Source organism: Malania oleifera, chromosome 6, assembly GCF_029873635.1.
Source record: "Malania oleifera isolate guangnan ecotype guangnan chromosome 6, ASM2987363v1, whole genome shotgun sequence".
Taxonomy (NCBI): Eukaryota; Viridiplantae; Streptophyta; class Magnoliopsida; order Santalales; family Ximeniaceae; genus Malania; species Malania oleifera.
Genome location: NC_080422.1, coordinates 20580712 through 20652800, shown reverse-complemented (window position 1 = coordinate 20652800; position 72089 = coordinate 20580712). Strand labels below are relative to the sequence as shown.

Sequence of the window (72089 nt, the reverse complement as noted above, 5' to 3'; positions counted from 1 at the left end):
CCAACTTAACACCCTGGAAACAGCATTCCCCAGAACTAAATTTCAGTATTTCTACGTGTATAACAATTCCTACAACTGTCAAAGAACCAAATATTGAGTAGAAAGCCTTACCCTGGATTTGGGATGGTTTCCAACTCAGCCCCACCGATGATCCGCTCCTGCAGACTTGCAGAGAACTTTCCCAGGAGCGTCGTGGTGGCTTTAGATCGTCGAACCAGCAGAAATCCAGCCCAAAATCTTAGTGAGAAGGAGGAGAAATCATATGAGGATAGAGAGAGAGATTCGGCACAGGAAAATGATTGAAAATTCTTGTTTAACCCTATTTATACTGCGGGATTCGTCGACAAGCCACGTCACCTCGTCGACGAGTCTTATAGAAAGTTCGTCGACGAACTTCAACCCTTGTCGACGAATTTTAGGTTTTCACAAATTCTCTCTCGGTATCTTCTCGTCGACGAATCTTGTCCTCGTCAACAAGCTCCTCCTATACCCTCGTTGACGAGTCCCCTGTGTTCGTCGACGAGGAGTTGAAAAATTCCTCGAGATTATCCCATCCAAAATGCAATGTCGTCGACTGCCTCCTTCTGTTTTCGGTTTCCATTTCCCTTTCTTTTTATTATTTAAATAATATGATTATTCGGGTCGTTACAACTAGGGTAAGCATAATATCAGTTAATCATACAAAATCCCTTAGCTTGAAAAGCTCCCCCTTTTTTAACACAAAAAAAATGGGCATAGATAGCAGTCCTATAGTTGTTTTGAAAAAAATTGGCAAATTTGTACATAAAACAGTATAATTGGCGATTTAAAATCAAATTGACATGTTAAACATAGTAAGGCCAGAGAAAGTCCGTAAACCATCACAATTATGATAATACATAAGGCCTGTAAAGATTGGAGTTTAAAAAGAGTCTTATGGAACATAATTTTAGTTGACTAGTTAGCATGTATTTTTGTATTTGATCATTCAATTCAACATGGAACACCCTAGTCAACTACCAGCATGCATTCACAAGGTCTGCATCAACCATACAGATGGTGTTCAATTCAAGTAACATGCAAGTATCCTAAATGTTTCTACAACATGCATTCTGCATCAACCATGCAGATGGTATCAACCAATTTAGTATAATTAATAACAATTCATGATACCAAATATCAATCATCCATAAAATAAATGTGAACATTAAGCAAGTTATGGATAGTGAGTGTAGTACTATTCTCATAAAAGCATATATCACAAGATTAAATTGTTTATGAGATAAAAAATATTAAAATTTTTGCTCCCCCTCACTTTAGCAGCCTAATCATTTCTATATTATCTTCTCCCTTAGATATTTTCAAGCAACTCCCTAGTGTGCAATAAGCCTAATTCAGGTCTAATTTGGATAAATCTATCCTCTTGAAGTGGTTTAGTGAATATATTGGCCCATTGTTCATCAGTGCACACAAACTCAAGTATCACATCCCCCTTTTGCACATGATCACGAATGAAATGATATCTAATTTCAATGTGCTTGGTTCGTGAGTGTGAGATGGGATTCTTTGATATATTTATTGCAGTAGTGTTATCACACTTGATTGGTATTGTATCATAGTGCAATTTGTAGTACATAAGTTGTTGTTTCATATCAAGTGTTTGAGCACAACAACTTCTAATGGCTATATACTCAGCCTTGGCTGTGGATAGTGCAACTGAGTTTTGTTTCTTAGAAAACCAATAAATGAGAGGTTGTTCTAAGAAATGACACATACCATTCATGCTCTTCCGATCAACTTTGCTACCGGCAAAGTCTGCATCAAAATAACTGACAATTTCAAATGAGGTATACTTAGGGTACCATAAGCCTAAATCAATGGTCCCGATGAGGTATATAAGTATCTTCTTAACTGCTAATAGGTGTGACTCTTTTGGTGCATCTTGAAAGCTAGCACATATACATACACTAAATATGATATCTAGTCTGCTAGCAGTCAGGCATAGCAGGCTACCAATCATACCTCGGTAAAGCTTAGCATATATCGGTATAGCTTGCTCATCTTTATCTAATTTGGTTGAGGTGCTCATAGGTGTCCCTAGAATTTTTCCATCGTCCATATTGAATTTCTTGAGCACGTCTTTTACATATTTAGATTGGCAGATAAATATTCCATGTTTAGCTTATTTTATCTAAAGTCCTAGAAAGAATGTAAGTTCATCAATCATGCTCATCTCAAATTCATCTTGCAAACTCATTACACATCTCTTCATTAGTTGCTTCAAAGATGATATCATCCACATATATTTGAACTAGGAGCATGTTTTCATTTTCAATTTTTATGAAGAGGGTTGTGTCATTTTTTCCTCTAGTAAACCCATTATCTAGGAAAAAACCACTCAACCTTTCATACTAAGCTCTAGGAGCTTGCTTTAGACCATACAAGGCTTTTGAAAATTTAAACATGTTGACTTTGGTGTATTCCCAAGGGGGGGGGGGGTGAATTAGAATTTTAAACTTTCTTCCTAGGTCAAACTAAATCCACAACCTAGGGTTTGCTTATATAGTTCTAAATGCGCAGATAAAAAAAACGTGCGGAAATTAAATCATACGCAACATTCACAATATAACATACACGTGCAGTAAATAAATTACGGAAAAATAAAATGCACACACGATATGTTATCGAGATTCGGCCGATGGGTGGAGCGACACCAATTACTACCTAGTCAATTCTCGCAAGCCCGAGGATTCCACTAATGCTCACTTAATGGGTGGAGCGACACCAATTACTACCTAGTCAATTCATGGGGCTGACCTCAACCTACTGAACCTTACCAGGATGGTGCACTTAACTTTCCTAACCGGATTTAAGCCAATTCGGGACTATTCAACAGGGCTAGTCTCCCTCTTCAAGCCCACGAATGGAATACAACAATGAAATACAATTTTGCGTACATAGAAATATGCTTCTCAACAAACAGATATGTACCACTATACAACATAGTATTATCAATGCACACCAATCATGTAAGAACTATAAGCTCAATGGTGTATATGTGTAAACAACACTCTGTATAATGTATAATCTCAAATATGCACAAGAGTGTTCAAACAAGCTATTCTTTGAAATAAGATATACTAAATCTCAAAGTCAGATTAGGGTTTCAAAGATGCTAGCAATAATATTCAAACAAATTCAAAAACATTTTCTCAATGTAGCAAGCACAAAAGTTGTTTGAAATCAAGCTTGTAAAAATATTTTGCACACAAAAATATTGCTTAAGGAATCTTACAATATTAATGCAAAGACCCTAAAGCCAATGAGTTTTCCCACACAAGATTTATTTATTCAAATCAGTGGGAAAAACTCTAGCTTAACTCTCAAGATAAAAATCAATCAACAAAAATTTCAAATGAGAGTTAAGGGCTATTTAAAATGGACCACAAATAATTTAAACACTCTCTTTAGGCTTGAATAATCAAGGAATATGAAGTAGTAGAGTATTTGGGAGTAGTATGAGCAAAATAGGATTGGAAAAATTTAGAGAGTTTTTGCCCTAATCACAATGCTAATCCCCCTTTAATTCGAACAAATGAATGTGTATATATAGACAAGGGGAAAAAATTAGCCGTTGGGGACACACTGGTAATTTTCAAGAATGTTTTAATTATGCTTAAGAAAATTAACCATGTTTAACCACTCTTAACCATGGTAAAAAAAAAAAAAACAACCCGAGAGTTTCAGGCATCAAATCCACGATTTGGTCGTCCGAACAAACTCAGTGAAAAAAGTTTATTTTGAAATTCGGATGCCCGAATATGGGTTCGGTTTGCTAAACCGAAGGCGATTTCAAAAGACCACAGTTTGGCTACCTGGTATCAAGTTTGGTAGCACGAATTTTAACATTCGGTAGCCCTAGGCAGATTTGAACGTGATGTTCAGGTTGCCGAGTTGGTGGGAAAAGTCAAAATAGTGGTTTGGTCGCCCGAGGATGCTACGGTGAAATTGGTTCGGTCGCCCGAAACCAAGTCAACCTTTTGACTGGTCAAGGGTTCGATCGCCCGAAACCTCACAATTTTGCCCTATAAGTCTAGTTTTACTTCAATTAATTCCCCTAATATTATAAGTGATTTTGGGGACTATCTTATGTGTATGTGCAAGAACCTAGGGTCTTTTCTAAGGTTTTAGGTATTTTAACTTAGCCTAAAAAACCCGGCGTCGGTCGACCAAAGGGTAATCCCTAAGGTCTTTCTAAGGTCTTGAACTTATAGTCCTATATGTATGATATGCATATTATTACATACCCATTTGAAATGAAATTATTACAGACCCAATAATATTACAACAAATACTAAATTTGTCGGGATCTTCATATTTCTTCAAGTTGCTGCATGCTATCAATGTGATCCAGCTTAGTATGATCCTGCACACAAACTTGAAAGTCATCAAATACCAAGAATATTTGTCATTATCAAAATCGGGTATGACCTATAAGGTCAACATAAGGCTTTTCTGCTGGTGAAGGAGTTTGATAGTGGACTGTGGAATCCCTGAGTTGGTCTCAAGGTGTGTACATAGACTTGGTGCCAAATCACGTTAAAATACAGATGTTAAGCTTCTTTACCCTATGCTTTTATCTTGTGTCTTATGCATGATTTACATTTGATATATTGTGATATAATTGTTTGAATCTTGCCAAGAGTTTTATTTTGTAGAGAGACTTGAAAATACACGAAAGAGTCCATTCACCCCCCCTCTTGACTCTATACACCCGAGCTAACAAGTGGTATCGGAGCATACCACCACTTTCAATATTTTTTCACCTTAATCTAACATTAGATTAATTATGGCTGATCTCAATTCAATTTGAAAAGCAAAAATAAATAAAATTTATTTCCACTAAAAGATAAATTTGTAACAATCATAGAAAAATAATCTTTACGATATTTCGTTCAATCATAAACCCAAAAATGTATCAAAAAGGTGTTCTAAATTTATTGTTCTATTAAAATACCATCTATATAAAGAGAAAAAAAAAATTAAAAATCAAGGAGCTAGCAGCCTTCCTATTATATTGATATATACATCCACCAAAATAGAATAGGTCTATTCACACATTGGGTCTGATATGATATATTATTATTTATGAAAATTAAATGGCACAAAACTCATGTCAGATACATTTTTGTATTTTACAGGGATGTTTGATGTTGCAAGTTCTAGATATAATTAAAGCTCCCTAGTCCCCAACATAGATGCACACATAGAGGGACACATTTATAATATTCCAAACTCAAGTATAAAAGCAAGAAGATACACTGATTTGATAGAATTACATATAACTTTTCCCAAGTTAATTAGTATGAAATGCAGCTGAACCAAGGATTATTATCCAAAGGATGACACTTTGTATTACTAGTGAATATGATTTTTTTTAAAAGAGAAATATTGATAGTAGCCAAAAGAAATATAGTAATATAATAAATAAAAGTAACAAAAAAACATAAAAAACAATGAAGGAAAACAACCAATGAGAAAACTCAACCCTTTATCCATTAAAAAACTAGCAATAAAGAATTCCACAATAACAAATATATAATTAAAATTGTTGCACATTTTTGTTACAAAGACAAAGAATTGTTGCTCGTTGTAGATATTCGGTTGAAAGGAATCTATTTTTACTTTTATAAGAATCCATTTATTATTGGAAATGTTTGACATTCCATGGCTGAAAGTTTGACTTCCAAAAACGATGTACATAATCAACAACAACAATTGAAGGGTCTTGACACAAATGAAGATGATGGTTGTGTTAGAGATGGAGCCAGAAGACAGCTGGAGACGCGTTGCAGAGTCAGAAAACGCGTGGTGCTTTTATTCTCCATTAATCTCTCAGTTTTAACTTCCAATCTGTATTGATTTTATTTAATTATCATTTAACTTCCAAGCCCTATAAATAGAGGGCTATGGAAGATGTAAAAAATAGCACAGAGAGAGTGCAGAAGTGTGAGAAGCTCAAAGAGAGCTGAGTGGAAGAAGGGAGGAAAAGAGAGAGAGAGAGAGAGAGAGAGAGAGAGAGAGAGAATTGTAATATTTTTCAGCGAGACTGTAGTGACCCGAAGAATAATAGCATTTTAATAACAAGAGGGAGAGAAAATAGATACAAAAACAGAAGGAGGCCGTAGACTTCGTTGACGAACGCTCCGCGTTCGTCGACGACATTGCATTTTGGAGATAATATTAAAAAATCATAAATTCAGGAAATTGCCCAGCTTCGTCGACGAACACAGGGTCTCGTCAACGAAGGTCTTCAGAATTTTGTCGACGAACACAGGGCTTCGTCGACGAGAAAATACCGAGAGACGGTTCAGGCTGCTCTGAATTTCGTCGATGAACACAGGGTCTCGTCAACGAATTTTGTGAAGGGCTCGTCGACGAGGTGACATGTCTCATCGACGAACCTGGCCCTGTAAATAGTGGAAACCCAGGATTTTTTACCATTTCACCGAGCTCTCTCTCTCTGTCTGTCTACGCCTCCCTCTTTTTTCTCTCTTCGATTCCGGCCTCACCAGTCGCCGGATTGACGATCCGAAGCTACCACGACACTACTAGTGGAATTCTCTGCGAATTTGCTGGAGCGGATCGTCAAGAAAGCGAGGTTAGATTTCATCCCAAATTTAGGATAAGGACTTTTTTTCAGTTTTTGACTTCCTGGCAGTTATAGGAAATGATGTAGGCAGAAAAATACTAATATTTAGTTCTGAAAAATATCGTTTTCAGGGTGTTTTATAGGAGGCCTTGCGAGTATCAGGCTAGAGTACAGTAGGGGCTTTTCAGAGTTAAGGTAAGGAAAATATGCTATGTTAGGAAAATTCTAAATATTATACAGTGTATTTATTTACGAAAATTATGTATTAAAGTATGACGTGGCTTGTGAATATGTATGTAGTACGGGGATATGTTTTACGAATTGTAGTTTCATGCTTTTTATAATTTCAGTACCATGATTTTACGGACTTAAGTACTATGATTATGTGAACTTCAGTACCATAATTTTACGGATTTTAGTACCATGATTATATGAATCTCAGTACCATGATTATATGAATTCTAGTATTACGAATATGCAGTTCCATGTTATGATTATTCAGATTTCAGTACGTTTTGCAGCATCATGGTTATTATGATTACTTCAGAATCATGGTAAATTAGATAAATATGTATAGAAAAATATTATATGATATCAGACCCTGTTGGACTTGCAGTTACAGAGCACGGTACCGTTGCTACAGATACTATGTTACTTTATGAGTGCAACCACCTATTTAGATAATACGTGGTACGGTGGACCACCTAGGCCCTGGAAGAGGTTAGGCTCCCCATCCAGATATGGGTTGAGGTGGGCAGGTCGACTGACGGAGTTCAATGATTTATTTCTGATTGGCCAGCCAGGGTAAATTCAGCCTACGGGCCGCACAACCTCGTCATGAGGGGCATGTCATGACACAGATAGCCACAGGGAACAGTTTCAGTTACTATTACTTACGTATTGATTTATAGAAACGGGGATCCTACTTATATACATTAGAAGTATTTTAATATGTCAAGCAATAGGGAAAACGGGTGGTGTACTTTATTATTTGTGTTGTACTATTATACTCAGTTATTCATGTTTATATGAAACAGATTTCGTGATATATACATAGTAGCTCATTTGCCACGCACTAGTAATAGCATATTTCTTCTTACTGAGCGTTGACTCATCCCAGTGTTGAAATATTTTTTAGGTGATCCAGGTAAGCGAGCAGACCAGGCTCGCAAATAGAGGGGCGTCTGTAGTGCCTTGTCAAAGAGTGAGTATCATTTTGGGAACGTTTTTGTAAACCCTAGCTAGCTGAGGGTATTTTTGGGAAACAAACACATGTACATATTTTGGAAACATGTAGTACTTTGGTATTATGTGGTTTTGTATATAATGGTTTATGGTTGTGTTTGTATGATTTCTGCTTCCTGCTGCTTAGGTTAATACTATCGTATCAAAGTATGTTATTTGCTATTATGAAAAAAGAAAATCAATTTAATAAGCAGGTCGTTACAGAGATAGTGAATTCTTGGTGTGTGCTTCGTGGATGTAGGTCGTTATTGACCGAACTAGTTTAAAATTTTGGTGTCACTTTGATCTGGATGCTTACAGGTTCCTAACAAGTGGTATCATAGCCCGGTTGGAGCAGAAAAGCCAGATTAGAAGTGATTCCGAAATTCAAAGCTCCGTCTAGTAGATCAAAACTGCGTTTTGAGGCCACAATCGCATTCAGCTCGCCGAGACAAAGAGAAGGGTGCTAGCCGGAGCTCCAAAGGAGTTCAAAAGAAGCTGCACGTGCTGTCACGTGCCACCTATCTCTCACGCGCTCAACGCGCTGCAGGCGTCTTATTCACCCGAATCGCCTCGACCCAACCCGGTTCAATACCCGACTCGACCCAGTAAGTCACTCAGAGTTGGGGTAACCCGAGATCCGGTTCCTGACCCGGGTCTGACCCTCCGCACGGAGCGCTATGTCAGTAGAGGCGCCACATCATTAGTGGTCCCACCCCCGCCACGTCAGCGCCACGCCATAAGGTGGGCCCACACGTCAGCAAGTTTGACCAGGTTTGACTGAAACTTTGACTAAGCTTTTCCGAGTCGTTTTGGGTCCGTTTTTCGAGCGACTTGAACCATTTCTAGGGTTTTCAATCGTTCCAAATCCAACCGTACTATCCATTTGAGCTAATTACATCTTTAGATTTGTGAATCGAGATATTGAATGAAAAGAGCTCAAAAATCGAAATATTCAATGAAAACAATTTCAGTTTTTGGAAGATGCAGATAGAAAATTATTTGTTTGGGAAGGAATTACACTTACCGTTGAAGGGTAAGCCAACATCCATGAACGAGGACGAGTGGGAGTTGCTTGATCGAAAAGCCCTCGGAGCTATCAGAATGATGTTGTCGAAATCCGTGGCATTCAATATCAAGCATATAACATCCACCAAGTCTCTGATGGATGTGCTCTCTAATATGTACGAGCAGCCTTCAGCCGCAAATAAGGTACATCTCATCAAAAGACTATTTACGATGAACATGTTTGCAGGTGAAAGTTTTAGTAGGCATTTGAATAATTTCAATGAGTTGTATGATAAACTCGCCTCAGTCGGGATAACATTTGATAATGAGATTCGGGCTTTACTGATTTTTAGTCAATTGCCTAAAAATTGGAATGGTGTCGTCACTGCCATCAGTAGCTCCGCAGGAAAATCGAAGCTTTATGATGAGGTCGTCAGCATGATTTTGATGGAGGAAATAAGAATGCAGCTGAACCATAGCTCCAATTCGAGTTCAGCCTTGAACATGGAGAGTCGAGGAAGAGGAAAGAGGCATGGATGATCAAACAACCACTGCAGATCTAGGCCCAGATGGTCTAAATCCAGAAATCTCAGAGGTACTCAGGACATAGGTTCTCAGAGCACAAAAGTTATCGAGTGCTGGAACTGTGGAAAGACTGGTCATTACAGGAACCAGTGCAGGAGTCAGAACAAAGAATTTGAGACGAGGGAAAAGATTGGAGCAAATATTGCTTCCGAGAATGATGAGATGTTGATATGCTCTTTGGAGAGCAAACATGAGTCTTGGGTTTTAGACTCCGGAGCCTCATTTCATGCCATATGCTGCAAAGATTGCCTAAAGAGAGAGAGAGAATTGTAATATTTTCCAGCGAGATAGTGAATTCTTGGTGTGTGCTCCGTGGACGTAGGTTGTTATTGACCGAACGACGTTAAAATTTTGGTGTCACTTTGATCTGGATGCTCACATGTTCCTAACAGGTTGTAGCTCAATATAAAGAGTAGAAAGAGATATTAATTGGGTAAAATCTAAATTGATTGTTCCAGTCTCCATTTTGGGACGGGGGAGACATTTTGATTTTAAAAGGATGAATCATTGATGGTAAGTTTGGTATTTGAAATTGTCACCTAAAGGACTACCAAATTTTGGTCTTTATAAGAATTCATGCAAAATTAATAGTTTTAAAGACATCTTCAGTTGGGCGAAATTACCTTGACAAAAATCGATACCCATTTGCCCAAATTCATGGTCGAATTATCGGCAAAAACCTTTAGGAAGACACCATTGATTAAGTTCATGTTGGGGCCAGTAATGCCTTTTTGTAAGGTCATGTAGATGGAACAAGGGAAATTGTGACGTTGGAAGCAGAAGGAGAATCCTTGTTGGTGAAGGTGAGGATGCTATATTTTCCAAATTATTTGCCCTTCTTGATGACAACGACAATGATAATTTTGAGTCTCACTAGGGCTCGTTTTATTCAATCGCTTGATTTATATAACATTAGAGAGAAATTGAGGGTATTAAAATCATATCATGAGAGAGTAAAAAAGGCATGGAAGATGAAGAAGGAGAGGTGCGGAAGATGAAGATAAAGAGGTTGAAGATAACCAAATGATTGTTTAAGTTTAGGTTTTGGGATATGGAGGGAATTTTCATTTTGGATGAATGAAGTTGAAGGATAAATTCAAAATTTTATTTTTTTGTCACCTTGGGACTGCTGAATTTTTTCCTTTATGCTTTTAGAAGTAGTTTAATAATTAGAGTTTGGGTTAATATGTTAGTTAATTAAAAAATATTTTAATATTTTAAAATTAAATAGCGAAAAAACATTGCACATATAATCTTTACACATTGATTTTTTTTTTTTCTCAAAAAGCTATCAAATCTGAGTATCCAAAAAAAAAAAAATCCCTAACAAAATTTTTTTGGGGCTATTTATTTATTAACAATTTGAGTAACTCAACACAACGAAATCCAAGCTCATCTAACCAATTATCTTACCAGCATAACTTCAAATTATTCTTTATACTCAAACTTCATTTAAATATATAGGTCATGAGTCAACACCTTGTTCCATTTTTATTATCATAATATTGCATCATTGTCATTAAAAAGTAACGTTTTTATCACATTAATGATATTAAATAATTTGAGTCATTGATTCTCTAACCAATTTGGAAGATGAGGAAGCACTTAAAGATTTTAAAAAAAAAATTGCTAGGGTTAATGAACTATGCAATGGTTGACTTGTAGGATTTATATCCCAAAGGATATGTCCCACATAAATGATATGGGTCCCACATATAGGGTATGTGTCCCATATGATAAGAATATGAATTAATGGTTGTATGAGTTAATTAAAGGATTAACTTATTATATATATATATATATATATATATATTTATGTATAAGAATATTTTCAAACTTCTACCATTAATTTCTCATATTAAATAAGCTAACCCTTTAGTTAACTCATACAATCATTAATTCATATCCTTATCATATGAGACACATACCCTACATGTGGGACCCATATCATTCATGTGGGACATATCTTTTGAAATATAAATCCTACATGACTATCGCCCTACTAATCTATTAAATAATTTAATTTTTTTTTTCATTTTTTATTTTTAGCTTGAGTTTTACACCTTGGATAATGTTTCTCTTTTAAGAAATATACAAACAATTATGCTGGTGTGCGTCCAGTCCCACATTGCCTCTGTGGACAGTTTCAAGTTAGTATAAGATCCTCTTAACTCTCTCTTCTTAATACCTAGGTTTTGAGAATGAGCTATCTAACTTGATATCAAAGCTGGGCCTTGGGCTGCTTGGCTCCTCTGTGGGTTAGATTCCACCTCACCTCATTTTCCCCCATGGGGTCAAGGGGGAGTGTTGGTGTGCGTCCAATCCCACATCGCCTCTGCGGGCAATCCTAAGCCAATATAATATCTCTTAACTCTCTCTTTTTAATACCTAAGTTTTTTAGATGAGCTTTCTAATTAATTAAACTTTAAAATTTTATATTCGAGATCTACATACATTCAGTAGAAACGAGGAATATAGAATTGGAGATGAACTAGTTTTGTCAATTGTTTTATAGCCTAGGCCTTGTGCAAACTTTCAATCGTCTAAAAAATGCAGCGTAGTACCATAAGCTTTCGTTAAATGAATTAGCTTCTTACATGATCTCTTTAAGAGCATCCACTTGAAATTTGAAATGTTTTTAAATTGAATTTGGGACAAAGCATGAATTACTTGCCTTGTGTAACCTAGAAGGCAATCCAATTAGCATTGAATAAATAAAAAAGTCTCATACATTATTATTATCATTGTTTTTTTTTACGTTAAAGACATGACCTTCCTTAAGTTTTGGGATGAAGGCATAAACTCCCTAAGGTTTTTAGAAATCTCAAGAACCTTCCTTTGACCAATTAAAAATTTCATAAACCTTCCCTAAATTTGCCAAAGGATACTAAACTCTTTATATTTGGCAAACAGACAAACTTTTTGAATTGTATAAATATCCCAAAAATCAAATGTTGGGGATGGTATGGGATATTTGAAACCTCATAGAGGTTTGTGAAATTTTTGGAATCTCAAACGAAGATTTTGTATTTTTAGCAAACTTAAAGAAAGGTTAGTGTCTTTCACTCTTTTTCTATGTTTAGAGGAGACCTTGGATTTGAATTTTTACAGATTTGGGTAAGGTGTAGTATAAAATTATATTAAAATTTATTCACATCTACTCAATTCCAAATTCAAGACTTGAAAACTTTTTAACACAGCAATTATAAAATGGAATGAAAGTAAAATTTGCGGATGAACAGTAAAATTTGTAGATGAACACAACACTTTAATGGAGTTTTACATGAAATGAAATGAAAAAATAATTTTTCTTCTTATTTTCCATTTTTTCGTCCTTACATGAAATTCTTTATTCACGAGAAATCTTAACACCACGTGTAATTTATAAAATGGAATGGGTGGGATGGAATGAAAAAGAAAATTGAGTAGCATGCAAAAAATTGAATAACTACAAATATATAACAAAAAAGTTACTGTCATACAACAAATAACAATGTAAATTGTTTAATTGACCCATAATAATGAATAACTTCTAGATTTTATCATGTAGACATCTATTTATATCATATCCTGGAGAGAATAATAAGCAATAGATAAATAATAATAATTATGTTTAGTCTCAAATTTTAGCCTCCGTTACAGGCTATTAAGTGAAGACAACCACAAACTTAACCTCCAAAGACTTGCTTTTTAGTGCTTGCATAGGTGTTTGAATGATCTAGAAGGTACACTGACCTCTTTGTTGCTCGTGATTTTCGGTTTGCAAAAACAAATGAAGTAAAAATGAAGTGGTATGGTGTAAAAAATAAAATAAAACGAAAATTTAAATGAATTACATGAAAAATCAAATAATAAATTTGATTTTATTTGTTCAATCTCATTCAATTCCTAAGTGCCAAACAAGAGATGCTGTCACACAGGCGCAAATCTCCAATAGCAACACATTTTTGCGCCCAGGAGGGCTTAGTTACATAACCCATTTAAAGTAAAAATCACGCCCCCGCGCGCGCACACACACAGAGGAACAAAGGCAGAGCAATGAAAGATCACACACCATGCCTGATATGTCTGGTTAGCCAACCATCTTCCCATGTGACAACTGTTTCGCTTTAGTCCGAGGCCATCACAATTCACAATGCTGTTCATCTATGATCCCTGCATTGCCAACCAAGATGAAAATACTCCACATTTTAGCCAGTCAGCTTCTGCTTCTGCCTCCTAGATTTTGATTCCTGGTTCGGATCTTCCTCGAAGTTTCTCCTCAAGTTTTTCAGGTCTTCCTCGCTCACCGACCCATTTAATCTCTTGTTCAATTCATATGCTTCAGCCAACTTCAGCCTGCATTCTTTGCTCGCAGCATCGTGGGAAATCACTGGAACAGAACAGATGTGTAAAGCAAAAGGAGGAAGAAACATTGCAACTTCATTTGATTGGCAGTAGTAGTATTAAGTAGTTCAAAGAGCTGTTGAATTAGCTGTATAATTATAAATAATGCTTTTAAAAGCTTTATATTACAGAGAAAATACTAAAATATAAGTGATCATCCCTACTAACCAAAGGGACTTCCTTTGCCAGCTATGCCTTTCTAATTCCAAATTCAAGCTAATTTAATTTAATCTCACATCAGATAATCTCTTCAAATTTCAATTTATATTTCATACTCATCCCAATCATCCCCATCGAATTGAAGTTACTTTGTAATTGAAGCTAAGATGTTGCTTCTTGAAATAAAAAATAGGCATGTAAAAATTTGTTCTTGACACCATCCTTAACGACAGCAGGTTCACCTCATCCAGTGGCAAAAATAAAATTTGATCATTTAAGTGACCACTCAAAATATGAAAACCAATATTCTTATTAAACAATTACTAAGCCCAAAAAAGAACCCATTTAAAAATACAGATTTCTCCATTAGAAAATATTGTCTGCACTGAGAGCACCAAGGGTAACTGCTGCATGTCATTTGCAACAAAATTTCTCTAATAAAAAGTAACTGCTAAGAGCCTAAGACATGACAACAATATGCACACCAAAAAAATCTTTGTATGACTTGAGCATGTGCTTTTCAATGGAAGTTTGGTGGGGTTGATGTTGAGTAGCTGGAGCTAGAGACGCGGTGCCGTGTATGAGCTGGTGCCACATGCAAGCTGGAGCCGTGTTGAGCTGTGTCCGTGGCTATTGATTGCCGATTTATTGTAATTTCTCCATCACCATTTAATGTAATTCCTCCAGCCATCTATAAATAGAGAAGTGTGTGCAAGTGAAAATATGTGTGTAGAGAAGAGCATGAGGAAGAGTGCAGATAGAGCAGAGAGAGAGAGTTTGTATTTTCTCCCAATTTCATAGTGGATTGTAGTGTGCTCCGCGGACGTAGGTCAATCTAGACTGAAACACATAATTTTTTGTGTCTCTTATTTTTCTGGTGTGTGTTTATTGCTAACAGATTCCTAACAAGTGGTATCAGAGTCGACGGTTCATAACTCTGGGTGAGCGACATCGTAAAAAGTCGAGACGTGAAGTTAATTCTCCTGACGTGCTAACAGTTGGAGGATCAAGTGTGTGACCGAGGCCAATAAGGATCATCTAGGTTGCGGATGGATCTGAATAGGGTCAAGACGTGAGAGGTAGGATTGGTTCAGAGGCACATAGAATGCAATCCGACGCACGTAAGGTGTCAGTGGTAAGACCCACTTGAGCAACTGTTGGAGAATTGGGCATACTCCAAGAAGGGCGATGATTTCCGTTCAAGGGGAAACAGTTGGAACTCACAAGTGAGGGGTAGATTGTTGAGAATTTAATTTGTGAGTTTGTCCCACATTGGAAAATTTGAGTGGATGATGGGTGCTTATATACATGGTTGGACCCAAAACCCAATAGACTTAAGCTTTTGGGTCAAGTTGGTGTTCACCCATGTGTATCAAGCTCACCCATGGACTCCTCCGGTCTTAACAGTTGATGGGAGAGGATGGATGGGGCTGGTGGTGTGGGTGAGGCAGTTGACATATTCAAGTGGGCCAGTGTTGGGCTTTTGTGGAGCCTAGTTGTGTCTTAATTTGGATGACGACCCGACCTCTGTTTAATTAGAGATTTCTATCCTAAGGCTTAGTCCATGGAGCGGGGAAAATTTTTTGGAGCCCATTCGGAACGGAACCCTAGGCGCAACATATAAAAAGGGTGTTTTCGGGTGATTAGGGTTAGAGGGGTTGTATCCGCGAGAGAGAGCGAGAGCGAAAGAATTGTATCGCCGCACTCTCTGTGCTTTCTTCCTGATAAAATTGAAATCCCTGCAACTCCGTGGACGTAGGCAAAATTGCCGAACCACGTAAATATTGTCTTGTGCGTGTGATTGAATTTTTCTTTGGCGTTATTCTTTCTCTATTTGTTTCTCACAGGTTTCGGGAATTTGTTCGTATATTCCTAACAGCCAGAACTGTGCAGAGTAAGATGTCAGTAGATTTGAGTGGGGGGAATAGTAGCAAAAGAAAAGAGGTGATTTTCTGAAATTGTGGCAGCAAGTGAGAAGTCCTAATCCCATGATAGATGAGAAAGCACAAGGACGATGTGGAATATCATAAGGGAGGGGGTTGTGGAGGTAAGCAAATAGTATCCAAGTTATCTGTTCAACAAGTTTTTTACTAAAAAATATCAATTCCCCAAACACCAATAAGATAATTATGAAAGAAAAAGCTCAATGAAAAACACATTTCTCTTGGATCTCTTTGCTTTGTTAAATGTGTCAGATGCCCATTAAGCACTACCTCTATGACCTGTAAATCTCAAATGGACACATGTTTAGAACAAGGTAATTTACAGGTAAACCATTATTTAGGCTTGCATGTATGGTAAAGAAAACATGAATAGATCATTGACCTGGTGTCGGATAGTCTCTTCCAATAATGCACTTGGCTTTGGTTTGTATGCTTAATGGAGCTGTCCAAGGTTCATATATATACTCCTTTGGCATATCTAAGACAACAACACTTGGTTATGCACTCAGACAAATAGCAGAACCCAATGAAAGCAAGAAAAACATTTCAACATACCTTTCAATATCGGGAGAAAGTGCCTAATATAATTACCATTTGGATCATATTTCTTTCCAAACGAGATTGGGGAATAGATGCGGTTGTACTGCACAAAGAAAACCATAAAATCTCAGAACTTCAGCTGGGTATCTTTCGCAACTGGTATAAACCATAAAAGAAAATTGAGAAAAAAGAGTGCTTAACATCTATTATCAACTACTTTTTGTGTGCACAACTCTTAAACAAAAGAAAGAAACATGGACTGTTTCACCTCAGCAATGCATAAATTTTAAAAAAAGAAAAAGAAAAAAAGATCATATGCATGATTTTTAGACCATCGGGTTAGACATTGTTCTTTCATTCACAAAATTTTACATGTTTGGCGTGTAGGAATGAAATGGAATCATGAGGAATGGAATCAATTTTCTCTCTTGATTTCATCATGTCCCCCAATTCAACTTTTCATTCCATTCCTTTCCTACCTAATTCCACTCTGCAAACTACATATGCTGCTAAACCAGATTACCAAAGTTAAATCTTATAAAAATTTTCAAGGCTAAATATTAAAATTTAAATTTCAAGGAAACTATTGAGAGTTGTAAATCAGATTGTCAAGTTTAGTTCAAAGTAAAATATTTAATATTAACAAACTTCTCAATATTGATTTGTGCTGGACTTGTCCCACTAAAAATGTTTATAATTTATTTGGTGACACTGCTAGTGAAGTTAACAACCTAGGATTAAGGCACAGGCACAAGTCAGTGCCAGTGTGCAGCTAATTAGATAAATGGTATGTGCCACACCTGGTAGAAAAATGATGAGCAGGAGAGCCATAGCCAATTTCCATTATTAATTGCCCAATCAGAATCAATCAGAAGTCTCTCAAAAACATCACGACCCCGTTCCCAGTGAACAAACTAAGATCAGAGACAAATAATGTCAGCAAGAAAGAGTGCAGAGGAATTAGCAATGCCTCAAATGTATTCAAATCATATACCAGATCTCCACGAGTTAGAAAACATGCAACACAATGCCGTGCAAGATGGTGCATCCAACCCCACTTTCGAAGCTATAAAAACATATATATATATATATATATATATATATATATATATATATATATCAACGTTAGTTTGAAGGTACTCCATCCTGACATTCAAAGGAATCCTGTCCACAGACCTAACCTGGACCATGATGGCATCAATCCAAGGGAACCCAGTCCTGGCTTCTCTCCATGCCGCCAGCAATTCATCATTGTTATTCCAGGGTATCTATATCGACATAAAAATATTAAAATTTTTATTAAGTCCTTTTCTTACCATGACTTCCATAAAAATGTCCTGTAGCACAATCAAACAAAAAGCAAAAATTCCCATTCAATGTCTAGCAACCTCAGTTTGAGGAACCATACTTCACATAGTACCAAAGTACCAAACACTGAAAGACCACAGAATACACTGAGATAACTTTAAATTACGCACTCATACACTCTGATAAAAGTTTTCCTATAATCATTTCTGGATAAATAATGAAGGTTCTAAGTCTTTAAACATGTAGGGAAAAATAAAAATAAAAATGAAGTGACCCCCTGAGCTGTTCAACAAGGGTTGTCTGCCATCACTGAAATTTTGCTAGCATAAGGCTGAGGAATTGTATATCATACATAAGGCTGGCAAGTTCAAAAATACAGAGCATTTTCTAAGGGGTGGCAGCAGAGAGACAATTAAGAAAGCTACTGCCATTAGGTTAAGAAATACATATGCAATTGGCAGAAGTTATGCTTGTGTATTAAGTACAACTATGATTCTCTAATGTCATCCCATGATCTACTTTCCAAAAGAATAAGATATAGACCCTATAAAATATGAAGATAACGTGAGTCAATAAAGTAGATTAAGTACTTCATACAGCTTGTCCATTTAAATTTGAAACTATTGATCATCTTCAGATTTTCATTGCTCCTGCTGAAAAAGAATTTTACCACTCAAAAAATAGAATTCTTTTTTTCAAATAATAAATGAATCATATTACTAAGAAATAAAAAGCAATTTTATTTTATGTTATCTTGAACTTGTAGAGATACGGTTTGTATATGTCAATATCATTTTGACATTACGGTATCTAATTCATGAACAATAGAGCAAGTTCTTATCATGAGTTTATGAAACGTAACCCGCTTGAATGCACAAATGAAGAGTAACCATAAGCCCATACATCTGACATTTGTTTTCTCCACATAAATGAGCAGTAGTTGGATAACACAAATGGTCCAATACCAGCATGGGCTATAAGCAATCAGTATATATTATTGGCTTAAGGAAAATGTAGTTATTGATAAAATACAAGAAATAAGAATGAAATGAATTGGTAGATTTAAATAAAGGAATTTGCACGGAAAGAAAAAAAATAAAAGTGGCCTCATTTTGGTTACCTGCTTGCATATTCTATTACCCATCATCCGATCAAAATTAGGCGTCCCAAATGCGGCAGTATAGAAAAATTCTCGCCATAACAACTGCAGAGGTTTAAAGTAGCAGTCAGATTTCTGCAATTGAAGCTCTGAATACCAAATGACTAGAAACCAACCTGCCCAAGAAGAGAAACTGGTGGTGTTGTGTGCCTCTTGACATTTTTTTCAATATCCTTTAGGCACTGGTAGAAATACCTGGAAGAAAGACAACCAAACTTCCGAAGGAATAAAAAAGGAGGGGGAGTGGGTTCATGTGGAGGAGAAAGAAAAGATAAATTCGTGAGATTCTTTAAAAATTTCTAGGTTCTGCAGATTTGAAACAAAGAAATAAAAAAAATGATGGTTAAAATAACTCCATCTGCTCCTGACTCACCTTCAAGTAAGGCGACAGAACAGTTGTTGCTGGATTTAGGAATGCAGATGGGTCACCCTTTGGTTTCTCAAAGTTTGCCACCCACTCCTGAAATAGAAAGAATGTTCACATCTACATCAGTATGAAACTACCTCTGGTGAATATTGATGGGCAAAAGTAAAAACAATAAAAAATTGCATCTCTAGTAATGTTAATGCAAAATGACATACTAAACCAGGTTAACTTGACAAAAAAATCCACATAAATATCATACTTTCTGGAAATCATTAGACAATGAACCCATGGTATTTGATATGTTACGGGCAAAACAGAAAGTTTGATATCAATAATTAGACACTGTCAATTCAAAAATACCTTCTATACAAGGGGAGACCACCTTACGGTTGGTTGTTAAATTACTCAACCTGAAAACTTAAGCCACTAGGTGAGGGCCCAATAATTGTTTCTATTACCTAACCTGGTCCACTAACAGGCAAGCCTGTTAGGGTTAAAAGCATGGACACAGAACCAGCTGACCATTTCACCTTATGCCCAAATTACAACAAGAATGGTGTGCCAGAGTATCAAAATCTAGACCATTAATTTAGAAAGGCACTAATCATACAAAGAATCGATTAACCGAATAGCTTAAGCCAACAAGCGATGGTATCCAACTATAAAACCTATTACAATTTCCAAGTCTAATCAATGCGGGATTCACCAACACCCCCACAGTATGCAGAAATCATAAACCTGATATAATACAAATGTTATGTCACCACTTAACCTAAGCTATTAGGTTGTGAGCCAACTATATATACCAAGCCTTAATGCTCCCTAAATGCATGGCCTGATGTCATGAGCAAGCTTTGTTGGCCTAACAAGGCTCAATCTCATTTTGATGATAACAAATCAAGGTTACTTAACATGTTTGTTTAAGTTTCAGGACTCAGGTATTTTTATGAAATCAAGTGAGTATGCTTGAAGAACTTGAATGATGTATATGCTTCAAACTATGAGCCATGATGGATATAAAGCACATTAAAGAATTGGTTAAAGCTTGGACAAAGTGTGGAAGCTAAAAGACATGAAGACTTAGGCTCTTCGATAGCTTTTATCTTGTTAAAGTCTCATGTAAGTACTCCAAATTTCAACATTGATGATTGAAGCTCTTAGGAAATATTATGGACTTAGAGACTTATTTTTAAATCATGGAAAATATTTTCATAAAGTCTCAAATAAGTTTTCCAAGTTAAAAGTTAAGTTTTGGAACCAAACTTTGAAAAACAAAGAGTGGCCAAATGGACAGGCAATTGATGTGCTACTGACTTTGTTAATGAACGAACAGAACAAGAGCAGGCGACTGACCTATCGTGACCAATCGACTGACCCAGTACTGACTTTCTAAATGCACTAATTTTAAAAGAGCTCAGGCAGCTGACCCTCGGGCTTAGTCGATTGATATTTATGTTTTAAACTATTAACAGTGCTAATATTGTTTCCAAAATTTGATTTCTTGGTTTCCAAACTCAGAGAAAACTTGGGAAAATGGTAAGAAACTTTTTTTCTCTACATATAGATTATATTCTAGCAAATTAGGTTAACTCACAACACACATACGATTCATATTTTTGAGTCATACTGCTGAAAGTTTTCCTGAAAGAGCTGCTGTGTTCTTGCTGAAATTTTTCACGAAATTCTGATTCAATCTTTTGAAATCCACATTCTTTAATCCGATTACTAGTGATATAATCACGAACTTCATCTTCTTTTATTGATTTCATTGAAGTATATTGTGATACTAACTTGTACAAATCCGCTCTAGCTGAGAGTATTCTACGAACAAAATTGTTTCTTGTTTTTGTTATTGATGATTCAGGGATTTTGAATCGTTGCCTAGCGAGAGGATTGTTCTCGTTAGAGAGGCAGCTCCACCTAGTAACAAAGTGGAAAAGAAAATCCTCGAAGTGGGTTGCTTGAGGCAAGGACGCAGGCTACTGGCCGAACCTTGTAAAAAATCCGGTATTCAGCTCTTCTTCCCTTATTCTTTAAATTTCTGCAAGATATAACCTGCGTGCATGATTTAATATTCATTGGGAACTTGGTGAATATTTGTTTTGATTATTGTTGAATCAAGATAATCATATTGGCTGTGTGTTTGTGTTGTTGGATTGAAAATTCAGACAAGCATTAATCTCTGAATTCTTAAATATAAAGCTGAGGTAAAAAGTGTAAGATTGATTATTCTGTTGAAGCACAAGTGATAAGAAATTCAAAATTGAATTACTGAATTTGTATCTTGAGAACATTATTGAATATTGCTGAAAAACTGATTGTGATTATTGCTGAACTAAATTAATTGAAGTATGGAGTTTGGATAATAATTTCAGATTTCATATTCATATCTAGGATTCCCAATTGGTATAGTACGGTCGCTGTTTAGATATCGTGATTGTGTGATTGTGGAAGTTTAAATTAAGAAGGGTTAAGGTAAATTGATATTTAGCAAATAAATTTTTTAAATAACCCAATTCACCCCCCTCTTGGGAATACATTTTAATCTCAATTGGTATCAAAGCGTTTAAAATATTTTAGTATTTCAATCCTTAATTGAAAACCCAACCATACAAGCACAAATTTGGATATACACCGATTTCAATATTATATAACTTAATTGATTTAATCAGTGGATATATCAATTAATTCAGTATTACCCAATTATTCTTACTTATTTTAGATATTAATATCTACCAATATTTAGAACATGCACAACAGATATAATATGAATATAAGTGCGGAAATATAAAGAGAGATAGAGAGAGAGCGCAGATACCGAATTTTTAACGAGGTTCGGCCAACCCGACCTACGTCCTCGCCTTGAGCAACCCACTCAAGGATTCCACTAAACCCGCTCCTCTAACTGGGACGGAGCTTCCCGTTACAATCCACTACTTACAAGAGGTGTAACTTACTCCTCACCCCGGTTCACAACCTAAACCGTTAATATAACAATATAGTTATAATTTTCTGCGAAAACTCAAATGCTTCAACACAAGCTAGTGAGTACAATATAAATCCTAATACATACTCAAATGATATAACATGAAGCTCAATTGAGTGTATGTAATATGATCAATGAGACTTTTTGCAATAACGATGAATGATCGTTGTATAAAGTATGTAAGACAAATATGCTCCAATGATCTACTCAACTATATGATCTTTATAAATAAAGAATATATATATATATATATATATATATATATATATATAATATGTGCTCCAAAGATCAAAAGCTTTATTCAATATTTTTCATAAAATATCTCTCAAGAATATGTATTTAGGAACTCTTAGAATTTGCAATCAAATAGTTTTTGCAATAATAAAATATCAAATCTTTGAATGAAAATATAGCTTTGAATATCTCAAAGATTTTAGCTTTAGAAAACTTTTCTCAAATATTTTATTCAATCAATGAATATAAAATACACAATAATGATTTTTGCTCCCAAGAAATATATTAAATAGAATGAATATGGGAGACAAGAAAATAGGATTTGAATGCTCAAAATACTTTGATTACCAAACCTCAATACCCACGTTGTTTGCAAAGCACGTGCGTGTACCGCCTTTTGATCTTGAAAATCAACGTAACAAGTGCCCAAACTTGATGTGAATGCTTTGGAGTGCAGGCAAGAGTTTTGCAATATGTTCAAGGCTCTCAAAAGTGTGCAAAAAGTAATGCTCTAGGGTTTAGAGATTAGGTTTATAAATGTTCTCGGCATTTTAATTAAATTATGGCCGTTGGATCATTTAGAAATAAAGGTTTTCATCCGTGTCCACGCTGAGACGTCGTTTTGCGCCACGATCTTCGTCGACAAGTGGATACATTCGTCGACGAGTGTACAATACTCGTTCATCGATGAGAGCACTATCTGAGATTTTTAAGCTCTTAGTATTTTCTCGTCGACAAGAACAAACCATTTGTCGACGAGGCCATAGGATTCATCAACGAGCTTCCTGTTATCCAGCCCGATTCAACCTAGGTTAATGCATATGAATATGTCAAGAAAAAAATGCATCCTAAGGTCTATCTATATGTCATTTTGAGCTTCCAACTATATCATATGAGATATGTAAATACATTCAAATTTAAATACCCATTACAATTGAAAACTCGAAATTTTTTCATCATTTAGCTCTTTTAGTTCCATGGAGTGTGCCAGGTTATATATGCTTTAATCCTCATGGCTTCCATGACTTCCTCACCTTCCGTGCATGCTAAGTAATGATCCTGTTCACAATCTTCAATGCACAGGTAAGATACCATGTGATTTGTCATTATCAAAACAGGATTGGACTCATAGACTCAACAACGTAGGTTGTAGTAAAACCTAACAAGTAGCTACATAAAGATCTGTATGACACACACAAGTGTATCCCCTTTTGGCGAAACCAAATCTTCATCTAAACCTCCTATCTTCTACGGTGTAAACTACACCTTCTGGAAACAATGAATGAGAATATTCTTACAAACCATTGATTGGAAGGTCTGGAAAGTAGTCACACATGGTGACCTTATTCCCACTAAGAGTGTAGACAACAAGGAAATTCCTAAAGAAGAAAAAGAATTAAATGACACTGATATGAAGATGTTGCAGATAAATTCAAGTGCAATGAATGCACCATATTGTGTCTTAGATGCCAACGAATTCAATAGAATCATGGGATGTAAATCAGCTAAAGAAATCTGGGATAAGCTTGAAGTGACCCATGAAGGAACGGTTGATGTGAGGGATAATAGGATTGACATGCTCACCAACGAGTATGAGGTTTTTAGGATGAACCCTGAGGGGTCTATCATTAGTATGTTTACTAAATTCACCCATATAATAAATTCTCTTAATGCACTAGGTAAGAACTACTCTACCTATTAGATGATTAGGAAAATCCTTAGAGGACTTCTTGTGTGGGAACCTAAGGCCACTGCCATAACTGAAGCAGAAAACCTAAAGAACATTTCCCTAGATGAATTGATAAGATCTCTTCTCACGCATAAGATGATGATAAATGAAAAAACTATTGAAGGTAGTAAACAAAAGAAGTCAATAGCTCTTAAAGCTGCAAAAGAAAGCTCTAGTGAGGAAAAGGACAATGAATAAGATGATGATGATATAGCCTTATTCACTAGACGACTAGGAAAATTCTTCAAAAAGAATAAGAGATTTGCTCGAAAATTCATTGGGCCAAAAGCTGATAAGGGTGAAACAAGCAAGAAAGAAACAAAGAATGAACCCCCGACTTGCTATAATTGTAAGAAAGTAGGATATATAAAGCTTGATTGTCCACAGCTTAAGAAAGACGCCAAGAAAAAGAAAAAGAAAGCAATGAAAGCAACAACTTGGGATGAATCCAATTTAAGTGACTCAGAAAATGAATCAAGTGATCAAGACGTAGCAAACCTATGCTTCATGGAGACAGACAACGAGGTAAATTGTTGACTTTTTGAATCCGTCTCCTGTTTTTATTATGACAAACCACAATATCTCATCTGTGTGTTTAGTGTATGAATAGGTCTACCTTTCTAAAGCACAGATGACAAATGAGAAATGGAAACCGAGAAGCAATTAAAGGAGCACATATTTTGGTGCATTCCATGAAATTGTAGAGGAGCAAAGCATGAAGTTTTTGTTTATTTTAAGTTGTATTTTTATATTTATCATTCGGGTCTATAATTATAATCTTTGGTCTGTAATAATTAATGCATGACATGCATAATAGGACTATAAGCTCAGTAAGGACCATAGGAAAAATCATGACCATAGATGGACCTTAAGGATCACCCCTTCGGTCGACCGACGTCGGATTTTTAGGGTATATGCTCAAAGACCTTAGACTGAACATAGGTCCCAATATGTTGCATGAAAAAGCCCCCATATATCTTAGAAATAATTATCATGTGAATAAGGATGATTTCAAAAGAAAAATAGGACTTAAATGCACAAATCTTATATGGTCGGTCGACCGAACTTAATCCTACAGAGACTCTCGGTCGACCGAACATCCCAATTCAGTCAACCGAACTTGGTCCGGTCGACCGAACCTTGGAGGTTCAAAAATAGCCTCAAGTTTGGTCGACCAACACCTTAGTTCAAAAACACCCTGGTCGACCGAACTGAGTGACCCGGTCGACCGAACCTTAAAAATGGTCGACCGAACCTCTCGGGTTGGTCAATTTTTAACTGCAGTAAAACATGGTTAATTTTATCTAACCTTCATTAATCTTTTACAAAAAGACTCCTATGTCCCTTAACAGTTATATTTCTATGAATGTCTATAAATACCAGTTCATTTGTAAAGATTAATGAGGGATTAACAAATATCATTAGCAAAAACTCTTTGAATTTCAAAACCTTTGTTTTATCATATACAAGCTATAAATCCATCTCTTACTCATCCTACTTGCTAAAATCTTTTGATAAGAGTATTATTGAGATTGTTTATATTGGATCACACTCTCATTGTATGTGTTTGATGTTGATTTTTTGAGAGTGAGCTTGAGAGTCCCCTTGTGATTTAATTCATAAGTCTTTAGTGAGAATACTCTCTAAAGCTTGTGAATCTTGCATTATTGTTGCAAGTATTCAAAGGCTTGTTCTTGTGCTATGTGAAATATTTTTCAAACAAGCTTGATTTCAAATATCTCTTATGCTAGAATTTTGAGAAAATCATATTAGAGATATTTTGATTATATTTTCTAAAAATCTTTGAAACCCTACTAGTGGTTGAAATATATTTACATATTATTTCAAAGATAGATTGGTAATACACTTTTGCATTATATTGCTTATTGACATTAGATTGAGTGTTATTGCACTTATTTGCATTGAGCTTATAGTTCTATCATTTGACGCACATTGATTATTGGTTGTGTGTATTGGTACATAATCTGCTTGTATTAGAAGCACATATCTTTGTACACAAAATTTGTATTGAATATCTGTTGTATTCCAGGCGTGGCCTGAGGGGGCGTTGATCTAGCCCATAAGGATCGGTAGGGCCTTCTCCGCCCCGCAAGAAGAGCGTGTAAAGGTTTAGGTCAACCCTGTGAATTTGACCTGGTTGTAATTGGTGCCGCCCCACTCGCTAAGTGAGCCGTAGTGGAATCCTCGGGCTTGCGAGCTAAAGGCGAGGACGTAGACAGTATTGGCCGAACCCTGATAACATATCGTGTGTGCAATTTATATTTCTGTAATTTATTTACTGCACGTGTATGTTACTTTCAATAGTCTATGAATGCTGCACATGACTTAATTTCCGCACTTTGTATTTATTTGCGCATTTGGGATTGCATAGACAGACCTTAGTTTGCGAAATACTGTTTGTGGAATTAAAATCAACTTAAGAAGTTTTAAACACCCAATTCACCCCCCTCTTGGGAATACACCAATTCCAACATAAATTCTTATTCTAGGTCACCTGAAGAATCTAGTGATGAATCGTGTAGTGACTCGTGTGAGAGTATACCTTCATATAGAGAAGTTCAAGCTGAACTATTCTCATTACATAAAAGGTTCATAAAAGTATCCAAGAGAAACATCACACTAAGAGAACAAAATGAAACATTAATGAACCAACTAGAGTCATCAAAATCGGTTGAAAAAGGAAAAAACCCTAGTCGTTGATGAACTTGAAAAGAAAATAAACCAGATGGCTAAAGAACTAGTACAGCTGCAAGCTAATTGTAAAGGAATAAAAGACTCAGAAATACTTGGTCTCGAAAGTAAAATTGAGGATCAATCTAAAATCATTTACAATTTTACTAGAATTTTGATAAATTGATTGGATTGCAAAAAATGTCTTTGGATAAGGAAGGCATAGGATTCAACAAAGTTGAAAACAAGAAGAAAAAGAACCTCTACATGAGTTATTTTGTAAAAGCTTCAAAATATTATGCAAGCACATCTTCAACCAATGCATATGAACACACTACGTGTTTCTTATGTAAGGAAAAGAGACACATAAAGTTTGAATGTCCATATAAGAGAAAGAATGTTAAAATCAAAAAGGTATAGAGAGTCAAAACTGAAACTAAAACAAATGCAAAAAGACCTAAGAAGGTTTGGGTGCCAAAAGTAACATCTTGAATCCCTTCTTGTTGGTATGTTTTAGGTCCACTCCATCAAAAGACAAATGGTACTTGGATAGTGGATGCTCAAGACATATGACCAGAGACAAGTCCAAGTTTACCTCATTGATGCTAAAGGATGGTGGACATGTCACCTTCAAAGACAATGCTAAAGGCAGAATTATCAGTATCGGAAAAGTCGGTAAGGAACCCTCCTTGGTAATTGATGATGTTTTATTGGTAGAAGGGTTAAAACATAATCTGCTTAGCATTAGTCAATTAAGTGATAAAAGTTTTAATGTAACATTCAAACAAGACAAATGCATAATTGAACATAGAGAAAAGCATGACAACTTGTTTATTAGTAATCGGGTTGACAACGTATATTGCATAAACTTTGTAAGCCTGATATCTCAAGAAGTCAAATGTTTCACAGCCTTGAATGAAGCTAGTTGGTTGTGGCATAAGAGACTAGAACATGCTAGTATGGACTTGTTGTCCAAATTAGCTAAAAAGAACTTAGTCAAGGGTCTACCTAGCACTAAGTTTGTAAAGAACAAGGTGTGTGATGCTTGTAAACTTGGGAAGCAAACCAAGACAAGCTTTAAGAAGAAGAAGCACATCTCTACTGGTAGGCCATTAGAACTTATTCATCTACACCTATTTGGCCCCACCAGAACACAAAGCCTAGGAGGAAAGCAATACGCATTCGTCATTGTTGATGACTACTCTAGGTTTACCTAGGTACTTTTCTTAACCTCCAAGGATAAAGTGTCTAAGATGTTGATGAACTTATGCAAGAAGCTTCAAAATGAAAAGGGGTATGGCGCTCTAAACATCAGGAGTGATCGAGGTAGATAATTCAAAAATAAAGATGTTGAGAACCTTTGTGATGAACATAGAATAGCTCACGACTTCTCAGCACCTCGTACACCTCAACAAAATGGAGTTGTTCAAAGGAAGAGTAGATCACTTCAGGAAATGGATAGGACCATGCTAAATGAGCATAATTTGCCTAAGTATTTTTGGGCTGAAGTGGTGAACATTGCGTGTTATGTGATGAACAGAGTCTCCCTTAGGACCAGCCTAGAGAAGATCCCTTATGAACTTTAGAAGGGTAGAAGACCAAATATATCTTACTTCCATGTATTTGGATGTAAGTGTTTTGTTTTAAATGATAAAGAGGACCTAGAAAAGTTTGATGCTAAATCAGATGAAGGAATATTCCTAGGATATGCTGTGAGCAACAAACCCTTTAGAGTCTACAACAAAAGGACTCTTTCAGTTGTAGAATCAGTTCATGTAGCATTTGATGAGGCTAATTCATTTTCTTCTAAACCTACTGATGTTGATGAAGTAGAAATTAGACAAAGTTTAGAAGATCTAGCAATTCAAGAAATAAAGGATGAGAGTAAAGAAACCAGCATATCTTTGAATGATAGCTCTCTAGATCAATTCGAATTGCCTAAGGAGTGGAAGTTCGTAAGGAATCACCCTTAGGACCAAATTATAGGTGAACCTTCACGAGGGGTGTCCACTAGATCTTCAATGAAGAATCTGTGTAATCATTGTGTGTTCCTATCTCACGAGGAACCCAAGAACATAAACGAATCTCTTAATGATGATTCATGGATAGTAGCCATGCAAGAGGAGTTAAATCAATTTGAAAGAAGTAAGGTTGGAAGTTAGTTCCTAGACCTGTCGATCACTCTGTAATCATCACTAAATGGGTTTTAAGGAATAAGAGGGATAAGAACAACATTGTAGTCCGAAATAAGGGTAGATTAGTAGTTCAAAGTTATAACCAAGAAGAAGGAATAGATTATGATGAGACCTTTGCTCCTGTAGCTAGAATGGAAGCAATTAGAATGCTACCAGCCTATGCATCTCACAAGAACTTTAAACTTCACCAAATGGATGTGAAGAATGCATTTTTGAATCGATATATAAATGAAGAAGTATATGTAGTACAACCCCCTGGATTTGAGGACTTTCATTTTCCTGATCACGTGTTTAGACTAACTAAGGCCCTATATGGATTAAAACAAGCTCCTAGAGCTTGGTATGAACGGTTAAGTGGCTTCTTTTTCGAAAATGACTTTTCTAGAAGGAAAATGGATAGCACCCTGTTTATACAGTCTAAAAATAATGATATGTACATCATACAAATCTATGTTGATGACATTATCTTTGGTGCTACAAATGAGGATTTATGCAAAGACTTCGCTAAATGCATACAAGACGAGTTTGAGATGAGCATGATGGGCGAGTTCACATATTTCCTTGGTCTTCAAATCAAGCAAGCTAAGAATGGCACATTCATAAATTAATCAAAGTATATAAGAGACCTGCTCAAGAAATTTGATATAGAAGGTGGCAAGCCATTGGTGACTCCAATGACCGCTTCTATTAGTCTTGATAAATATAAACAAGGAAAGCCGATAGATGTGAAATACTACCGAGGCATGATAGGTAGCCTGCTTTATTCGACGGCTAGTAAACCTGACATCATGTTTAGCGTCCGCATGTGCGCTTTTTCAAGCAGCTCCTAAAGAATCTCACCAAATAGCTGTCAAGAGGATCTTGAGGTATTTGATAGGTACTATAGACTTAGGTTTATGGTATCCTAAAGATACAACCTTTGAGATGATTAGCTATTCGGATGCGGATTATGTCATATGTAAGATAAACTAGAAAAGTACGAGTGGTATTTGCCACTTCTTAGGACGATCTCTGGTATCTTGGTTTTCCAAAAAACAGAATTCCATGGCATTGTCCACTATTGAGATTGAATACGTAGCAGTAATTAGTTGTTATGCACAGACATTGTACATGAAACAACAACTCAAGGACTCAAGGATTTCAATTTGGAATATTCGGCTGTACCGATTAAATGTGATAACACAAGCGCCATCAATATTTCCAAAAATCCTATTTCTCACTCTAGGACCAAGTACACTGACATTAGACATCACTATCTTAGAGATCATGTGCAAAAGAAAGATATCATTCTTGAATTCGTAAATATGGATGAACAATGGGCGGATATTTTTACAAAACCCCTTTCAGAGGATAGTTTCATCTCTATACGACGAGAATTAGGCTTATTGCACAGTAGAGAGGTGATTTGAGAGGGAGAAGTTAATAAGAATGAGTGGTTAAATAATCAAGTAAGTCAAAAGTACTGAAGGACGGGTGACTGTAAACTTACTCTCAGTCAATTGAATTTACACTGACTTACAAATATCTCAGGTTCAGGCTCATCAGGCGACTAACTCTTCATGTGCAATCGACTGATTAGCTACTGACTTGTGAAATTTCAAGAAATACACAAGTCAGGTGACTGGCTCTTTGAGTGCAGTCGACTAACCTGCGATAGTATAAATAGTTAATGTTCGTAAAACCCTAATGATTACGCAACAAAGTTGTGTATTTAGGCATTTAAATCGTACATTAAAGATTATATTCTTAATTAAATGCCTAATTATGTTCAAAATCTTAACATTGAGCTTAAATTATAATATTTAGTTTTTACTCGATAATTTATGAATTTTTGAAAATGCACTATTGCAGGATAATTGTTGAAAATTGAAACCAAACAATTCATAGACCCGTGCATGCGTGAAGTGGAGAAGAGGTCGTGCCAAGGCCGGGCTCCAGTTGATGTGACCACGTGAACAGGCCCATGCATCATGTGAGAAGGGCCGTGTATAGGCTGAAGAGGCATGGGTTGCTTGCGCCCAAATTCCAAATTGAAATAGTGGATTTGGATTAGAAATTTTGAAAAGTCAACAATGGGGGCTAGGGCTTTGCTTTTTGAATTATTCTTTTATTGAAGACCTTACTCTTGCTTTTGGGCTTGGACGTGCATGGGCTTGCGCATGCGTGAGGACTAAACGAGCAAGCTGTGCATGTGCTGGGCCTTCAATTGAAACAAAAGTGTGAGGCCATGTTGGAGTATTGAGTCGGGTAACCATGCGGAGATTGCTGGGCTTGGGAGAACAAAAGAAGACGCGGGCCTAGGCTTTGAGGTGCATGAAGCTGGCAGCATGAAGAGTATGGGGAGGCAGCCATGTGGGCTTGCGCGTGCAAGTGGTGGGCTGGTAGTAGGGCTTCATGAAGCCTTGATGTGACATGACCATGCACAACTATGCAGGAAAATCGTGCGCGGGGTGTGTGCGGCAGCTGCAGGGGAGAATAAAAAAAGAGGGTTTTCCTTAGGGTTAGAAAAGCCTTTATAAAAAGGCTTTAGGAGGCTTTTTGGGCGGCAGCTTTCGTAGGTTAGAATAGGTTTTCTTGTAGCCTTTTTTTTTTTGTCCTGCTTTTCTCCTGGGGAAGCGCCGCACAGCTGTTTTGGAGAGGGGAACCCAAAGACACACAGAGAGCTCCACGGCTTGTTCTTCTCTCTCTCTCTCTCTCTCTCTCTCCACCCTTCTCTCCTTGTTTTTTATTTGAATCTTAAACAATTGTTGGATCTATTTTCATTATTAAAAAGTTAGGTTGATTTTCTTGTTATTTAAATATTGTTAATTAGTTTTAGATTGAATCTTTCTCTCTCTTCTACTCCCTTTCTTTAGTTTATTTATTTAATAAAAAGTTGTGGTTGGATATTTATTTTGGTTTGAATTATTCAATTTAGATTGTTTTTTTGAAATTCTTGCGTTGAATCTTTAATATTTGTTTGGGTCATTATTCAGTTTGTTTTTCTTATTCGGAGTCTTTGTTGGAATTTAAATAGTTCTTTGGGTGTTTTTATCATTAAAGTTAATGGTTCTATCTTGTTAGAATTTAATCTTGTTTGGGCTTGTGTTCAAAGTCAGCATTTTTATTTAATTGAATGTTTATAGGGTTTATTTTATTTCATTATTTTGGCATTGAATCCGGCATTTAATTAGTTATTTTTATTCATGCTGGAGTTTAAATTTCATTGTAAAAATCTCAAACATCCCACAAACCGAATCTGAACCATGTTCAGTAAACTTTATTTTCTTAATTTCTTTTGGGATTACACAAAGTTTGGAATTAAACTGCATTTCTTGAGGAGACAATCTGACCTTTAGGCTAAATATTACATGATAAAACTCTTATACTTGGGATAGCCTTTGCATTGTTCATTTTTAGAGTGAGTCAAGTTTTTGGCTCCGTTGCCGGAGAATGTCAAATTTAGTGTCAAACTAGTGTGATCCCTTTTATTTTGCTTTTCTTCATGAAAAAAAAAAAAAAAAAAGTTTTGAAAAAAAAATATGGCTGCACTTGCACCATGCACACTTATGGATTTTCTGCAGCCCACGCGAATCATTGCACTATCTTACACTGCTTTACCTAATGATGCACTTAATTTCGCGATTAAGCATGGGAGAAGGTCAATGATACCTCAATTCCACAGGACGGAATCTGAGTGTACTTATCATGAATTTACTAAACTTCGTGTATTTCATGCCTCTTTGAAGGATAAAGCGGAGATGTGGTTTAATTCTTTGAGACCTCAATCTATCTTTAATAGGACTGATATTGAATGTGAATTTCTACATAAGTTTTGTCCCTCACAGAGAATTCAATTTTTGCAGGAACTGATCATTCAGTTTATGCAAAAGGGTGACGAGACTTTTCGGTCTTGCTAGGAGAAGTTCAAGGATCTGATAAATATTTGTCCACATCACGGGTTTGAATCATGGAGGTTAGTCAATTATTTCTATACAACTCTTACTCCTTATTGCAAACAATTTATCCAGACTATGTGCAACGGAGAACTCTTCACAAGGAACCGGATTAGGCACTATCATTCTTTGATTACTTGGCTGAAAGTGTCCGACAATGGAATACATGATATGATTAGGCACCAATGGCAGTACAACCTATCAGCACAATTAGTGGTGGAGGTAAATATGAGGTCAAAGAGGAGATTGATCTCTATGCTCAAGTTGCTGTGCTGGCTAAGAGAGTAGAAGAATTAGAAAAGGAGAGTAATTCTAATCAAATACAATCAACAAATTGGTTAACGAAGCTCCAAATCAACCATTCTCGAATACTCGGAATGGAGGAATCACCCGAATTTCTCATGGAGGAATGATCAATCTGATCCATCTTTTTCACAGTTTCAGCAGCCTCCTCAGTCTTATGCACCACCTTCACAGCCAACTTATGATCCAGTTGCTCCTCCGCATTAGTATCAGCTACAGTAGATCTATCAGAGCTACGTACTTCTAGGATTTCAATCTAATGAAGCTCCTATTCCACCGACAACATATTCTGAGGATAGCATGACACAGTTGGTTAATGCATTTCACAAATTCATGCAGATTAACACTCAAACCATAAATGAATTGCCGAGCACCGTTAATGAGATAAGCACACAATTGAGTACCTTAGAAAAAGAGGAATTTCCGGCACAACCTCAGTTTGATCCTCAGGTAAATTGACAACAACATCAACAAGTATATGATGTCTCAGGGGATTCTTTTGATACAGAGAAGACCGTTACTACTCTAAGAAGTGCAGAAGTTTCCCGATCTAAGATAACCACCGACAGACAAACAGTTCTCCTGACACCTGAAGTTACAATTGAGATAGATGAAGTCAAAGAAGAATCAGAGGAAGTGTGCCCGAAATTGAAGGAGCCGTCATCCCAGCCAGATATTCAAGTGCAAGTGACAACCAAGGAACCGTCATTACCTACTATAGTAACTGTCAAGGATTGCAATACCGAAGCAAATCTCTGCAGCGGTAAGGTAATTGGTGCATCAGATGAAGAAGTTGAGCAGAATGGTGAGAGTCCAATCTTCAAGGAACCAGGTAAAAATTTTAATATTGATACTTCTGAAGAACTAAAGGTAACTGTTCCGACAACTTTTCCTCAAAGACCAGTTCTTAAAGAAGTAAATTTCCTAGAAAACATACTGAATAAAGATCCTTTCTTGTTAAAACAAGAAAATCAATCTGCACATGTATTGTCTGGTATTTTGAAGAACATTAATTCATTTGAGGATAACTTTCATGCAGGTAATAAGATTGATTCATTGTGGTGGCTCAAATTTAAAGACCCGCCAGTTCAATTTATAAAACTGCACCCACTAGATGAAATTCCTCCCGAGCCTCCGCCAGACAAACTGTGATGTTTTTCTTTCCTTTCTTTTCATTTTGTTTTATCCTGCTTTATTGTTAGGTACATTTTTCCTTAGTTTTAGTTTTTCTTTTCCCTCACTTCTCTACCCAGGTGCGCTCTACTTCCCTCATTATCATCTCTCCCGTCTCTCCTATGCTTTCACATTGAGGACAATGTTCCACTTTAATTTTGGAGGGGGGGGGGGGGGGGGAAAGAAAAAAATAAAAAATAAATAAAATTATGAATGATTAGGCCATGATTAACATTGATTTATACCCTTTACGTACTTGCATATAGCCTAGGAGTTATACACTTAGGTTATTTACGTGTAGTTTCTCTTTATATGACTAATCTAGAAATCGTAACTCTATAAAGGTTGATTAGTAGTTCATTTGTGTTAATATGACTATATAAACTCTTGCATTTACATGGTATCTCATGAGGCAAAAAACACACGTTCACGTGACTTGTAGCACTTAGGGTTCCTTGTGAGCACTAAAAGAGTGGCCGTGGCGACTTTAACACCTTATGAGGTACTGTTGAGCCATTTATCGTTCTTTTGAGTTTTTAACGTCAACTCAAAGTTCAAGAAACTCAACTTTTCCTTTTTTTCTGAATACTCTTTTTACACTAGTCTCAGTTTTTGACTTGCTAGCCTAAAACTGGCATCTAGTGGGGAGATAGAAACCTAGGTCTTGTAGCCTACTTAAGATGTGAAGGCTGAGTCACCCCTAGAAATAGACTTATTTCATAGACTCCTATTCGAGCTTAATTTCCATTGGTGGTATGAAGATAACAAAATAAGTGTAATGATTGTCCTCACTGACAAGAAAAAAAGAAATAGAAATACATCAGAATGAGGTGAAAGATTAATACCTGCTCCACACAACTACAACAAAAAAGTTAGAGACACGACACATGTTCTCCACATATGAAGACTCTTCAACCGCCTAATACCTCAGATGTATTTATGTTTGGTTTGTGAATAAGTTGATCTAGGATGGTCTTGGTTGGATATGGAGAGTAGATAAAAAGAAGCTAGGGTGAAGGACCCGACACCTCACAAACAGGTTGGATCCTTTTTCAGACTAGTCCACTCCATACATATAGCGTTTGTTCCTTACAATATGTAAGATGTTTGATCATGATACTCCTCTTCACATATGACGAGTAAACCCATCCTTTTTTAGTGTTTTTGAGAGTTACCAATTAGGTCGAGTCAAAACGACTGTTCTGTAGATGTCCATAGATATCCTAGGTGTAACGAGTCATACACATTACACATGCCTCGAGATTTCGCCTATTTATACTCAAATTTATAATGGCTACATTAACTTTGAATTGTAATTACTGGTTAAATCTATGTGAGTATACTGTTCTTAATGGCTATATAATGATGAAACTTGTATGAGTGACTTACTTTGGAGTTGCGTGAATTGTGTATGAAAGAACTTGTGTGCAATCTGGTGATATTCCTGTATGTGAAATGGTATGGTTGTGTTGCATGTGTGTTCATTTAATATTCAATGAAATTGGTGTTTGTGGGTAGCACCCTAGATTGTATTCACGTTATTTTCTAGAGACTAACAAAACGTTAGTTGAGGGGTATGACTATGCGTCAAAGTTGCATATTTAGGTTTATAATCGTACATTAAAAATTATATTCTTAATTAAATGTCTAATTAAGTTCAAAATCTTAACATTGAGCTTAAATCATAATATTTAGTTTTTACTCGATAATTTACGAATTTTTGAAAATTTATTATTACAGGATAATTGTTGAAAATTGAAACCGAACAATTCATAGACCCGTGCATGCGTGAAGTGGAGAAGAGGTCGTGCCAAGGCCGAGCTCCAATTGATGTGACCACATGAATAGGCCCATGCATCATGTGAGAAGGGCCGTGTATAGGCTGAAGAGGTGTGGGTTGCTTGCTGGCTCCAAATTCAAAATTGAAATAGTGGATTTGAATTGGAAATTTTGAAAAGTCAACAATGGGGGCTAGGGCTTTGCTTTTCGAATTATTCTTTTATTGAAGACCATACTTGCTTTTGGGCTTGGACGTGCATGGTCTTACGCGTGTGTGAGGCCTAAAGGAGCAAGTTGTGCATGTGTTGGACCTTCAATTGAAACAAAAGTGTGAGCTGGCCATGTTGGAGTATTGAGCTGGGTAACCATGTGGAGAATGCTGGGCTTGGGAGAACAAAAGAAGACGCGGGCCTGGGCTTTGAAGTGCATGAAGTTGGCAGCGTGAAGAGTACGCGGAGGTAGCCATGTGGGCTTGCGAGTGCGAGTGGTGGGCTGGTAGTAGGGCTTCATGAAGCCCTGATGTGACCGGCCATGCACAACTATGCGGGAAAACCGTGTGCTGGGTGTGTGCGGCAGCCGCAGGGGAGAATAAAAAAAGAGGGTTTTCCTTAGGGTTAAAAAAGCCTTCATAAAAAGGTTTTAGGAGGCTTTTTGGGCGGCAGCTTTTGTGGGTTAGAATAGGTTTTCTTGTAGCATTTTTTTTGTCCTGCTTTTCTTCTGGGGAAGCGCCGCACAATTGTTTTGGAGGGGGGAACCCAAAGACTCACACAGAGAGCTCCACGGCTTGTTCTTCCCTCTCTCTCTCTCTCCTTATTTTTTATTTGAATCTTAAACAATTGTTGGATCTATTTTCATTATTAAAAAGTTAGTTTGATTTTCTTGTTATTTAAATATTGTTAATTAGTTTTAGATTGAATCTTTCTCTCTCTTCTACTCCCTTTCTTTAGTTTGTTTATTTAATAAAAATTTGTGGTTGGAATTTTATTTTGATTTGAATTATTCAGTTTAGATTGTTCTTTTTAAAGTCTTGCGTTGAATCTTTAATATTTGTTTGGGTCATTATTCAGTTTATTTTTCTTATTTGGAGTCTTTGTTGGAATTTAAATAGTTCTTTGGGTGTTTTTATCATTAAAGTTAGTGGTTCTATCTTGTTAGAATTTAATCTTGTTTGGGCTTATGTTCAAAGTTAGCATTTTAATTTAATTGAATGTTTGCAGGGTTTATTTTCTTTCATTATTTTGGCACTGAATCTGGCATTTAATTAGTTATTTTTATTCATGTTAGAGTTTAAATTTCATTGCAAAAATCTCAAACATCCCAGAAACCGAATCTGAACCATGTTCAGTAAACTTTTATTTTCTTATTTTCTTTTGGGATTACACAAAGTTTAGAATTAAACTGCATTCTCTGAGGAGACGATCTGCCCTTCGGGCTAAATATTACATGATAGAACTCTTATACTTGGGATAGCCTTTACGCTACTCATTTTTAGAGTGAGTCACTTAACTTTTCACACTTCAGTCTTCTGACCCTGTTTCTCCACTCTCCCAAAGCTCCTCTCCTTCGTTTCCAATTGTTCCTCCACGAAGATTCCTCCGATTAATGTTCGAAATACCCCTCCATCTTTCATTCTTATTTCATTTTAGAGGATTCTACCATTTATTTTCTCCAAAATCATGCCAAGAACAAAGCACACGACAAACCGAGGCTCCACCTCTGGCAAAGATGATACTCAAGATAAAGAGAGATGGTTGATGATGCCTCACACCAAATAATTTATCGAGATCATATTCGTTGTACTGAACCCATTTTCAGTAAGGTCTTAGATGTTGATTTCTTTAGAGATGATTTTCCCGACATTTTGCTGATGTTTAATACCTTATGTTGGGAAAGATTTATTACTTATCAAGCACAAGGCATGTATCCAAATCTAGTTAGGCTATTTTATGCGAATATCTCCTACCTAGACTACTTTGTGATGTGGTGTTTGTTAAAGGGTAAGAAACTTGATTTGCGCAACCTAATGTTAAAATGGATGATTTTAAGAGAAGAGGTTAGAAGGGTAATTCTTCCATATGGAGGAATTTTAAACCTTATCTTTGAACATCTCGGCGTTACCACACCATCCACCTTATTTATAAAACGAACCCATTATGATATCTTTTCATCCACTACGGTTAAACAAATGGGTTATGTAAAATATCAAAAACAAGGATGGGTACCAAAAGGTGGTAGGGCACATAGAGAATCGCAGCAAGCTCTAGCTCCGCCACAAGCACAAGAACCTCCATAGGCTGCACCACCAGTAGTTGATACTCCCTCATGGTTTACACATTATCAGCAGCATATGGACTCACAGCTCAGTGTATTTCATGGAGATATGAACACATCTTTAGTGCACTTCAGTCCAGTTTCACTTCTCACTTCATTGCTTTTGATTAGAGGCTCGGACACGTAGAGAGTTATATGGGAGGCTCCTCTTCTTCACGAGGAAAGGCTCCCATGGAGATGAGCTCAAGAGGTGATGAAGATGAAGATGATGATGACGAGGGGAGTACAAAAACAAATGGTGGAGATGATGCTTAGCTAATTTATTTTTTTTTATCTCACTGAACAAACTTGGGTTGTAATATTTGCGTTGCAACAACTCTTGACACTGCTCTCTTATTTTGTTTTGCTACTTCCGTTTTACTGTTTATTTTGGATATGTTATTTTGCATGCTGAATATGGATTATATTGAATATCTTTTGCATGTTAAATGATGGATGTCTAGAATGGACATTTTGATGGATGTTTGCTTTGAGAATTGCATGCTGAATGTGGACCTTGTTCTTGAAAACTGAATGCGGATTTATGGTCCTCAGTTTATCTGCATGTTATTTTTCTTAGTTAATCCTTTTTGTTGATGTCAAATGGGGGAGAAGCATAGAAAAATTGAGCATGTTGAACATGATAGCATGATATTAGCTTAGCATTTCAACATAAGCTTGACATTGTATACATATTAACACATATACATGGACTTATACATGATATGAATATTCTGAATTTTGAGAAGTATACCTTATGAATGAATTTCTAACTTTATTGAATATGGAATGTATTTAAAGAAATAGTTCATTCAGGGGGAGTTATACTTGATATACCATGATATATGTTGAAAGTGTTGAAAGTTTGATATATATCTGATATGAGTTTTGATACTTCTAAATAACTTGCTAAGGATATGCTTATTGTAAGGGAGAGCCATATTAAGGCTTACTCATTTTTGCTCCTTATTTGTCATCATCAAAAAGGGGGAAATTGTTGGCCTAACAAGCCTTAATCTTGTTTTGATGATAACAAATCAAGGTTACTTAACATGTTTGTTTAAGTTAAGTTTCAGGGCTCAAGTGTTTTTATGAAATCAAGTGAGTATGCTCGAAGAACTTGAATGACGTCTACACTAAAAGCTATGAGCCATGATTGATATAAAGCATATTGAAGAATTGGTCAAAGCTTGGACCAAGTGTGGAAGCTATAAGACATGAAGACTTAGGCTCTTAGATAGCTTTTATCTTGTTAAAGTCTCATGTAAGTACTGCAAATTTCAATATTGATGATTGAAGCTCTTAGGAAATATTCTGGACTTAGAGACCTATTTTTAAATCATGGAAAATATTTTCATAAAGTCGCAAATAAGCTTTCCAAGTTTCAAGTTAAGTTTTGGAACCAAACTTTGAAAAACAAAGAGAGGCCACGTGGCCAGGCGACTGATGTACTACTAACTTTGTTAATGAACAAATAGAACAAGAGTAGACGGCTGACCTATCGTGACCAGTCGACTAACCCAGTACTAACTTTCTAAATGCTCTAATTTTAAAAGAGCTCAGGCGACTGACCCTCAGGCTTAGTCGACCGATATCTATGCTTTAAACTTTTAACAACCCTGATATTGTTTCCAAAATTTGATTTCTTGGCCAAACTCGGAGAAAACTTGGGAAAACAGTAAGAAATTTTTTTGCTCTATATATAGATTATATTCTCGCAAATTAGGTTTAACTCAAAACACACATACGATTCATATTTTTTAGTTATACTGTTGAAAGTTTTCCTGAAAGAGCTGCTGTGTTCTTGCTGAAATTTCTCACGAAATTCTGATTCAATCTTTCGCAAATCCACCTTCTTTAATCAGATTACTGGTCATATAATCTCGAGCTTCATCTTCTTTATTGATTTCATAGAAGTATATTGTGATACTAACTTGTACAAATCTGCTCTAGCTGAGAGTATTCTATTGTATGAACAAAATTGTTTCTTGTATTGACGATTCAGGGATTTTGAATCGTTGCCTAGCGAGAGGATTGTTTTCATTCGAGAGGCAGCTCCACCTTGATCAGAGAGAGGCTTACTTCACCTGGTAACGAAGTGGAAAGGAAAATCCTCGAAGCGGGTTGTGCTGGCCGAACCTTGTAAAAAATCCGGTGTTCCGCTCTTCTTCCCTTACTCATAAAATTTCTGCAAGATATAACCTACGTGCATGATTTAATATTCATTGGGAAATTGCTGAATATTTGTTTTGATTATTGTTGAATCAAGATAATCATATTGGTTGTATGTTTGTGCTGTTGGATTGAAAATTCAGACAAGCATTAATCTCTGAATTCTTGAATATAAAGCTGAGGTAAAAAGTGTGAGATTGATTACTCTGTTGAAGCACAAGTGATAAGAAATTCAAGATTGAATTACTGAATTTGTATCTTGAGAACATTATTGAATTTTGCTGAAAAACTGATTGTGATAACCGCTGAACTAAATTAATTGAAGTATTGAGTTTGGATAATAATTTTAGATTTCATATTCATATTCATATCTAGGATTTCCGATTGGTATAGTACAGTCGCTGTTTAGATATCATGATTGTGTGATTGTGGAAGTTTAAATTAAGAAGGGTTAAGATAAATTGAAATTCTGCAAATAAATTTTTAAATAACCCAATTCACCCCCCTCTTGGGAATACATCTTTAATCTCAAGGTTGTCCATGGCTTCATTCTTGCCTATGATCTCTTGTCTCGGACTCATTCACCTTGAATCCATTGGGTAGAAATAACATAGGATCTATTTTTTGGGGTCCTCACGTAAATATGTAAAATTTTTGGGGAGGAAAACTATGTGATAATCTTGTAAATAAGGGAGTATGACTCTTTGGACATACTGCCTGCCATAATGAAAATAGCATAGAAGGCTCTCTATGATCCAACCAAATATTTCAACCCTAATGGAGTGGGGCCCCAAGAAACCTTCCTTGGTTCCAACATAATACGAAAATGATCATAGTTATGCCTCAGCAGAAGAGTTTGGGAGAGATTAGAAAATTCATCCTCCCAATCACAGTAGAACAAAAACCTATCAAGCCTAACAGCAACTGCCCCAGCCTACATGCCTCCCCACTCCACCCCCTCCCCACCCAAAGACCAAGTAAAGGTAGCATTACCCAATGAGAGAGCTCTCAAACTGCAATCCCTAATACGAGAGTTAAAATGCTGTATGCTAGCTGTTAGCCTACCACCGCCTTATTTCTCTAAACTTTCTTATTTTTCCTCTTATAAGTTCTAGGACTCAAACCAAACCTCACCTCATTGCCAGCGGGTCTACTAATGTCAAATCCAGGTTGTAAAGGAGTTTTTGCAGGTCTTTACACTCTCCCTCACCTCCACCAAAGCTAAACCCAAAACCATCTCTCTTTGAATAGTCTTCCCTTTGGCATAGAGTATCAAAAGAAAGAAAAGACTGAACTAGAAAAGGAAGAAACCTTTTCTATATTTAGATGAGCTCAAATCCTCCATTGGAATATTAGGTAAGAATACCTTTTCTAGATTAAGATGAGCTCAGATCCTCCATCGGAACATTTGCCTCCACATTATTATCCCACCCATCAGAAGAAGGTAAGGCCAAGATGTCCACTGGGATGCTAATATGCTCAGGGTCAGAGGACAAAGACCCCTCACCATTTAAGGCTTTCAAATAGTAAGATTTGTGATTCATGTTGGCAATCTATCTCCAGTTGCTGTGTGTTGACCTTATAGGTCATTCCCGGTTTTGATAATGACAAATACTCTTAATATTTGATGGCTTTCAAGTTTGTGTGCAGGACCATACTAACTGGATCATATTGATGGCATGTGGCACACAGTGGCTTGAAGCAAAAGAAGACCCAGAAGATTCATTGTTGTAATTTTATGACTTTAATATTGGGTATGTAATAGTAATATAGGAGCAATCTGTAATAATTAATGCATGACATGCATGTAGGATCTATAAGCTCAGCAAGACCGAATGACCTTAGGGAACAGTCGACCGACACCGGATTTTTCCGATAGGGTAATAAGACCCTAGTGAGACCATAGGTCCCAACACAAATGCACAATCACTCCCCACAATAACTTGCTCAATCAAGGGCTCAAATTGAAATGGATTGAACATAATAGGCATAAAATAAGAGAGGTCGGGCGACCGAACCCTAGGTGTTCAAAACACCTCGAGCACCCGAACCGCTGGGAAGTTAGCGGTTTTACCAAGCTTTGGGCGACTAAACCTAAAATTACCCTATCGCCCTCGGGTGACTGAACCCTTAGAAAGTGACCTTTCACCAACTCGAACTGCCGAACTTTTCAGTTCAAAACAGGCTTGGGGCAATCGAATCCCTCTGTTCGGTTAACCAAACGTATTGTCGGGCACCTGAACCATGCGCTAAAACTTTCTGACTTTTGTTCAGCCAACCGAGTTTAATTTCGGGCACCCGAACCATTTAAAAGCCCTTTTTGAGCTGGGTCTATTCGGGGGACCAAACTAGAGTTCAGCCACCTGAATCTCTCGAGTTAAATTAATTTTTACTGAAATTAAAAGGGGTAAACTGGGTTAATTTTTCTAAACTTGTTTTAAATTTTTCTAATTATCTCCATTGAGTCCCCAATAGTCAAAAATTTCCCTTGCCTATATATACATATATGTTTATTTGCAATAATTAGCAAGGATTAACAAAAATAATTAAGATCAAATTCTCTCAAAGTCAAAAATCCTATTTTAGCCTATACTACTCCAAAACACTCCAGAACTTCATTTTCCTTGATCTTTCAAGTGTTGTGAGTATATTTAGAGTGGTTGTGCTTAATCCTCATTTGCTCATACTCTTATTTGTTGTGCTTATTGTTTGATTTTATTATTGAAAGTAAAGCTTAAAGTTCTCCTATTGATTTTATTTGATAAATCTTGTGTGGGAAGATTTTGAGGCTTGTGGTTCTTGCATAAATACTGCAAGGTACCTTAGCCCATATTTTTGTGTGCAAAATATTTTACAAAGCTTGATTTCAAACAACTCTAGTGCTTGATACAATTTAAGAAAATATTTTTTGAGTTCGTTTGAATATTATTGATAGCATCTTTGAAACACTAATCTGATATTGAGATTTGATATACTTTACTTTCAAAGATTAGCTTGTTAGAACACTCTACGCATATTTGAGATTATACATCTTATTGAGTGTTGATTGCACACGTAGAGCACCGAAAGTTATAGTTCATACATACTTGATGTGCATTGATTATATTGTGCGTAGTGGTATGTATTTGCTTATGTAAGAAGCGTTTGTTTGTACGTAAAATTTTACATCTATTGTATTCCAGGCGTGAGCCTGAAGAGGGAGACTAGCCCTGTGGAATAGTCTCGGATTAGCTTAAACCCGGTTAGAAAAGTTAGGTGCACCATCCTGGTAAGGTATAGGTTGAGGTCAGCCCCGTGATTTGACCTGATTGTAATCAGTGCCACTCCACCCATTAAGTGAGCTTTAGTGAAATCCTCGAACTTGCGAGCTAGAGGCGGAGACGTAGGCAATATCGGCCGAACCCCGATAACATATCGTTTGTCTATTTATATTTCAGTACTTTATATTTACCGCATGTGTACGTTATATTGTAAATGTTGCGCATGATTTAATTTCTGCATATCATTATTTGTGCAATTGGTGTATGATTACAAAGACCCTAGGTTGTGTTATACGGCTATCTCATTTAACCGAGGAGATCAATTTTAAAATTCCGATTCACCCCCTCTCTTGAGAATACACCAAAGCAAACATTGTGTATTGTTTACAGAACTACATTCTGACCCAATACCTCCTCTTCTTCATCTCCAAAATCCCCCTCAAAAAGACTACAACAAGCCATTCTCTCCTACAAAGTAAAAATCAGCCCTCAATTGGTAAACTAACAGTACCTTCTCAAAATCACACAAGCTACTCGTCCAATTTAGAGAATGAGTCTAAGCGCAAAGGAGAGAAAGGGTTATTAAAGGGAAAATAATTTTCCTTCATTCTGCTGCAAATATGCTCCAAACCCATTTGTACGTCCCCAAAATGAGAAGTTAGAGGTAGTTGACAATTACTATCAGAATTATTGTTACCCTCGCTACTATTCGAAGAAGCTTCTTCCAGTCTATCTTCTTTCAATTGCACAACTTCCAAACAGTGATCATCCATCCCTTCTCCATTTGTGTTTGCTTGAAAGCGATGTATAGCAACCCCTGCAGTAACTCTCTACATACCCTCTTCACTGACACAACCCATGTTTACATTATTAGAAGGGCCCAATCCATTTTAGCCCATATCCTTAGTACCAAAAGATCTCAGGTCAGCCTCTTGGAGTGGATAAGCTCTAGATGCCCTCTTGCCCTTCATGACTAGGGAGTGTATGTGAGTAAAGCTTACTTGCAAGCTACTTGGGCTCAACTCACTTTGTAACTTGACTAGACTTGATTGTACTCAAGTTCGAATCGAATTCGAGCTGCTAGAGTAGCTTAACAGGTCGAGTTGCAGTTCTATAATACTACTTGCAAACGTAATCGAGCTTAACTGAGCCTTTTAGGTTTACAAATCTTATATTGTATAAGTTATATGATATAACACATATTTTATACATATATTTAGTATTATATATACATTATATACAATTTATGTACGTATTTAATATTAATTAATAATTAAATCAAGTTTGATTGAGTTGAGCTCGAGTTTTAAGAACTTTTAGCTGACTTGAGCTTAATTGCTTAAGTTCAATAAATTTGAGATTGATGAAGTTCGATTCGAGTTTCGAGCTCATCTCTTTTGAGTTAAGTCGAGTTCGAAATCCCATTGTGTTGACTCGACTTGACTCACATACACCCCCTATTTACGACCCACTAAATAAACATGCTTCTCAACTCACATTGGAAAGGCCCAAGACTTCCTAGCCCATTGCCAGATTTAAAATAGAAACTAACTTAAACTTGCCACCAGCTCATTGAGAATCATACATAGGAAAGGAATCCCACCCCCTCCTTTAATCATGGCCAACACTCCTCACGAAGATCCTCCTTGCCTTTGTCAAAGTAGCTTTGACAGATCCACAAAACAACAATTTTTCGAGAACCTCAAGAACACACTTGGCTTCTCCTCCTGCTTCTTATGTTGAATGATATTCAGAGGGCCACAATCTACACAACCCGTGCTAGGGTTTATATATTGAACTTTGTGTACAATCAATAAATTCAGCAGAGCTTCCAAAAAGTTTTGCCAATCTTCACTCTGCTTGGCCTTAGGGAAGTGTAGAATTTGCCTATGCCCTTAAAGAACTTCTCAAGGTAGAGAAATCATTCCTTCCTATTTATTCAAAATCCCAAATGCACCCATCGTCCTTCTTTGAGAAGAACATCCCCTGATTCATAGCTTTAACCCCTCGAATTCCCTCAAAAGTCGATCTCAAAGTTCTCAAAATCCAAAAAACTCATCTATCCTCAATAAAGTAAAAGAAACATACCTCCCAGCAAATTATGAGGGCTGAAACACTGCAGAGTCAAGACGATCCACTTTGAAGATTTTTTGCTCGATCTTCATTGTAAGTGAACAGCCATTATGTTCCCGGTAAATTGGAAAGAAAGAAACCGGCAATGGGGACTGATTTAGAACCACTATCATCCCAGCCATGGCTGTGGCGACGAAGAATGGAGAATGGAGTGTTCAAAAGACAGCATCTTTCTCCCTATATCCACAAAGGTAGGAAATAAGAGGTTCTATATCCCAATGTACAATGGGCATTTTTCGAAAGAAACTAGCAATGGGGACTGATTTCAAATCACTACCATCCCACCCATGGCTATGACAATGAAGAATGGATAATGGAGCGTTCGAAAGGCAGCATCTCCCTATATCCACGAAGGTACCCCAGGAGAAAACTAGATGATTCTACATCCCAATGTAACATTCGGAATTCTATACTTTTATGTAACATCCATGATGGCCAATCTGTTATACAACAAAGTTATTACTACACGGACTGTTACCATTACTTAAAACCATGTTAACTGGATTCCTTTTAAGATTGTTACAAGCCAACAATGGCTCTTGCTTCACGCAGTGGATAAACCCTACAAAGGAAAGGGGCCCTAAAGCTTATGTCTTTGCGATGTAGGAAAGAAGACCCCTAAAGCCTATGTCTTTGTGATGTAGGACAAGTATTAGAATTTAGAGAAATTAGAGAGAGAATTGAGAGAACTAGAACTTAAATTAAATTAGAAGAAGAAGCTGCCTGCAGGAGAGAGAGAGAGAGGGGGGGGGGGGGGAACTGCAGTGGCCAATCTGTTACACAACAATGTTATCTTTACACAGACCGTTCCCTTTATTTAAAACCATGTTAACGGGATTCGTTTTGAGGTTGATAGGGAGGGGGGGGGGGGGGGGGAAACTGCAGTGGCCAATCTGTTACACAACAATGTTATCGTTACGCAGACTGTTATCGTTATTTAAAACCATGTTAAGGGATTCTGTTTGTGGTTGTTACAAGCCAACAACGACTCTTGCTTGGAAAAGTTGGGGGGGGGGGGGGGGGGAGAGAGAGAGAGAGAGAAGCTGCAGCAATCCGATTCAAAGCAATAACTATACATCAACTTGCAAGTCCAGCCCTTAAACCACTACTACAACTAACACATATTTACAAAATAACCCAACTACACACATAATTACAAAATACTAAGTCACTAAAAAAATACAAAGAGGTCCTCCATACAAACACTATTTCCTGAACCTTCTAAAACCAATGCCCAAAATGCGTGTACCAAATGGGCAGCCTAGGGGATGTAGATGGTCCTCCATCACTTTGCCTTCGCAATCCAAAAAATGGCTAGGGAGCTCTAGAGTAGCAGCAGCCATTCTCCAACCTCTTGGGCCAAAAAGAGCAACACAAAAAAATTTGGGCATTCTCCACTTCTATTGCATGTATCATTTTTTGTGTTGCACTGCATGAATCAACTATGAGATCTGACTTATAACATCAATCAGTGATTGCATAAGTTAGACTTAAAAACACAAAATATGAAAGAAAAAATAAAAAAACAGAGCTACTCTCTGAGGAGAGGCGAATTAGAAAATTTTGGTAGGGTAGCTTAACAACAATAAGCTACTGAATTTGAAAAGGAAATGGGACTGCAATGCTCCCAATAGAGAGAATGTAGAGATTACCCAAGCCTACTCGAATAAAGCTACCAAGAGAATGATGAAATGATAGCTTGCAAGGGTGGGGAAGAGTGTTCCATTCAACGTAGGATGTTTGGTGTTTGCAAAGCTCCTTTGAGTACAACTCAACTCTTTCTAGGATCAAAGTAGAAGACTACTTCGCACATATGAAGTTAGGAAGGCCTCTTACAAAATTGACCCTTCACAGATGAAAGTGCACACTGCACTTAGTATTTCATGTCGACAGGCTAAAGCCATTCTACACCAATAATAAAAATCCAACCTGCAGTCAGTCAACCATAGCATCCATGACGATCAAGCAACATGAGATTGTTGGAAACAAAGAGTTTGAATCATTGAAGTATCAATGGAAAAAGTTCTAAGTGAAGCAGAAGGGTCTTGGGATGAAGAAATCTATTGGGTGTCAGCAAAAGATAGGCATTCATTTGGGGACAAAGTTCAACACATGTTATCTATGAACTACATTGTTTTGCTCTCCATTATATGATTCACTCTTCTTCTTCAAGCTTATTGCTCGCTCCTTACTTTGCATTTGATACTTGTGAGTGTGCTCATCTAATGGATCTATGATTGCCTTCCAATTTACTAGTTTAAGCATGCATGCCACAACTAAAGCTGCACATCCCTCATAGGGCCATACCAAGAGAAGTGTTCAGCATGTGACACACTAACCCACCCCCAATCATGCATGAAGGTAAATAAATAATGAAGAATGCTCATTGAAGATTTTTTTGTTTGAAAAAAACAAAAATCAACCTAGGATAATAGTTTCTCTTTTAAAAAAATATTGTGCAAGCAACAAGAATTAAAACCTAGGACCTCCTCGCAGCTAAGGTTCCAATACCATTATTAGATCACCACTCAAAATTAAGCCATCAAGTTTCGCTCCCGTGCAACATATTCCTTGTTGGGTTTGAGACCATGGACAAAGAATGTGTTGAAATCAAATATAAAGAATGAAACAGTAAGGATTCATCTTTCGGACCTATAGATTCGTCAGAAGGCTTGAAATATATTGTTGATCCACAATGCAACATCTTAAGCTTTTAGATAAAGTAGTGCCTCAGCCTGGTATCACAGCTCTAGTTTCCAGAGGTATTGGGATCTTTACAAGAGGTCTTATGTTCAAGTCCTATTACATGTGTTTCCCTTGTCATTTCTTACAGTGCACTTGTTCTATTTTTGTTTCTGCATCAATTCAAATTCATCAGTTTGCCTCCATGTGGATGTTTAGGTTGCATAAGGGTTAGTGTAACAAGGCTTGACATACATCATTGGCTCACCTAACAAATGTGCTTTTAGGTAAGTTGTGACTAGACAACATCAAAGAGGCTCTGACACCATATTAAAAAGCCACTTAATATAAAAGCATGAGCCCTTGGTTAAATCATTAATAGTTGACATAACAGTTCTAGAATTCTGATGCTCTCATCCTTACCAAATAGCTAATACAGTGCTACACCATACCTTGTCATTTAATGCCTCTCTCAATCTCCTCAATGCTTCTGACTCACCGCCTTTGAACGGAGTTAATTCATCCTGAACACAGATTTTTCCTGTGAATATTTCTTTGAAAAACAAAATCTGTCAGTTCACACAAAAAGCAGCTTCATACCTGTCCAAAATCCTCATAGCCAAGTTCTTTGGTTGTTGGAACTTCTAAAATCTCACTGTTCCCAACATTCCCAATGGGAGGAAGTGAAGAAAGCACAGCTGAAAGTGGGGAAGATGCCCAAGAGGGCTGCCCAGCAAGTTTCACAAATGATTGGTAATTCAAAGGTGGCCTTCCCCCATTCTTTTTTTTGGGCATTTGTCATTGCAGACAGACAAATTATGGATTATTAGAGAAGCAAAGTAGAAAATTTCAAACCCAAAAATTCGATGCATGGCACTTGACAATAAAGCAAGCAAATGATGACCTTTTACATATATGAATTATCATTTCAGGGGGCCGGGGGGAAAGAGCTTTGAGCGACTTAGCCCAATAGCTAACCAAGTAAACAATAAATCTTAACTTACCTTACGGATGATATCTCCAGGATTGAACAGTGTATGACTCACAGGAGAGAAAACCTCAATACCAGCAGTAGAAGCATAGCTCTGTTGAAACAACAACATTAAAATTCTTGTTACATAAAATCCATGACAAGAGTATATCACAATCCATGAAAAGTCCTGGTAGAACTGCTTGGGAAAATAAATTATTAGCATTTTTAGCCATCAGAATCAGATTAAGTATGATGTTTCTTGACTTCAAAAGGAAAAAGGTGTTACCTTAACTTTAACATCTAAAGCTTGATAGTATGACTCTGTGTCATATTCGAAGCATAACTCTTTTATGTCCCACTGCAAAAACCAAACAAATAGAAATAAAAATGGCAAGCTTGTATAGCAGTTCAGTGGTTCAAAGGACTTTGAACATGCTAACCATGATTTTCCCCCATAGTGAGCACAGCTTAACTGTTTTCTGATATGCTGTCATACCAGAGTGTGGTTTGGGACAATATTTTGAGTCCCTAAAATAGTTGTCTTCAATAACACATTCAATGTTAGACAAGACCAATCAAGAAAAGTAGAAGAGAACAAATGACATACCAAGCTCTGTATCTATGCAGGTTTGAAAAGCTAGGACCCTGATAGTCTTTACAACTTAAATATGTAACATATCAAAAGAGTGCCACAATTATTTGCTTAAGGATATGTCAGGACAGCTCACGGCAAGAGAAGAGCTCTTTAAAGCTCCTCCAAATACAATAATGTTACATCCATTTAACAACAGAAAGCCACCAATAAATTGTAGTAACAAGTTATGCAACTGCTTTAATTTGCAGTTTCATTTGTGAGTGATAACTCAATAGTTCCAATTGTCTTTTTAATTCATTTTTTCATCAATGAGGTGATAACATCACTAATACAACAACAATGATATATTACTTTAAATTTGATTCAGCTTTATTTCAAAAAATACACATGACGTACGCTTCATACATACTCCTAAATTGACAGCCCCTCAAGATCATATTGTATGACAAGCCTTTCTACTGTTTTCCGACCCATGACTTTTCTAAAATACAATTCTTTTAGAACTTCAGCTGCCAGTTCCGTTTCTTCTTCATGGGCAATCCCTTCCACAAGAATACAATAAGTAGTTTCATTAGGCATGTACCCCTTCACAATCATCATCTCAAAAATCTCTAAGGACAAATCTGTTCTTTGACATTTGCAAAAACCAAGTATAAGCGCATTAAAATTGTCGACATCAGGCCTGCAGTTGTTTTCTTCCATTACATTGAAAATCTCCAGGGCCTCATCTAGCATTCCCTCCAGACACAATCCTTTGATCAAAGATGAATAGGTATAGGAGTCCGGTGTAAATCCAGATCTTGTCATTTCATATAACAGTTGAAATGCTGCAAATGTGTTCCCTTTCTTACAAAGGCTTGAAATGACAATTTGATGGTAGTCATGTAGTGTTAAATTTTGTCTACTACCCAAGCTTTGAATAATGGAGAATGCCTCCTGCACCTTCCTATCTTTGCACAGCACAGCAACTGCATTGTATGTTCCCTCATTAGGATTACAACGCCGATAAACCATTTGGTCTAGACATTTAACCACAAGGTTGAACCTCCCCTCTTTGCAGAGACAAGCTATTATTGGGTTGTAGCTTGCGGCAGTGGGCTTTAGCTGTACCTTTATAATTTCATCCAAAACCTCAAGAGCCTTGTCAGCTTGGCCATGAAGGGCAAGTGAGCTGATTAATATATTGTAGGTAACTATGGACGGAGAACGATCCCCACCGTCCATCTCAGCCAGAAGCTCATTTGCCTCCTTCCACCGTCCTTCATTGAATAAATTCCTCAGTAAGATGTTATAGCTGACAACATTTGGATTGAATCCTTTTGTTGGCAAATTCCTAAAGAAATGAATTGCCTCTTCAGTTCTACCTTCCTTGCAAAATCCAGTCAACAGTACATTGTAGCTCACCAAATTAGGTTTCCCACCCTTGGCGATAATTTCATCAAGCAGTCTTATTGCTTCATCTACTCCTCTCTCTTTGTATGCGGCTTCAAGCAAGAATGAGTAAGTGAATACGTTGGGGACTAACCCTTTCTGCATCAACTTGTCCAAGAGCTGCAAGCTCTGTTTCAAGTTTCCATACATGCAAAGTCCTCTAACAAGAGCATTATATGCTGTAGTATTAGCTGGGTACCCATGGTTTTCCATTTTTTCGACAAGTTGCAAGGCATAACCTACATTTCCTTTCTTACACAAATGGTTCAGTAAGAAAGTGTAAGTACTTGCTTCCGGCTGGGTACCTGAACTGATCATCATCTCCATCACTCTAGTTGCTTTCCTGAGTTTATTTAACTTGCAAAGATCATACAGGAGCTGAGTTGCTTGAGCTACATCAGGCTTGTGACCCTTTCCCACCATATACTCTAGGTACAGAAACGCATCATTGAGCCTGATAGTGTTGGTTCTTGGGCCATTCACCCCGGACCTCCAACTGGGTACGTTGAAAGTGGTATCCTTTTGAGAAATGGTGATCTCGGAAGATGCCAAAACCCTGGAAAAACCCTTGCTAAGCGAAAAAGCATGGACGTTTGGGATGTGGGAAAAGAAACCGCAAGCTTTTCTTGCCTTTTCCGGACATGGGTTCGTAATAGGAGGCATTGAATTTAACAGGGCCGCCATGCCCGAAAAAATTGTATGAAAATTCGAATGCGAGGCTTTTGGGTATTCCTTTTTCGATGAAAAGAGAAGGAAAATCAATAGCCCGGCCTCTCTACTAGATTGTTCGACAGAGAAAGATGAGAACAATAGAAATGAATTCTGGCATTTGCAGAACTGGCACACTAAAAAATCACAGTTCCGACATCACTAAAACATGAAAGCTAAACGGAGAAGACGAAGGAGAAAAAGGGAGAGAGAGATGAACACACATCCGCATTCAATTTTCCCTTTTCATTGGTGATTCTTCAGAAGAGGGACTGAAGCAGTTAATCATTCCCACATCTCAGAGAGGGAAACTTTGAGCAGCGCTCAGTATCAATCTATTCCACTAGTATCGTAGGCGCTCTCTCCTCATCTCGCAGCCTCGCAAGCGCCTCTCGCGGGAGTCCCATCCCCACAAGTCCATCTCGTGTTATCCAATTGCCAAGCGTGTCGAACTCCAGGCGCTGCTAGTGCGCATGAGCACACGCGCCCACAGTTCCGTCTTCCCGGGTCCGTGGACTTCGTATGTGGACGATCCGTGTCGACTCTCTCAGCATAAACCCGAAGTTTGGATGGAGAATTATTTTGAGAACTTTTACACTAGGCAGTGGGTACGGAATGAAATGTATTTTATATATATATATATATATATATATATATATATATATATAAAATTTTAAATTAAGAATTTTAATTTGAAAAAAAAAAGGAAGAATCTCATTTCCATTATATCTTTCCTTTATACCAAATACTATAAAAAATAAAATTTTATTTTAATATAATAAAAAAGTATAAAAAAATAAATATAAATGGTGTCTACAATCATATTTTTGTTCATTAATTTGAAAATTTTATTTCTTTTCTTTCTTTTTCTTTTTGATAATCAAATATGAAAAAGTCGGTTTTTTTCATATTTTTCTTTCCTTTTCTTAAAACTTTCTAAGTTTCAAGTGGGGTCTAAAAGATAAATGAAAGTTTCAAGTATAATTAGATCATAATATTTTGAAATGCCTCCGGTATCAAAGATGAAAAGTTAAAATAAAACAAAGATACTAGTTTGAAATAAAATTAAAATAAAAATGTGCCTAGAATTTTTTAAATCCCAAGAATACTAAAATATGTTCTTGGGCTCTAAACATGAGTTTAGGAATATGATAATTAAGAAAATAATTATAATTGATTTAAGTAATGTATTTATTTATTTTTTTGGAATTATTTCTACATGTCCATAATTTTGCTAATATCCATTAATTGTTCTATAATCTAATGATAACAAATAAAATTTAACTAAAATTTTTATTTATTTCAATTAAAACATATCAACTAACTTGTTTACAATTTAGCGTCTGTTTGTAATTTTTTTTTATTTTCATGATTCTTTACAATAATATTTTATAACCCTTAAATTTTTATATTATAAAAGTTACAATAAATTTTATTGCATCTATATTATAAGTAAGTCATAAAAATTATGTATAAAAAAAAAAAAAAAATCCGATGCACAACACTCCCGCGTACGGAGTCTCAAACATTTTTGTAAGAGACTGTTTTCATGTCTCAAACCTATAACCTTCAGGTCACACTGTAACAATCTTACTGTTACGCCAAAAGTGTCCTTCATAAAAATTATGTATCAATTACAATAATTATTTATTCTAAAAATTATGATTTCAATGCATAATAATGATAATAATTTATTATCCACAAAGTAATGATGGGTAAATATGACCTTGCTACCAAGTATCAACCTTGCAAATGATTCACTTATTGAACATAGCATCCCCATTTATGAAGAAATTATTGAATATTGATGCTTTCATGTGGCTACATTTGATATTTAGGTATTTGTTGATTGTCATGTGAATTTTTATGAATTTTATTAAATAAAGCAAGTAGGATCTATTGTTGTCAATGCACAAGGTCCAAAATCACATGGAAGTACCATCTATTTCATAGCCTCTCCTAATTTGGAGTCGAGGTCAAGTGATTAATTTTCAAAAATTATAAGGTTTTAGAGTAAGAATGATTGAATCAAGTTAGGTGTTTGTTAAAATCTAAAAAAGGGTGCAAAATAGGTCAACGATGAATAGGTAATTTGACCCATGCCTTGATTATTTAGAGTAGATATAGGTTTAACGAGCTAGAGTATAATTTACTTACAATCGAGCCAACCCGAGCTTAACTGAATAACTTAGTGGGTTAAACTTGTTAGATAATATATATAATTTTAAGTAGGGGTACTTTAGTCTTTATATCATTATTAGGATTAGGTTTATTAATTAAGTCTAATTGTATTCAATCATGTAATGTTTTAGCTTGCCTATGTGCAGCAACTCCTTCATTGCAATTGAATCTCTCCCTCTCTATTTCTCTCTTTGCATTGGATTATGAATGTTATTCAAGTTAAGCACACATCAGGGTGCCTATTAAGATACTGTCACTTTAAATAAACAAGTTTGGAATAGGGCCTTTTTTATATATAGAACCAGTTAGCTTCTAAAGATTCTAATTGGTTGCTTTGATTCATTCTTATAAATTAAGAGATGTTAGTTTCCTATTCTATTGAAAACCCTAAAGACTCGGAGATGGGCAAAAATCCTAAAAGTAAAAGATGATTAACTAACTTGATTCATTCACAACTAAATCATAAATGTTTAGAATCATAGTATGAAAGGAAACATTGTTTTTGCTAATTCATATTGACGGGTAATATAAAATTGGACAATTTCAAACCTCTTTATCCATACTTGGTGCATTCATTATAGTGAGTAGCTTAAACTTCATATCAAGATCACTATCATCAATAGCAATATTATCAATAAGAAAACTATTACACCGATTAACTAGGAACTTGATCATAAATATGGTAATGAAGGAGAAATGACTTTTGAGAGGATCATCCCATCTCAATTGAAAAAATAAATAGCTATTTAGGAAGAAATTGAGTTTTGCTTTTGTGATGCTCTTGTAATGATTTTTATTTTTATGTTTGTTTATCTAAGATTGGAAAATACCGATAGATTATTCATTGAAATATTTTTTTTGTTTTTGTTAACTCTATGATTCTAATCTTGTTTTGATAATGACAAATCACTTGATATTTGACCTGTGCGATTGAGTTTGTGAATAGGATCTTGATTTAGAATGCACGAACGGTAAGCTTGAAATAGAAGTCACGAGGAACCTAAAGTACATATCACTTGGCTCAATCCATGGAACTAGAAGAATAAAAAGATGAAGAAGCAAGCTTCAAGTTCAAGATCTTCAATGGGAATGCGTATTTAGAATTGAATGTATTTACATATTTCATATGATTTAATTCAAAGCTCGAATATACCTTAGACAGACCTTAGGACTCATGCATTTCATGAAAGATTCATTTACATTAGTTCTAGGTTAAACAAATTTTTCGAGGCAAATTTTAGTGGCCTCGTCGACGAACCCTATGGCCTTGTCGACGAATGTATGAAGGCCACTCAGCGATGAATAGTGTTGTCTCGTTGACGAAAAAATAGCGAGAACCCAAAAAGTTCAGACAATGCTCTTGTTGACGAACTCATAGCCTCCTCGACAAACGAGTGTTGTACACTCGTCGACAAATGTACCCATTCGTCGACGAAGGTCGCGGCGCAAAACGATGTTCCAGCACGGACACGGATGTAAATATGATATTTTAAATGATCTAATGACCATAAATTGCTTAGATGGCAAGATTGCTTATAAACCTAAACTCTAAACCCTATAGCACCACTTTTTGCACATCCATTGGGAGCCTTGAACTGTTACACATCTCTTGAGAGCATTGAATACACTGCTAAACTCTTGCCTGCGATTTCAAAGCATTCACATCAAATCTGAACTTGAGTTATGTTGATTTTTAAAAGACATTCCAGAGAATATAGTGCAAATAACTTGGGTATTGAGGTTTGGTAATAAAAAAAATTGTTTGCTTACTCTCAAAGATTTTCTTTTTTTCAAATTTATTCTTGAATATTCTTTAAGAGATTGATCTTGAGTTATTAATTATATATACAATTTGTGAAAGATCATTACTTGAGAAAATTTTTTGTTTAAAACTAAAATCTTGGAGATAGTTTTAAATATATTATCATTCAAATATTTGATTAGTGCAAAAATTATTTTATTGCAAATACTATGAGCTTCTAAATACATATTCTTGAAGAAATTTGTTTTGAAATTATTGTTTAAATCTTTGCAAATATTCAAAGTCATATATTTATACAAAGATTCAACTTTACAAATTATTTGATTGTAAGAACATAGATCTACGCATTATTCAAGATTATTTTTGAAATGATCTTATTTTCTATTCTTGCATAAAACGTTCTAAAATCGAATCCTAAGATCTCCAAAGCATTTACTTATAAAATTGTTTTTGGAAGATATTGATTAAAGGATAGATTTGTGAATCATCTCATTCTTCATATAAAGATCATATTGATACATACATATTGAGCTTCAAGTTTTATCATATTGAGTATGTACTTGAATTTCTATTGTACTCACTAGCTTTGTGTAGAAGCACTTGAGTTTTTGCAGAAATTATAATATTCTATTGTATTCACGGTTCGGGTTGTGAACCGAGGTTGAGGAGGAAGTTACGCCTCTTGTAAGTAACAAATTGTAAGGGAAGTTTCGTCCTAATTAAAGGAGCGGATTTTAGTGAAATCCTTGAGTGGGTTGCTCAATGCGAGGACGTAGGCTTGGGTAGGCCGAACCTCGTAAAAATCATGTTTGTCTTTTCTCTTTCCTTAACTCTTTTAATTTCCGTCCGCATTTAAATAATCTGTTTATTGTGTATAAGTTAAGTATTTGATAAGTTTCTTTGTGATTGAGTAAAATTGTATGCTTAATAAGGACACACATTAAATTGATTAATTGTGAAACATTAAGCTAGATATTAAGTAGATTGCAAGTTTGTAATTAATAGCTTTTAAAATTAGAACATAAATGACTTAATTTTTTAAAATACTCAATTCACCCCCCTCTTAGGATAACATCGTAATTTACAGTTTTTCTATTTTATGCTTTGTTACAGTCAATAGCATTTAATTATAATCATATATTATATTCGTTAGTTATTATATTAGTGCTAACTAGGGCTTGAGCTGTAGACCTTCTTGGTAAAACAAATCAACCTAATTATTGTCAAAATGATCTAAACTATTTTAAAAACCCAAAATGCATTTGTTTGATTTGATTTTATTATTATTTTCATTAAGCTCTTTCATTAGGTGATATAAATATCAAGTATTCCACCCTATTTTATCTTCACTAGAAAAATAAGGAAATAGGTCCATGTGCTTTGATTCATTATTTGAATCCTAATTTGAAAGCACTACCAAAGTGTTTCAAATAGGGTTATGTTGATGCTCTACGAATAACTACTTTACAACTAACCTAGCCTCCTTCATCCTTAGGACCAACAAAGGGTAACATACAAAACAATATTCACCTATTGTCCATCAACTATGTCTGCCAGCATGACCTTAGGCCTTGACTCATCCTTCACGAACAAACTATGTGGAGGATCCTTAGGTTTTTAGGAAATAGGATTCTCACTAATATTTTTGTTACTAAAGTTGACATTCTCAATCGCTTCTGTTTCGTTCATCAATGCTTGCGAGTATTCTTCTTTCTAAGGCAAAATGCTCTATACTAATGCATTTTTACATCCTACAGTTCTAGTAGATCACTTAGCCTCATTCATTTTCAACACGAGAGTCAATTAATAAACTATTACTCATTCTTTCAAGGGTAGGCGTTTCTAGGCAAACCTCCTAACTATCTATGCACTGCTCCTCCTTTATCACATAGTAGTCATTTGGTCATTTAGGGACCTTAACCACAAATTCAGGTGTTACTCTATCACCAATGAAGCTTGTTGTGCAAAATCAATGCACAGTAGAAAATCAAATCGGATCATGTAATGCAGTAACCAACGATGAATAATATGAAAACTCAATCACACAGAGATAATAAAGGAAAGCAAATAAACAATGACACAAGAGATTTCGCGGTTCGACAATGTGCCTACGTCCACGGGAGCAAGCGACTGAATTTTTAATATCAATAAGCAAACAAGGGTTACAATATTGTTTATATGCTAACCCAACATATACAAAAGACTTAGGAAGTTCCCCAAGTACCCCTATAGCAGTGCCCGAAGGTTTCGCCTCCAAATCCCCAACCTACTGATCTTCCCAATTCAAAATTTGAAATCACTGTCGAACTAGACTATCGACAGATTCAGTAAACCGTTGATAGTTTATTCCCAAGGGTAAACTGTCAATGTAATTGTCGACCAAACAGTTGATTGTTTCCTCCTACAGCTTAGCTTCCTTGTTTTTTCTTCACCATGCTTTCCCTATGTGTGTGTTCCACTCAATATGAGCCACAAACTCCAATAATCTTCACCTTGGCAAATATTCACCTCTTAGGAGAAATACGAAAGCATAACTCACTGCTCCACCTAAAAGCATAACCCGCAGCTCCACCTAGGAAAGTAGGTTGGGACGTCTCCCATCTAACAACTGGAGACGTTGATCAAGTCCAAATAATGCTTGAACTTATCAGTTGAAATAGGCTTTGTCAACATATCTATTGCATTCTCGGACGTGTGAACTTTCTCAAGCAATAGTTCACCAGAAGTAACCAGCTCCCTGATCCTATGAAATCGCACATCTATGTGTTTGGTCATCACATGATACACTTGGTTCTTCGCCAAATAGGTGGCACTCTACTATCACAAAGCAGCTAAACTCCAATTTGCTGAATACCCAACTCCTTGAACAATCATGTAACTCACAACACTTCTTTAGCAGCCTCAGCCACTATCATGTACTCTGATTCAATAGTAGATAAAGCAACAAGTGACCACACTGTGAACCTCTAACAAATAGGTCCTCCGACAAGGGTGAATACATACCCTATGGTAGACCTCCTGTCATCCAAGCCCCCTGCATAGTCTGCATCCACTTATCCTACCACTAAAGGATCACCCTTTTGTTTGTTGAACATTATGCCATAGCCTGTAGTACCCCTCAAGTATATGAGAATCCACTTGACTACATCCCAATGCTATTGACCCAGATTCGAAAAGAACTTGCTCACCACACTGACCGTTTGTGCCAGGTCTGGTTTTGTACAAACCATAGCATACATCAAGCACCTTACTATACTGGCATATGGGACCTTTAACATGTCACAAACATCATCGTCTGTCTTTGGGCACTAGGTGGTAGACAACCTAAAATGATTCACCAACGTTGTACTCATCGATTTTGCATTTTCCATGCTAAACCTCTCCAACACCTTCTCAACGTAGTTCCTTTGAGATTGCCGCAATCTCCTAGTAGATTTATCCATGCGAATCTCCTTCCCAAGAATTTTCTTGGTCGTAACCAAATCTTTCATATCAAACTCTTTATTCAACAAGGTTTTTAGATTGTTGACCTCAATCAAACTCCTCGCAGCAATCAACATGTCATCCGTATAAAGTAACAGAAAAATCAATGAACCATCATCGAGACCCTTGACATATACGCATCAATCGTACTCACACTTCTTGTAGCCAATCTGGATCATGTAGCAAACTGTTTGTACCACAGCCTCGGAGACTGCTTTAGACCGTAAAGTGATTTTCTCAGTTTACAAACTAAGTGTTTCTGTCCAGGTTGACTAAACCCTTCTGGTTGTACCATGTAAATCAGCTCTTCCAAATCACCATGGAGAAACATTGTCTTTACATCCATTTACTCCAAATGCATGTCGTAATGCAACACCAATCCCAACACTACCCTGATGGAAGTGTGTCTAACCACAGAGAAAAACATCTCATCATAATCAATCCCTTTCCTCTGTAAATAACCCTTTGCTACTAACCGAGCCTAAAACTTCTCTCGTTCTTTTTCTAAAACCACTTCTTTCTTCCTATACACCCACTTGCACCCTATTACCCTTTTACCTTCTAGAAGCTTCACCAACTCCCACGTCTGGTTCTTATGCAAAGACTATATCTTTTCCACCATAGCACTCATCCATCTACTTTTCTCTTGCCAACGCACCGCCTCCTGAAAACTAGTAGGATCCTCGCTTCTTGTAATGAGTGCATAAGAAACTAAATCATCAAATTCGTACCTAGGTGGTGGACTGATATTGCGTTTGGGCCTGTCTATAGCTATACTATGTTGCTGGTGATCTCCTGAGCTAGAACTCCCTGTGTTCTGCACATTGTCATCTCCACCTTGAGTCCCTAACTCCACCTGCACCACATGCTCATTGCTACTACAGCTTTCTGACACCCGTTTCTCTTCTTCTTCCTTAGTACACTACAACATGACTTTCTTATCGAAAATCACATCTATATTGATCACTACCTTGCTTGCCTTCAGATCCTACAACTTGAACCCTTTCACCCCTTTGTCATACCCTAAAAAGATGCATCATCTAGACTTTGCATCAAGTTTCGATCTCTCCTCACTAGAAATGTGCACATAGGTTGGACATCCAAACACCCTCAAATCGGAGTAGTCTACCATGCTGCCTATCCATACCTCCTTTGCAACTAAACCATCTAGTGTTGCCCATGGTGATCTGATAATTAAGAAACACGTCATATTTATTGCCTCTGCCCAGAAGTTTTTTGCAAGTCTTGCATTCAACCTGAGACACCATACCCTTTCTGCTATGGTTTGGTTCATCCTTTTCACCACACCATTTTGTTGTGGTGTCTTGCATACTGTGAAATGTTTTCTAATGCCATGTTACTCGCACAACTCCATGAACCTCGAATCAGTGTACTCGGTCCTATTTTTTGTCTTGAGGGATTTAATCTTGTTCCCAGTCTAGTTTTCCACCTCAGCTTTCCACAATTTAAACTTGGCAAACGTTTCTAACTTGTGCAGCATAAAGTACACCCAGACCTTTCATGAGTAATCATCAATAAAGTTAACAAAATACTTATGCCCTCCTCGTGATACTACTCTCACTAGCCCCCAAACATCTGAATGAGTGTAGTAAAGAATTCCCTCCATCTTGTGTGTGGCTGTCATGAACTGCACCCTATTATGTTTCCCAAGCACACAATACTTGCAGAAATCCATCTTGCATGATTTAACCCCTTTCAAAAGATTTCTCTTATGAAACTCCATCATTCCACGCTCACCCATATGCCTAGACCGCATACACCACAAGACAGTATTATCTGACTCAGACTCTGCAACTACAACTCCACCTATAATTGTGGTACCTAGTAGTGTATAGATATTCCCTGGTACTTTTTGTCCTTTCATCACGGTTAGAACACTCTTACTCACCTTCATTACCCCACTTTCAGACTTGTAACTAAACTCGTTACAATCTAAAATGTCAAATAAAATCAAATTCTTCCTTAACTCCTATATATATCTAACATCATATAACGTCCTCACCACATCATCAAACATTTTGATTCTGATATTCCCTATTCTGACAATTTTGCATAAAGCATAATTTCCTATCAGAACAGAACTAAAATTTACCAACCTGTAAGTGGTGAACCAATCTTTGTTGGGCGTTATGTGATAAGAGCACGCTGAATCTAAGATCCAAGAATCCGTGAGATCATATGAACGGATGAACTGAAAGCATATCACCATCACCGCTTCCTGAGTCTCCTTCTTCCACTACATTCGTTGATTTTGATGAATCTTCTTTATTTTCGAAATTCCCCTTCTTCATCTCTGGACAATCCGATTTTATGTGCCCTTTTTTCCCCACACTTAAAACATCATACATCCTTCCTCTTCTTAGAATTGGACCGAGCATTATTATTACTCAGTCCACTCCACAACTTGCTTCTCCCACGATCCTGATTACCTTTCACCAGAAGTCCTTCACCTTGAGAATTCTCATTGCTGGCCTTCTTCCTCTGATGAAAACCCAACAAAGCACTCGTGATATCCTCCAACTCCAGAGTTTCGTTTCCCCATGTCAGAGTCGTAACCAGATTTTCATACGTAGGAGACGTAGGTAGGGAATTCAGCAGCATCAATGTCTTGTCTTTGTCCTCGAATTTCACATCAACCTGCTTCAAATCACTGATAATATGATTGAATAAATTGATGTGTTGATTCAGAAACAAACCCTCTACCATCTTAAGCCCATACAATTTCTGCTTAAGATACGACTTGTTCATTAATGACTTGGACATATACCGACTCTCTAGTTTCAGTCAAACTGCATGCCGCCGACGATTCCTCATCCAAGACGTGATGCATCACATCATCAACCAAAGTATGATAGTCACCACAACCTTCGTTTACAATTCCTTCCAACTCATGTCGTCCATGCCTTTCGACTGCCTCCCGTATAATGCCTTCACCATACCTTACTGCACCAATAAGTTTTTAACCCTCCTCTACCATAATCAAAATTTTCTGATCCGTCGAAGTTGACAATATCAAACTTTGCAGAAGAAATACCAGCCATTGCAAACTAGCTCTAATACCAATTTGTTATGCAAAATCAATGCGCAACGAAAAATCGAATCGGATCATGCAGTGCAGCAACCAATAATAAATAATACGGAAACTCAATCACACACAAATAATCAAGGAAAGCAAATAAACAATGACACAAGAGATTCTGTGGTTTCGGCAATGTGCCTACGTCCACGGGAGCAAATGGCTGAATTTTCACTATCAATAATCAAACAAGGGTTACAATATTGTTTATATGCTAACCCTACACATACAAAAGACTTAGAAAGTTCCCCAAGTACCCTTGTCGCAATCCCCGGAGGTTTCTCCTCCAAATCCCCAACCTGCTGATCTTCCCAATTCAAAATTCGAAATTAGCGCCGGACTAGACCATCAACGGATTCAACAAACCGTCGACAATTTATTCCAAAGGGTAAACCATCGATGTAACCGTCGACCAAACAATAGATTCTTTCCTCCTATAGCTCGACTTTCTTGTTTTTTCTTCACCATGATTTTTCTGTGCATGCGTTCCACTCAATATGAGCCACAAACTCCAACAAACCTTATCCCTAATCATCTCATTGGTGACCTTAACCCTTGTTATTCCGAAACTATACCAAATATTCAAAGTTCACCTCAACTAAACATCATGCTCTTTTTGGCCCAATCTATACGTTAAGCTTTTTGTAGAAAATGATCAAGACACTTCCCTCTTCTAGGATAATGAACATAGCCTAAGTTCTCTCACCCAAAGACATTCTCCTCAGATCAGTCAATGATTTACATTAAAACTAAAGATATTATTTTATTAAATAATTCCTGAAGTTGCTCTGATTCATCTATCACACCCCTCCACACCTTGCAAAGAGATACATGTTTTGAATATTTCTAGATATATCTGTTTTGTGATGTTGATTCCACTAATAGCTTCTTTGATGTCTACATGGGAATTTTTTAGATCCAAATTTCTTCTAGGCTAATTAACATTGTCCAAATCCAAAGCATGTATTATATTTTTAGCCTTTTAACTGGCTTTCCATTTTGGTGGGAGAGAAAAAGTAGGGACTTCTTCACTATGCAATTTATGTGATGGTTGTCCTAAAAATAAAGACCACACCTTCTTCAAGTGTAGATTTTCAAAGGTGATCTTTTGCAAGGTTTATGCTAATTGGTTTGGACAACATCTATCTATTTTATTAGGATCAATGCTAAAGGCATGATTAGAAGGATATAAATTAATTGATTGAATACTCATAGTAAATGTTGTAAAAGTAAACTTCGGAATAGAAGGATATTTATAGTCACATGCTCAATACATTACATTTCGAATATGTTCATTTCTTAAAATAAATTTTATTTTGTATTTTAATTTTTTAAAAATTACAAAAAGAAGTCCAACCTATTTTTTAGTTTTGTAATGTTTTATATAAAAAAAAAAACTAGAAAACAATAAAAAGTTTTGATATCATTTACTTGCACGAAAAAAAAAAAAATAATTACAAAAATAACACTTTATTTTCTAACTTTATAAATTTATATAAGAGAGTTGAAAAATATCTTTCTATTGCTTTCTATTTCTGTACATATGATTTCTTATATAATTTTTGAGCAATTAAAAAACAAGGTGCATATTTCATACATAACTATTTGGAAACATAAAAACAAAAAATAAAAATGATTTTCCACCAAAAAAAAATCATTAATTTTCTACTTTTAAACAGAAATTTATCTGATGGATTAGTGCAAAACTTGCGCAGAGGAAGGTTAGTCATTATCTGATGGATTAGTCATATATCAAATTCTAAACAACTATTCATATTTTGAATTTGGAATGATTTTAAACTAATAACAAACAAAACAATAACAGAGAGAGAGAGACAGAGAAAGAGAGAGAGCTAGCGGGTTACCTCCTTCAAGCAGCGAATCAGAACCTCGCTCGGCTCTCCTTTCACGACCAGCAAGCGCGAACCAAGTTTCCGCAGACTCGAATCAAGATCCACGAGACTCTCCAGCAAAAACCGGATCCGGTTGAGGCCGGCCCGGGCCGACCCGGGAGAGAATGCCGTGGGATCGGGCTCCATGTAGTGCGGGTCAATCACGAACAGTGGGTACAGGTGGTTGGCGCCCCTGGCGGCGTGCTCGAGAGCGGGGTTGTCATGGATCCGGAGACCCTTCCGGAACCACATCAAAGAGTTCGACCCGGACGCCATTGTCGGGTTGAGAGAGCAGGGTGATACAGAGAGAGAAACTGAGAGGCGCATTTACGAAAGAGAAGAAGGCGAAGCTATCATATACTTCCCGCCCCTTTTTCTCGGTGGTTGAAAAGAATAGGGGTACTGGCTAACCTGCGCCGGTGAGGGACGTGGTCGTGCGACCCTGCTGTATGCTTTCTGGTCGTGGAATGCCGTGATTACGGGCGCTGTGCGCACACGGCGCGTGATTGTCGATAAGGGGTTGCATTGGCCCATAAGACGCCACGTAGCCTTCTTTCCCAGTTGGTTGTTAGGTCGAGCAAAACGACGACATATTTGTATCTTGATGTTGCCCCCATTTTTTTTTTTTTGAAAAAATTGAAACAAGCGGAAAATCATTAACATATTTTCAAAAATCAGAAGATTTTTAAAAACATAAAATTAAACAAATGAAGAAAAAATTAGAAAAGTGAAAATTCAAATATTTACAACATGCAACAAAAAAAATAACAGAGAATATAAAGGGAAAAATGTAATTATTCGAATTTGAAAATAAATTTAAAAAACTGAAAAATTATCATTCATTTCGAGTTACATATAATTATTTTACATTTTTAGTACTTTATTAAGTATTTATTTGTTTATTATTTCGTTTGCATTTTGAGTTGAGTTATCATAGATTCAACAATTTTAGAAAAAATAATTTTTTCATGATGAATGATTTGAGAGTGTCATAATGATAGTAGTTTGAATATTTACAAATCATTTATGCACGGGGTTAAGAAGATATTTCAAAATACTATATTAAGAATATAATTTGTAATTAATAATTATTGTATGAGGTATGCTAAGATTAATGTTTGACGATGATTGGAGACTTGCATAGTCATACCATTGATATATTTTAGGACAAAGATTTGAATGAGGTTTGTGGACACCCCAATTTTAATTTGTTAACTCCTAAGAAAAGACCTGGCGTAATAAAGTTGACTTTAAGTCCAAGCACTGAGTCCCGATTTGTTTTTAGCTGTTAGATTAGAGTCTTAGTTACTTCAATATAACTTTCAAAAAAAAATAAGTCTCGACATTCTTGGAAAGATTTTACCATAGTTTTAAATTGGTTTGCTTTTGTAAAATTTTGCAAAATCAAACTTAATCTAGAGGTTGCAAAATAAATTGTGTTTTCAAATCTCAGGGCTAGATGACATCTTTAAATTAAGCCCTCCGGATCTCAAACTCAATTCCACGAATAGAGTCTAATCTTAGTTATCAATAGAGTTTCAAAAATCAGGTCCCTTAACTTCTTTCATTTTTAGGAATTGAAATTCTTAAATTTTAGTTGACCTATTTTTTCCTAGTATAGATTATTTTAGTTGCAATATTAATCTCTTTTAATTTTAGGTGAGGTATCGTAATTTCCATTTAGGTTAGGTAAATCCTATGTTTATAAAAAAATTGAGTTCTTTTTAGTTTAGTTTTAAAAGTTTGATCTCTTCTAACCTTTAGTTAAATTTCCTTTCATCATTGGAAATTAAGTCTTTAATTCTTAACGTCCTAGATTAAGTCCTTCAAAACTTTTGGAATTTGAATTTTTGATTGGGCCTTTCAATTCTAAATTCGGGTATTTTGATTGGAATTTCAAGGTCATTTTTATTTCCAGGTTTTCTTCTAGGCATGACTGTCCAATTTTGACACTTGAAGCTTTAAGGCAAAGTTGAAATATGCACATGTCACATTTTATTAAACAAGGGATACAATGCCCAGGTACAGAATGATGTTGCAAGGCACTTGGCATTCAACAAAAATACAAGAAGTAGAGTGCTAAGTGCAGGAAGGAAAAGGAAGCAAGTACAAAGAAAGGTTGCATTGAAGGAAACACGGGGGTACATACATCAATACATGCAAATTTTTTTAAAAGAAAATAAATGCAAAGTCCTCTAATCCATGTATGCCGGCTAGACCTCTCCATTGTCATTTGCGCACAAAGATATATTAACAAGAAAACTAAAAAATGAAAAGTGAAATGCAAAATACCAATTCACATGTGCATAGGAGAATAAAATTGGTTAGGAAAATATTCCCTGCTAGGGAATAATGGGAGAATTCTGTTATGAGGTAAGGGAATTGGCGCCAAATTGAGCCTTGAGACTTCTCGCACTTTAGCAACACAAAGGGAAAGAGTATAAAAATACCCTGCAAAAATTAGGAGAAAAAAATAGAAAAAAAAAAAAATCAGAGAGACTTTGCTAAAATTGAGAGAAATTGTGAGCATTACGGTATGTACAACAATTCATAACAATTTAGAAGCTCAAACGATTTGCAGAGCTAATGAGAGCCAGAAAGAGAGCTGTAGAAGAGATCAAAGGAAGAATCAGAGAAGAGAAGAAAAGATTAGAGAGCGAGAGAATAGAGAAAGGATCGGGATCAAATAGAGAGACAATGCAATGAAACTTTAAAGGTAAGAGTGTTGTGTCGGGCACCCCACTTGTGCCAAACACCAATACTGCAACTATTGTTATTTAATATATAAAAAATTAAAGCAATGCAGAAACTAATAATAAAGCAATAAAAAAATATAAGACAAGAAATTTACGAGATTCGGTATAGAATTACCTACGTCCTCGGGCGCCGATGATCAATCAACTATTTCTTGACATAGTACAACTTTGAAGTGTGTTTTACAAATGGAGAGTTGAGCTCTTTATATAACTTCAACCTCAAGTCCAAAAAAACACTTATCTCCAATGTGAGACAAATAATATAAAAAAATTCAAAACAACCTTTTATACTAATGTGGAACTATTCTACCAATGTGGGACAAAAAACAACAACTTTCTATCTTGACGATAAATTCAACAAATTTTTCAGTCACCAATATTTTCTGAAATTCCACATCATCGGCGCCTTCTAAAAATATTCAAACTTGCAGGATATTGATCAAGTCCAAACAATGTTTGAACTTGATTGTTGTCACAATCTTGGTCAACATATCTACGGGATTTTCAATTGTAGCAATCTTCTGAAGAAGTATCTTGCCTCCATCAATAATATCCCGCATAAAATAAAACAGAACGTCGATGTAGGGGTGAGCATAATTCGGGGAAAACCGAATTAACCGACCGAAATTGGTCGGTTTGGTTCGGTTAAAAATTTTGGTTCGGTCAGTTCGATTATGCTTTCCAATATTTCGATTAATCGGGTTTCGGTTCGGTTAATGAAGAATATTAATTCGGTTAACCGATTTACGAATTAATTAAATTTTAAATATAAATTAGTAAATTAAAATCCGATTATTCACTCATTCCCTCTCACACTCTCAGTCTCACACTCTCACTGCTTTCAGTCTCAGAAGTTAGAACTCGTAAGGCCCTCACTGCCTTTCTCTCGCTCACCCGAGCTCGGTCCTCTGCACCACCAGGCACCATCTTCACGCGATGCCTTCGTCTGTGTCCATCGCCATCGCCGTCGCCGTCGCCGGCCATCATCACCAACATAGTCACTGCTCTCTGAAGTCGGAAGCCCTCACTAAGTCACTGCTCTCTCTCGCTCACCTGAGCTTACTGCTCCGCACCACCATCTTCACGTGATGCCATCGCCTGCACCCATTGCCATCGTCGTCGCCACTGGCCAGCCATCGTCACCAACACACAAGCTCCCTCTCATTCTCATTTTTCTTCTCTCGTGCATAGACCAGCTCACCGAGAACCACCCCTGACTCCTCATCGGCGTCAAGCTCACCCGAGCTCAATCGTCTCCCTAACCACCTCTCCTCCACATCAATTTAGAATCTGGATACACCTTCCTGACTTCCCCCTTCCCTTGTTTTGGATACACCTCCCCGGATTCCCCCTTCCCTCATTTCTCGGTTAAATTAGGTTAACCGAATTACCCGAAAAATAAATTCGATCGAGTTCGATTTGGTGAGGCCCAATGGTTCAGTTGATTCGGTTAACACTATTCTTTAACCGAAATTTTCGGTTAATTCGATTAATTAACCGAATTTGGCCGAACCGACCATTTGCTTACCCCTACGTCGATGTGCTTCGTTCGTGCATGGTAAACTTGATTCTTTGCCAAATGAATAGCACTCTAACTATCACAGAACACAACAATGTGCTTCTGAACAACACCTAAATTTTCAAGTAAACCCTGCAACCAAATAGCTTCCTTAATAGCCTCTGAAGCTGCCATGTATTCTGCTTCTATTGTAGACAAGGCAATGGTAGACTGTAAGGTAGACCTCCAACTCACTGGACCATTAGCAAATGTAAAAACATATCCAGTAGTTGATCGATGTTTATCCAAATCACCTACAAAATCAGAATCCACATATCCAACAACACGTTGATCAATAGTATTATTTTTCTCAAATACTATACCAACATCAATCGTATTCATAATATATCTCAAAATTCATTTCACAACTTGTCAATGTCCTTTACCCGGATTATGCATATATATGCTCACCATAGTAACAGCTTGTGAAATATTAGGTCTAGTACAAACCACTGAATACATCAGACTACCAACAGCACTTGCATAAGGAACCTATGATATATACTTACGTTTCTCATCTAATTTAGGAGATAAAGCAGCACTAAGTTTGAAATGAGGAGCAAGAGGAGTGCTTACTGGTTTTGATTGCTCAGACATGCCAAAACTCTGTATTACCTTCTTCAAATACTGTTTTTGAGACAAACTAACGCTTCCTCTCATTCTGTTTTTACGTATCTCCATGCCAAGTATCTTCTTTACTTCACCAAGATCTTTCATCTCAAACTCTTGATTTAACTGACTTTTCAACTTGTTAATTTCTTCCCTATTCTTTGAAGCTGTCAACATATCATCAACATACAAGATTAAATATATAACAGATACATTTTGTAGTCTGTGAAAATAAACATAATGATCATATTTATTTCTAATGTACTTCTGACTCATCATAAACTGATGAAATCGTTTATACTACTATCTTGGAGACTATTTTAAACCATACAACGATTTACCCATTTTACATACCCAATTTTTTTTTTAGCAACCTGAAAATCCATCTAGCTGAGTCATATAGATTTCCTTTTCCAAATCACCACATAAAAATGCAGTTTTTACATCGAACTGAACTAGTTCAAGATCAAATTGTGCTACCAAAGCCAACAAAATTCGAATGGAAAAATGTTTAATAACTAGAAAAAATACCTCATTATAATCAATGCCTTCCTTTTGTGCGTAGCCCTTAGCTACCAATCTACCTTTGAAGTGAACATTATTTGCATCTGGAAATCCTTCTTTCTTTACATAAACTCATTTGCAACCAATTGCTTTCTCACCCTTGGGCAGCTGGGCTAGCTCCCAAGTCTAATTCTAATGAAGAGACTACATTTTTTCATCCATCGCTCTTTTCCACTTGTCTGATTCAGAGTTCCTCATTGCTTCTTTGAAAGTGTAAGGAACATTATCATCCACAACTCGAAGTGCATAGGCCACCATATTAGTATACCGAGTAGGTTTTCAAATTTCTCGTCTTGGCCTTTGAGAAACAATTGATTCTTGTCGCTGTGAAGATTCTCGAATTGAAATCTCCTCTTCGTGTACACTATTCCCCACCGTAACTAGAGAGTTACCTTGTGTAGTCTCATTTCTCACTGGGTTTCCCAAAATTGTCTCAACCTCCACCTGTTGTTGAGTACCACTGGTCTTCTCTTCAACTCGTGACTCCTTGCGTATTGTTTTCTTCATCATCGCAAGTTTATCAAAAGTCACATCCTTGCTTAAAGTCTTTTTTTCATCTCTAGACCCCAAAGACGGTATCCTTTGACTCCTGCACTTATCCCCAAGAATATTGCTTTCTTGGCTCTTGGATCCAACTTAGATTCTTTAACATGATAATAAGTCATAGTACCAAATAAATATAAAGAATCATAATGACTAGCAAGCTTTCTAGACCATACCTTATAGAGTGTTTTTCCCCTATTGCAGATGATGGTAAACGATTGATGAGATGACACGCATATCTAACAACCTCAGCCCAAAACCTTTTGTCTAACCCAGCATTAGACAACATACATCGAACTTTCTCTAGCAAAGTCTGATTCATGCGCTCTACCACCCTATTCTGCTGTGGTGTATTTCGAACTGTGAAGTGTTGAACAATATCTTCATCCTGACATACCTTCATAAACGGGTCACTCGTGTATTCACCACCATTATCTAATATGAGTTGTTTAATCTTTTTTCTAATTTGAGTTTCAACTAATTTTTTCCACTTAAGGAAAATATCACACACTTCATTTTTATGCTTCATAGAATACACCTAAACTCTTATGAAAAAATCATCAATAAAAGTGACAAAATAATGCATACCACCCAACGAAACCGTTTTTGTGGGCCCCCATACATCTGTATGGATGCAGTCTAAAATACCTTCAGTCTGAAGGATTGCTGTGCCAAATTTCACTCTAGTTAGTTTTCCCAAAATGCAATGCTCACAAAATTCAAGTTTGCACACCTTTTCACCCTTTAACAAACCTCGCTTAACTAATTGTTGCAAAGATTTTTCTCTTGCATGTGCTAATCGCATGTCATAACTTGATTTTATCTGAACCTGCATCTTTCTCAGAAATAACAGCTGCTGAGCCAATAAATGTACTACCTTGTAAATAATACAAGTTATTTTTCCTTATTCCTTTCATCACCACTAATGCACCTGATTTAATCTTTAAGGTTCCATCTTTCAAAGTGATAGTAAACCCTTTAGATTCTAAGGCACCCAATGAAATCAGATTCTTCTTTAGGCTTGGAACATACCTAACATCAGTCA

General features: G+C 36.5%; 2 protein-coding genes across 3 annotated transcripts; both read right to left on the bottom strand.

The window, feature by feature from the left end:
• Positions 1–13270: 13270 nt before the first annotated feature.
• Positions 13271–65598, bottom strand: LOC131158073 ((6-4)DNA photolyase). 2 transcript variants are annotated; one of them, XM_058112636.1, is made up of 14 exons: positions 64988–65598; positions 50152–50223; positions 49897–49977; positions 49493–49672; positions 49345–49416; positions 19317–19403; positions 19060–19158; positions 18905–18988; positions 17658–17744; positions 17471–17542; positions 17277–17390; positions 16492–16579; positions 16319–16414; positions 13271–13820 (listed from the first exon to the last, which is right to left on the bottom strand). In XM_058112636.1, the coding sequence occupies exons 1-14, from the start codon at positions 65339–65341 to the stop codon at positions 13639–13641; spliced, it is 1668 nt and encodes a 555-aa protein (XP_057968619.1). In that variant the 5' UTR covers positions 65342–65598; the 3' UTR covers positions 13271–13638. The 2 variants fall into 2 exon arrangements, with proteins under 2 accessions (XP_057968619.1, XP_057968620.1); XM_058112637.1 differs by having other exon boundaries at positions 49493–49618; positions 64988–65597.
• Positions 50733–53205, bottom strand: LOC131158072 (pentatricopeptide repeat-containing protein At1g79080, chloroplastic). The gene has a single exon (XM_058112635.1). It carries the CDS (start codon positions 52573–52575, stop codon positions 50872–50874), a length of 1704 nt encoding a protein of 567 aa, XP_057968618.1. The 5' UTR covers positions 52576–53205; the 3' UTR covers positions 50733–50871.
• Positions 65599–72089: the final 6491 nt, after the last annotated feature.

Bases quoted from the DNA above. Each gene is read 5' to 3' on its own strand.
- LOC131158072 (XM_058112635.1), bottom strand. From the start codon at position 52,575: ATGGCGGCCCTGTTAAATTCAATGCCTCCTATTACGAACCCATGTCCG.
- LOC131158073 (XM_058112636.1), bottom strand. From the start codon at position 65,341: ATGCGCCTCTCAGTTTCTCTCTCTGTATCACCCTGCTCTCTCAACCCG. The intron at 18,989-19,059 runs GTTGGTTTCTAG...AAACCTCTGCAG, and splicing joins CAGTTTCTCTTCTTGGGCAG to TTGTTATGGCGAGAATTTTT. The intron at 16,580-17,276 runs GTGTGGCACATA...TTCTTTGTGCAG, and splicing joins GCTCATCATTTTTCTACCAG to TACAACCGCATCTATTCCCC.